Raw genomic sequence first — 71,604 nt, 5'->3', positions numbered from 1 at the left:
TCTTTCCATTCACTATTTGATTTGTATTGTCAAGAATATTACAATAAATAAATTCCATTGTTTTGTTGTATGTAATGAAATTGCAAAGAAATTAAAGATTGTGAGATGGTGTAATTTATTTGATTGAGAAATTATTTATATACACATATTTGTATGTTAACTGTCTGTTTGATTTCCTTCTCAATTTTTTTTTAAGAAATTAAAATACAAAAAATTTGTTTAATAAACTATTTTTAAAATGGTAGTTTTGAAAATTGATTTTATTTTTTCGTTTTAAAACTTATAAAAAAAAAAAAACTAGTGAAAGACGTTTTACTTTTTAGTTTATAACTTTTCGATCTGCAAAACCTAAAAATTGAAAAAGCATAGAAAGGATCGGTTTTTATTAATAGTACTTTCGCAAATGTATTTACAAGCTTGCGTTATGCTCAGTAGAAAATATAATATATTTTTTTCCATTATTCCTTGATAATTTGAAAATATTTATGCAACAATCAATTAAAGTAAAAGTTGGTTAAAAGTTAGTTGTGAGTACTACATGCAAATATATGACTTGTTTTCATTAACTATTGAGTAAATACTTTCAAATTATTAATAGATAATATAGGTCTCACCGAATAAAATGCGGCATATGAGATTTGAAGTATAGCAAACTTGGTCTAAGAAAAAAGGTTTGGTCAAATTTCAGAACAAAAAAAAAAAATAAAGTCAAATTTTCCATATAAAATGCACACTCAGTTTTTTTTTTTTTTTGAGCAAATGAAAATTAAATTAATAAAAAGTAAAAGAGTACAAAAGTTGGAGAGACATATAAAATCTCACCTAATAAATCCACACACTAACAAACGAACAGTGATAAAGAGCACAAAAGTTGGAGACACACTTATATATGAGAGCGAAATTAGGTTGTAAAAGAGACATGCATGAGAGAGAAAAGAAAAAGGAGAAAATGTGAATTAAAAGATGGTGATTAAATAAATTGAGGAACATGAGAAAAAATAAATTGAGAGAATCCATTCATGCATGAACATTTGAAGCACAAACCAACAATAAAAAAATTGATGGATCAACCATCAACACTCACAAAACACGTCCAAGAACCAACAACCTACAACAAACGACAAGTCGACAATAAGCAACGAGAAAAACGGTCAAACATCAAACTTGGAGAAGGTCAAAAATATCAAATTAGTTCGAAATCAATAAGAAAACTAATACATATATATTAAGGCATATTGAATTGAATTGACTTTTTTTTTTGACACCATTGAATTGACGTGCTTTTTCTTTTTTCTTTTCTAATTTTATTTTTAGAATTGACTAAAATCTATAATTTTAGCTCAACTAACAAAAACGACTAAGTAATCTTGACGTTCTAATTTTTTTTTTTAAAAAAAAGTGAAATAAAACTGACAAGTCAAAAAGTAGTTGATTGGTAATAAATTAAAATTTACAAAAACAATTGTTTTAAATTTTCAGTCAAAATATTATAAAAACAATAAAAATCAGTCAAAATATATTAATTAGGGTGAGTTCCTACACTATATAAACCCCATTACTTCTAAATCATCTTCACACCAACTCTTCTTCTCTTAATTAAGCTCTAATAGTATTCAGCCACTATAAAAGTACTAATTTAATTGAGATGGCTTCTAAAACTTGTTCCACTCTTGCTATTTTCTTCATAATCAACCTCCTCTTTTTTTCACTTGTTTCAGCTTGTGGTTCTCACAAATGCAAGCCTACACCAAAGCCAACTCCAACTCCTTCAAGTGGCTCATGCCCACGTGATACACTCAAATTTGGTGTATGTGCCAATGTTCTAGGTGCATTGTTGAATATAACAATTGGTCAACCACCAGTGACCCCTTGTTGTTCCCTCCTAAATGGCCTTGTTGATCTTGAGGCTGCAGCATGTCTTTGCACTGCCCTTAAAGCTAACATTTTGGGCATTATACATGTTGACCTTCCAATTTCACTTAGTTTGCTTCTCAATGTTTGTTCAAGGAAAGTCCCACATGATTTCCAATGTGCCTATTAAGTGAGATATGGTCTACACAAATCATATTATCAATGTATATCATTACTACAATAAATAAATTTGATATATGTTTTATTATATGTAATTTTTTTTAAGTATCTGGGATGCAAAAGAATACGTCACACTCTAAATAGCAAGGTTGTCAGAATTGGACCGGTCATCGAACCGGCAAACTCACCGGTTCAAGGTTGAATTGGTCGGACCATGTTTAATCGGGGTCGAACCGTTTTTAATTAAATGTATATTTTAATTAATATATAAATAAAAATATATAAATAATTGCTAAATATTTCATAATTTCACACATTAAAAAAATAAAATATCACAAGTCAAAATAAAATAAAATTTATAATTCAAACCAAATTAAAAAAAGATGAAAAACAAAAACTTTTCATATTCCTACGACGTCGTTGTTTTGTTTCAGATTTTTTTTTAAAAAAAAAGTTAAAACGACGTCGTCTTGCCCTGTTTTTTTTATAAAAAAAATTGCAAAACCGCTTGAACCGCCCCGGCCGGTTCGCTGGTTCGTCCTTGTTCGACCCCGGTTCACGGTCAAACCGGTCCAACCATCCGGTCCGGTTTTGATAACCTTGTTAAATAGATTAAAAAAGACATACATAAGATTGTGTGACTTAAAATTTAACCCGGTGAAAACAAAAAACATAAAACCTAATTGGGTAAATTAAATTCAACGGATCCGGATTTGTTGCTGTAGAAAAAGCACGCAGTTACACGTTGTAACTGATCTCAGCCATTGATTTTACATCAAACAGTTTATATCATATATGCACTGAAATGATCCTGGCCACTGATTATAATCAGGCGGTTACTGATGTAACTGCAATGTAGTTACACCAATGAAATTTGAACTCCTAACCTGAAGAGTAACGAAGCCATAAATCCCAATCAAAGCAAACAACCACACACCACTTGTATAATCTAGCGAATCCGCGAATGAACTTGGATCCAAATTGCAAAAAAGTATGGTGTGAACTATCGAGCACCGAACTTAAATTTTGAGAAAAGCAAATGAACCCAACTTTGTAAGCATGGGAAATGGTCCAATCACAGCAACTTATTGCGAAACTGCAAGCATCAATAGCCACGAATTGATCTGGGACGTAAATCTTCCAGATCGCGGCGCTAAGGCTCTTTTGAGACACACATTCCTAACAGAACTAACCTAGAATAAGGGAAACATGGCGAGTTTGAAGGATAACAAAGAACTAATAGATCACGAACTGTTGGGTTTCAAGTGTGTGAGTGGTTAAATCCCACATCGATTATGTATAGGTAGAATGTTGGATTTATTAGAGAGGTGATATATTAACCTACTAATGTCTTAAGGTTTTGGTGGAGATGTGGTGTCTCTCTCTCTTGTGGTCCTAGAGCATTGAACTCATTGTGAGTGGTTAAGTCTCACATCGACTATGTATGGAAAGAATCTTTAATTTATAAGAAAGATGACCCATTAACCTAATGTCTTAAGGTTTTGGGTCGAAATGTGGTGTCTCCCTCTCTTGTGGTTGTGATCATGGAGCATTGACTCCATTGTATCTCCCAAACTCCTCCGGACTCCCCAACACGAACTACAAATTGCACCGAACAAAACTAAGATCCAAAAATTCCCCACTTTTTTATTTTTGAAACACTATTTGTCCCGTGATATGCAAATGCAATGGGCCAAAACAACAATTTAAAAAATGCTTTTAATAAATTAAAAAAGGTGGGACAAGTGGAATTCTTGTTGGCTGTTCATTTTCATTCCACACTTCATACAAAATGTAATGATTCCCACGACATGAAGATCCATTTATCAATATTCTATCAACTACACTTTCAAAGAATTTACAAGATAATCCTACAACAGATGCAGATTTGCTGTAGTCATTTTTCACAATTCACACTGTTTTTATATATTTTTGAATCTTGGTCTTTGATTGTAGATCAGGTGGTACAAATCAACGCAGTTATAAAATCATGTATAACAGTGTAAAAACTGTGGAAAAAAAAACAAGACAATTGAAAGCTATTGATAGATGTTTAAAGGATAAGAACTATAAAATTGACTTAACTTTTACAAAATATGTACTTCCTCCGGCTACAAGTATAAGTAAAAGTGCACTTTTTAGATTCATTGGATAACAGATATATCTAGTCTATATTATAGTCAAGAAACATTAATTATTCAATGAATTTAATAACTGCAATTTTGCTTACAATTATGGTGAGAGGGAGTATCATTTACTGTTAGCATAAAACCTATTCATTATTTTGTACAAAAAAAAATAAAACCTATTCATTATCATGGGAAAAAGTAATAGTTGTTTGTGCCTAAAAAATGTTATATGTTATATAATAACATAGTATAAGAGAAAAAGAAATGTCCACCAATAATATAAAATAATTTTATACTATCGATCAATGTAAAATCTAATAGCACTGTGATATTGATTAATGGTCGATGTCATAGTTCCCTAGTTTGATTTGCTTTGATAAAACCAAATTTTCTTTTGTCATTGTTTACTTCTGTGACTGACGAAGAAACCAAATTTTCACAAGATACTATGAGACGTCAAGAACATGTATTACAGAGTTCCACATCATTGATTTGAGAACCTATATAGACAAGCATTTTCATGACAACAAAAGAATCTTTCCATGTTTAGCCAAGAAACAAACAAACAATTCTACATGCAAAATACCAAGGAGGTATAGACTATATAGTCTACAGAGTCCACTAAAATCACATTCATATATCCATCCTAATTGTTGTGAATTCGGATCGAAAACCACACCAATAATACTTTTGATATGTGAGACAAATGAATTGAAGCAACCAAATCAAAATGGATGAGCAATAATCAATAAATCAACAAAAGCTAGAACTACCAAAAGACGATAAAAGACACGATGAAAATTGTTTACCCAGTTCAGTCAAAACCGACCTACTCTGGGGGAGAGAGACCCTCCAATCCACTATCAAACTTCCTTCTTGATTACAAAGATTCATTACAAAAGAGTTACAAGAATTAGACTTCAACCTTAATTCTACCCTTTTCCCAAATCTCTTCTCGTGACCAAGAGATTTCAATGATAAGTGATTACAAGGTGTTAGAAACACTTCCCCAACCCTAGAATATACCCAAAAGGAACCCCTTTTGATCCTAGATTGATGTTGGATGAAGAAACCCTAATTTCTCCTCACGTAATATCAGAAAAAACGTGACATATATATAAGCCTGCGAAATTTTCGCCTGGGGCACAAGTTTTTCCGCCTGAGGCGCAGAAACAGAAACCTTGCCCCTTTTCCTGCTTCAAATTTCGCCTAAGGCCCGGGTTTTTCGCCCGAGGCGCAAAAAACAACAAATTTGAGTTTTTCCACGTTTTCAAGGCAATTCCCAACACTAATAATTAGTCTGGTTAATATTATTAAAAATGAAATGAATGACCAATGTCTTCACTCGAAACTCTTCGGTGAAAAATCTACCGGAGAGAATCCCCATCCTACTAGCAATAGTATATATTATATTTCATTTCGAACTGAATCGGGTCACCCATGTTTAATTGAACGGATCATACGGTTGGCACGTCTTAAAAATACACGCGGTTATCTAGGTTCTCCAACCTCTCTCCTTCTATGCCTAGTGACTTGATGATCATGATCATCAAAGTGTATGCAAGTATCACCCCCTTAATTCACAATGGAATTCAACCACCAACTGTCGATATCCATCGATCCATAACAATCTTACCATCCAGATCTAAGGTACGATCAAAAAGTAAAATCAATCTCGGTAGTTTAAAATAAAATGGAGAAACTAATGTATATTTAAAGGCGTAGATATGTCGACTGCTGACTGCTCCCTCTCCGATGAGATCGATCTATACATGAGGGATTCTCCCTCTTTGTTAACTTGAAATCATATTCTACATAAACTTGCTTGTGAATTATGACTACTTGGCAATTTTAATAGAAGGACATATATAGATAGAAGAAGATATATAAAAGAAAACAGAACCCTCAAACTCATAATACACACGTAAACATATATCGATATTACATATATCATGATCAGAGTTACATTGAGAACAGATTCTCTCCCGTGAAAATCATGCCATTCAGAATTGAATGGTGAAAATTTTCACTAGACATACCCTTATGTAAAAACCGAATTGTGATTCCTTGCAGTCAGCAGGTCCACATTCATGTGGTCAGCCATGTCAGTGACTATTGAATCGAGACCAAACAATATTTAAAATTTAGATTTTTTTTGAAAAATCCAAAAATCTCTACCATCCAATCTCGATCAAATGACCACCAATGTGGCCAACAACGTGAATACAAGAACATGTCAACCGCGGGTAATCCGATATAGTGAGTAAAAACCCCACGGAAGAGAATCTCATCCCATTACATAAACCCTAAAACCCTAATTAGAAGAGAAAAACACATGATTTAGTAGATCAATTAACTTGAAATTAACCAAACCACTAGTAAGTCTAGACCATGCATGCATGTAGAGCTTTTGCTTAATTATAGAGAGGTGGACAAACAAAACCACGAGGAGGAGTCTTCCCACAAGTGACCAAAACTTGAAGAGCAAGAGGAAGATAAATATTAAGATTAAGAACCTTAGCCCTAATAACAGTACAAAGACAAATTGCAGCTTCAAGATCAACCAACCCTTGAATAACAGGACAACACACATTCTCAACAGGGTTACCAATTCCAACATGAATAAGTCCTCCAAGTACATCCAAACAAAGCCCTAGCTTGAGTGCATCAATTGGACAAGTTGGTTGAGTAGTTGGTGGAGGAAAAACAGGAGTTGTTGGTGGTGGATATATAATCGTCGGCGGTGGTTGAAGTGGTGGTGTGACAATAATCGGCGGCACGACAACCACAGGAGGAGGGGATACTACTGGCTGTTTTCCTCCACCTCCGCCGCCGTGGTGGTGATGCGGTGGATGTTTTGGATGACTTGGTTTGTTGTGATAAGGTGGTGGATTTGGTTGAATGCATGGACCACATGCATGTGTTATGACATTCAACATCAATATCTTAAAAATGAAAAACAAAGCTTTTGCTTTTGATGATAACATAATGAATGATGTTGAATGTGACACTTTCTTAGGTTTTCTTTAATTTTGGTACCACCTAGTATGTTGTTTATATAGCTGTTGTTTTGAATCGGTGACCGTTCTGAGTTTTCAATCTTTTGATTTTATTAGCATTTTATTATATATGCTTATTGGAAAAGCTAAAATCAAAATTTTCTACTATATAATGTAGAACATATCCCTAGGCTTCTAAGTGGCAGAGATATAATTGAAATTTTTGGAGTTTTGTTGATGAATTTGTGATTTCAAGAGTGAATCCGTGACTCTACTTCAGTACAATCCGTGAACTTGCATGGTGTTCTGAAACTAGGTAAACAAGGTGGTGCAGTTGTTTATCACAGATTATCTTTCTTTGCATTATGTGCTTTTCGTTTTTTTCACATAAATTGTAATGTTCTGATTCTCTTGGGGTGAGGTGTTTGTGTTTGAGAATTGACACTTCTCTTGAGTTTTCATTCCTTGAGGTGTTCTGATTCTCTTGAGAATTGACACGTTAATGAGTGGTAACAAGATCATATAAGCCAAAAAGGAAAATTTGTAATTAAGGTTGACATTTTTTGACAAATAGAAACTGAATTTATATATATATATATATATATATATATATATATATATATATATATATATATATATATATATATATATATAAAAGATAATTACACACGAACAAAAGGTATACAGGTAACAAGTTTTGCCGTTAAAACTTTTTGTATAGTAAAAATCAATTTTAAAAAAACTAAATGTATAGACCTAGACGACACAACAGTAGTATGCATCATCTACTGAACTATTTTGATAAGTTCTACGGTCTTTGGTGATAGAAAGCTAAAAATATCAAATGTAAATGATATAAAAATGTGTTGAAATATGACTTTGGACAAATGTACATCATGTATAGTTTAAGCTTATATATAGTTTATCACTCTGGTTTGATAAAAAAAAAAGAAGTTTATCAACCCCATAATTGATTTGAAGCTGCTTATAAAGAAATCAACTCTTTGTACAGAAGGTGCTATTTAGCCACGGTCAAAACCGTAGCTAAAAGTGTCCATGGCTAAAAAAAATTATGATCTTTGAATGTTTGCAACATAGAGTATGTTTGGATAGAGAATTTTAGAGGGGAAAATTTATTTTTCTCTCTAAAATTAAGACACAATAAAATATTTTTTAAAAATAATTAAAATATTATATTATCATTTTATTCGTTTACTTATTTATTTATTAAAAATATCAAATATATTTAACATATAGATTTAATTAACCCTCCCCTAAAAACACCCTCCAAAAAAGAACAAAAAAACATATCCCAAACGTAGCTGGAGCCTACCTCACGTCATGAGTCTGTTAAGAAGGCCTGCATATTAGGTGCCCATTGCAAAATAATCACTAAATTAGAGAGACCAGATATTATCAAAACGGTCATAACATCTAACATGTTTGATGAATAAGATAAAACCAACAATTATTTGTGGCTCTCACAAAAATTAGTATAATTGTTCGGTGAGATCTACACTACTTTTGATAATTTGGATGTATTTATCCAATAATTAGAATAAAATACATAAGTAAACTTACATGTGGTATTCACAACTAATTTTTAATCAACTTTTATTACATATATGTATGTATAGCTTGTTTTCATTAGTTCTTGGATATATATATATTCTCAAATTATTAAGGGATGGTGAAAAACCTACATTTTTTGACCACGTATATATAATCACCAATTTAGTGCACTACGAGTGTGATAAATGTTTTACTCTGTAACTAAAAAAATAATTTCTTTTCTCTTAATTAACTACTATTATTTTTAAAGTGTCCATTAACTATTTGTTCTTAAGATTGATATAGATTTGTGTGTAATAAAAGTATTTCTTCCGTTCTAAAATATTTGGTTTTTCCCCTTTGAATTTCTCTAACCAAAACAACTCTATAGTGTCTTTGATATGCCAGACAAGTTGATCGATTGAGATTTGTGCTATTATGAAGTTTACCGAGATGCAAAGTCACGACAAAGTAAAGAAATGATAAGCTCTAAGCAAATATGGAAAAATATGTCCCAAACGTCGTGTGAAGTGTGAACCAACGGAGACGCAGGGCATTTCAATCAATGAAATGTTGTAACAAATGGCCAATTTATTTCATTATCACATGCCAAGAGACTTATATAGTTTGAGTACATCGAGCCTAGAACAAACTACACAACTTAGGCTTGAGCATAAGGCTCAATCCAACACTATATACAACATGAAACCCTTGTAAAATATGTGAGGCATTTGCATCTAGACGAGAGGTGTTTAAACGGAGCCAAGCAACTCCAAAGCTCCCATAAAAATGAAAATTGTTTCATATTAAACGCGAGGCAGTGTGAAATAGTCAATTGTCAAAGAATCTAGGTGAGACTTTTTATGTTGAAACACAAGGCGCGTGAGCTCGAATTTTTTCAATCTATTTAAGCCAAACATCAGTAGGTTGCAACAATTACGAAGATAATAGAGAGATCGATGATGGTGTGATTTGTAAAGTGGCAATTATATATATATCACCCTTAGAAATAATATTGGATTTTTTTTTTAGAAAATATTGACTATTTCTCTACTCATAATATTTGAAAGTATATTTTCTAAAACTCTTGTAATAGTTATTATTGTCATGGGTAGTCATAATTTTTCTCTAGATTAAGATCATAGATGAATCTACTTGAACTATGAATTCAAGAAATAATTCACTATTAACCCTAAGTTTTATAAATAAATCCAAAATAATTGTTCATTTGAAAATTGCTTTAGCGATATCGAATTTCCTCCATTATTCTCTAAAGCAATTTGCAAAATATAATAGATGGAATTACTAATATTTGCATAAACGTAGAATTTTTATTAATACAAGAAATTTCACTTATACAAAATACTAGTCACTAGTGAAGCTGAAAACGAAGACAAACATGCTTCAATCCAACCATCACAATAATAATGATAATAATCATCAAATATGAACGAAATGTTCATTAGCAAAAATACAAATGAAAGAGAGAATTTACCAAATAGTACAAAATCCACACACAATGTGAAGAATAAATAACGAATATAGTAACACAACCATATTATTAGGTAGTAGTGTCTATTTAATTAAGCACAAACGAACCCCTTTGGAACTCCCTTTCCACAATAGTTAAGTACCAAGCTCAAATTAATTGGAAGGTTAAGGTTAATGCCTAAGACATTAGCCTTAAGAGCAGTGCAAAGACACACAGCAGCTTCAAGATTAGCAAGACCATCAATGAGAGAACAACATGGTGTCTTTGGTGGCTTACCAAGTTCAACGTTAATCAAACCTAATACATCAGCACACACACCAAACTTAATTGTGTCTCTAGGACATGTTGGATAATTTGTGGAAGGTGGATGCGAGTGGTGGTGGTGGTGGTGACCTTTTGGGGGTGGTGGAGGACATGGAACATAATTGGCTGTTACAACGGTGAAAAAAATGAGGTTGAGGGCTAGGAGAATAGCAAGATTGGAAGCCATTTGGAATAATTAGGAGGTTGATGACTTTGAGAGTTGCTAATACTCTTAGTTTGGTTTGGTGTGTGAGTGATGATATTGGAGAGAAATGAGGGCGGTTTTATAGGGAAAGTTTTGGTGAATTTCTTGACATTTTAATAGTTACATAACGGTACGTTTTAATATGGATCACTTTATAAGTGGTTTATCGTAGCTAGATCAATATTTAAAATTTTAATGATGATTTATTTCGTTGTTTGAAAGTATAAGTTAGTGGCCATTTTTATTTTTCCAATTGAGATAATGATTTAATTGATATCAGTTTGATTAAAACAATTGAAAATGAATATGTAATTCGTATTGAACATATGTCATTCATGTCACTGCTTTAGTCGAAAAGATGATGATGGGATACATGAATATTTATTTATTTTTTGCGTTAACTGGGTATCATCTGCACGCTATTGCAGAAACTATTCTCTCGAGCCTTGTGGGACCCAAATGAGTGGCAAATTCTCTCAAAGAGTTTTAAGTTTTAACACTGCTGCATGCCCAAGCCAAATATCGAACTCATGACCTTGGTTAAGTTAGAAGAGAACCGCGCCATTAGATCAGATGAATTTTTACTTCTAATTAAGAGTATTATCGATCGTCATTAAAACTTATGATAGTTGACCACTTATGAAGATGATACATTATAGCACTCGACTTAAATAATTGGCCAACGTACCTAGATTGGTTTGTTTCTTGAGAATTTAACTCAAAACTTACAATGACAAAATTTGAATTTTGCTATTGGTGTGAAAATTTCGTTGGAGGATAATATATAAGTACTTTTGTTACTGTTCTTTAAATCTTATAAATTTCTCTAATATTGTAAATTCCGTGACTCAACTCGTCTAAACTTTTTATTTATAAAAAAAATAATTAAATAATTGGTTTATTTGAAGGCCCATGTGAGTGACTGAATGAGCCCATTGGGGGGAACTTGGTAGTCATGATCAGCACAAGCTGGCAGATCAACATGGATATGAATATGAAAGAAATATGTTCTAAATTTGTGGGAATACAATATACACTACGATATGGTCAAGTTTGGAACTATCTGCTATATAAGTTGCAATTTGTGGTTTGTCACTTTGTCATATCAACTTAATGAAATCATTTCATATGTTTAAGTTGCTGTGAAGTTTTCATTAGTATGATTAATTGAATATAATTTATATAAATCAATGGTGAGTATCAATACATTATCTTTAAATACAAGACTTGTACAAATTATATTAGTGTCTGTGTTTGTCATTTTTCATTTATTATTATTGATAATGAACTCACGGGGTCTCAAAATTGTTCTTATTACTCTGTTTTTGTCTCTTACAACTCAAACCCCGTTGTCAAATATATGTAAGAAATTAAATAAATCATACATATATATTATGGTAACACATAATACATTCACTAATTCTGATTAAAAACAGTGAATGTGAATTTTAATTTGTTGCTAATTATTATATTTGAAAGCTTTTATATATTGAACCAACATGTGATTAATTAATAATGTACCTGTATGATGTCTGAAAATCATGTGATGATAATGTGAAAACTGCAAAACTTACACATAGCCTGAAAAATACAAACATTTGAAACTTCATAAGAATGGTAATAGACAGTAAACTAGTTATATTGGGTGTGGTACCATCTATATTTTTCTTGACACTCTCTTTTTTTCATTTTTTCTCCCTTTCTATTTTCATGTCATATTTTCTTGACATGTAATAATGTACAAAAAGGTTGAAAATCATGTCTCATATTTTCTTGTTGAATTATTCCATGGCAATCAATCAGAATTTAATTAACGGTTAAACTAATGAAATATAATGCATATACAAAGTGTTATAAAACAATTAGCGGTCGTTAGTTGGTTCAGTGGTGATTGACTCTGCACTTGGTAGGAGGACCGCATATTGATTTCCCGCAACTACGATTGGGAGGGAGCCGGAATGATCATTTACTTTTTGATCAGCTAAAAAGGAGTGAAGCTAACAAGGAGTGGTGAATAACTATGAAATGATCATTTACTTTTTGATCAGCTAACAAGGAGTGAAGCTACCTGCCGGCCCTAGTTTTCTCTGATGAGATAACAAATTCTTCCTTTTTCTTAAGTACTCTTTCTTTCTCTTTTGTTCATCGGGGAGGGGTGGTTTTAGGTCATTTTTGGCTTAAAATCATTCCCTATTTCTGTTTTTTCCTTCTTTTTCATTATTAATAAGTGTGATCTTCACATTAATCAAGGTTTTTTTTTTGTGTTTTTTTTTTGTGTGATTTCGTCATCTAAGTGCGGCGTTTTGTTATTGGTCGTCTTGTGCGGCGCTTTTTGATTTCCCGTATTGTTGCGGTATTCATTTGATTTCTATTGAAAGATCGGCTTCAGTCAATTACAGGTTCAATCAATGATTTGAGCATCAACGTCACAGTTCCGAAGGAATGGATATTCCAGTGACTTTAATTTTATCATATTATTTGTTGTAGACATTTTGTCGTTGTATGCTATTAACTTGGATGTTGTGAGTTTGTTCGCAAATTCATCCTTAACGTTTTTAGCGATATTGAATATGTGATTGTATTTGATGTATTTTATCAATTTTAATGAATGAATATCATTTTGTTTTTGTCAACAAAAAAAAAATATCAAGGTTCGAACCCTGATCCTGCATATTGCATACAATGTTTTTCCCTATATTGCAAATTTGACTTATAAAATCCTGATATGTGCATTTTGTTTTCAAACTCCCTCAGGTCACATTTATAAGCAAATTTGAATTTTTTAGTACATTAAAAAATGAATGTATGTAACCTATATAAACTAGATACATCCATTTTTTAATGTACAAAAAAAGTTAAATTTACTTATAAATATGACCGGGGGAGTAAATATTATTATCTTTTTGTAACAACAAACAAAGAACTTCTTAATTCTAAAAAATGAACGTAGAACCCAGTTTAAGATTGTATATATATATAGGCAATCTAGAGAATCAAGACACCATATTTAGAAGGAATCACGAATCTTTCTTTAAACGAATTTATTTGTATAAATACAAGAAAATATCACTTAGATGTATGTAGGAATACAAAATACTAATCACTATAGATGCTTCAATTACCAAGCATCACAACAATAATGATAATAACAACAATAATTAAGTATGAACGAAATGTTCATTAGCAAAAACAAATGAAACTTGAGTGCAACAAAAAGTACAAAATCCACACACCAATTGAAGATATATGTAGTGACACTTAACCATATTAATTAATTAGTGTCTATTTAATTAAGCACAAACGAACCCCTTTGGAACTCCCTTTCCACAATAGTTAAGTACCAAGCTCAAATTAATTGGAAGGTTAAGGTTAATGCCTAAGACATTAGCCTTAAGAGCAGTGCAAAGGCACACAGCAGCTTCAAGATTAGCAAGACCATCGATGAGAGAACAACATGGTGTCTTTGGTGGCTTACCAAGTTCAACATTAATCAAACCTAATACATCAGCACACACACCAAACTTAATTGTGTCTCTAGGACATGTTGGGTAATTTGAGGAAGGTACTGGATATGAGTGGCCGTGGCTGTGACCTTTTGGAGGTGGTGGAGGACATGGAACATAATTTGAGGTCACCATTGTGAAAAAGAGGAGATTGAGGGCAAGGATAGTAGCAGCCTTGGAAGCCATTTGGAAGTTGAAAAATGACTTAGTTGCTACTACTCTTACTTTGGTTTGGTGTGTGAGTGATTGATTATGTTTGAGAGGAATAAGAGGGGGTTTTATAGGGGAAGGATTGGTGAATTTCTTAATATTTTTTATGGTTTAATTTAAGAGTGTCTGCGGTACGGTTTTTTTATTTTGATTTTGATGCAAAAAGTCATCTGATTCAAAGGATTGGTCCTATTTTGTTAAGGACATATTTGATACAAACATGAAACTTAAATAATCTATCTGATACAAACATAAAATTTAAAGGACCTATCTTATCCTTAAAAAACTTAAAGGACATATCTGATATAAACATAAAACTTAAAGAAACTATAGATGCATTTTGCCTAGAATTTAAGTGTTAAGTCTTGTATCTACGTTGTATTTTGTGAACACCTCTAATAGTATATCACAAGTGTTTAATTCCAAGCTTTCTTAAATTTGTTTTTAGTTAGTTTAAGAAGTCTCCTGCAAGTATGCTTGAGCAAGGAAGTCCTACGCTAGATCGTTTGGGCAAGGAAGTCCTAAGTCGGTCAGTGAATTTGGGCAAAGAAGTCTTGAGCTAGGTGCTTCAGCAGTTGCAATCAGAATTGATTATAGTGAACTCCCTTGAAAGTGCAAGGAGACTAGACTACTTTCGTTTGTGGGAAAAATCAGTATAAAAACTTTTTGTTGTCTTTTCTCTGCTCTCTCTGTTTATAATTTCCGCTACTACACACTCTGATTTTTATAAGCACGAAGAAATTTTTAGAAAAGCCAAAACACAATTCACCCTTATTTTTCTCACATTCAAAGCATCCTAGTTAAATAATTGGATTCAAAGCATCCTAGTTAAATAATTGGATTCATATGTTCAATCCTCATGTGAGTATTTGGGTGGAAACTTGATAGTCATCACCACAAGCTGGCAGATCAACATATGGACGAAGAAATAATGAAATACGCTCTAAATATGTGGGAATATTAGTATATTACAATAATTTATTTGTATGATATTTGGAACTATCTGCTCTATAAGTTGCAATTTGGCTAGTTATATCAATTATGAATTATATGAAATCATTTCATACGTATGTATTGTTGAAATATTTTCATTAATATGTACCAAAATATATATATATATATATATATATATATATATATATATATATTTTCATTAATTAATTTGCTTAATTGAACTTAAATTATAACATACCCGTGTGTTGTCATTTTTCATTTATTTAATATTGAAAATGAACTGACGGGGCTCAAGATATTGTTCTTATTACTCTGATTTTGTCTATGTGGTGTGTTTAGTTGTTAAGAGTGTTTCAAAACGTCAAATACTTTCTTGAAATTGTGTTCAGTCTAACAAATTATGACGTTGATGTTAACCATATATGTGACCCATGTCACAAGAAAAATTGATTAAAACTTCTAAAATTAGAGGTGTAATTGATTGCAGAGAGAGGGGGATGAAGGAGGAGAAAGAGGGAGAGAAAGTGAAAGAGAATGAGAAGGATATAGTTAAAGAGATATATGGAAAACAGAGATGTTAGAATAGAAAATATCTCGATTTAGTTTGTTTATTCTTAGCCCTATAATAAAGGAATTTAGTTTAGATTTAAATTTATTTACTTGGTTATAAATACCAAGGTAGTATCATACTATTTGATTAATGTAAATAGGGTAAATATTGTAATTAGGGTTATTGACATCATTATCAATAATATTTTATTGTTCCTTATTATTTTCTCCTATTCTTTAACCTAAATTCCCTAAATTTCAACAAGAGAAGTGATGGATTATTTCGCAAGTGAACGAATTACCACGTCGTAATAAAAATATCGATCCACAGGGATTGTGTGATTAAACTAGTCTAATAGTGTTCATAAACATTATGCAAGAAATACACATAAATTGGGGGTATGTTGAGTGATGAATTGTTAGAAAATGTGCTTTGATATGATGGAAAAGCGAGGTAGAATCATCGGAATCACCTAGTCTATAGCTAAACCACATGCAATCTACTATATCATAGGAATTTACTCAAGTGTTCACAACTGGATCGACAAATTAGTGAATCGCAATCTCTTGTCAAAATCCACTCTATTCGTTGTCGATACTCCCCCGATCTCTCGGGCGGAAGCTACCTACAATGAATGATATGACAGCGCGTCGATCGTTCGCTACACTCTATGTCTCAATCTCTCGACCGGAAACACTCGAGTGCTCAATGCAATTCAGTTCAGAAATTAAATCAATACTCTCGCACGTGACTTAACTCGAAATCATTACAACACTAATAAAGGATCATAAAGCATTAAGAGAAGAATTGCATTAAGTAAACACTGTTACAGAGTAAAACCTTACAATTAAGCAGATTACATGAGATTCATCTACATCCTAAGCTATCCTAGATCCTACCTCCAAGAGAAGCTCAGCTCCTCATGTTGCTTGCTTCGCGTCCTCGCTTCAACTTCATGGCTCGATGATCCATGCTATTGAGGTGCTCGGAGCTATCCTTTGAAGTCCTTGATCTGGATCTTGATGCTTCCAAAATCAGAGAATGGATGAATAATGCAGAATTTTCCAACCCGAAAACAGAATTATGCAGAAACTATATATACAGAATGCAACCACGCCGCGCGCCAGATCTATCACGCCGCGCGTGGTTGCAGATCCATCAACTACGCCGCGCGTGATAACGGTATCACGCGGCGCGTGATCAAGTCAGAGAGCAATCTTCTTTTGATCAGAGCATCACGCCGCGCGTGGTCAGGTATCACGCCGCGCGTGATCAGAGTAAAAATCTTGGCTCCCTGTGAGCTCCATCACGCGGCGCGTGATGGGCTACGCCCCCAGCGTAGTGAAAATCCTCCATTTCCTGCACTTTTTCCTGTTTTCTTGCAAAACAAGTAATCAAGCTTATGGTTAGATTTCTCTTATATTTATTGCTAAAAACCTACTAAAATCTATCTAATGTTGCTAAAATAGGCATGGATTAGAGAGTGTGACGATTTGTCATCACAACCCCAAACTTAAACCTTTCCTTGTCCTCAAGGAAACAACTTTTACCTCAAGCTTTTGTGTCAAGACCTTGGCATTTTCCTTAAATTCACTCGAATCATACATACGTGAGAATCACCTGATGATCAATGCTCCACCTGCAAACAATGCTCAATTGCACAATCGTTCCCGCAAGACATTTTCAAGTAGTTCACACTTTTCGACCAAGGCTCTATGATTTCTGTAACAACCCACTTAATTAATAGTAGTAATATTAATTAGAGACAGTTGAGAATTTAATTACAAGAAAAAAATTGGACAAGTGAAGGATATGGAAATTACATAAGTGTAAATTGGAATAACTTGTGAAGGACAAAATAGTAATTTTGTAGTAATAGCCATATAAGTTCCAAGATGAGAAGAACAACTCTCTTTCTCAAAACACTCTCACGCCCAACCTCCCTTTCTCACCATAACCACAAACTTCATACTCCATTAATCCATCAAATTTCTTAATGCATGTATGAATTCTTCTTAACCCATCATCAATTAAACTCAATAGAAGCAAAAACCAACCCTATCTTCCTCTCCTTCCCACTCTTAGCCACAAACCCCTTTCTTCCTCACAAACTCATACCTTCCACCATTTGCACGAATTTCTTATGGGTAGCTTGTAGATGTTGGAAACCAATGTAATGTAAGCATTCCTAAACTTTCCCCTCTTCTGTGTTGATTTGACCGATTTTGATGGTTAGAGAATGAGATAGTTATTATCCGATTTCCCTTGAAAGTGAAGGTTGAAAGAAGTCATGTTTCACTGTTAGTTTGGAATTTCAGCAAAGATGTGGACTTGTAACAGTGGAGACTAAAGATTGAAGCTTGGAAGAAATTGAAGAGAATGGAAAAGAAAGAAATTGGAAGGATTTGGGTTAAACCCGTATTCTGGACAGACCTCCACTAAAAAGGTAATTTCTCACTCCTCGTAACTCCGTTTGAAATGCCGCTTGATTCTGTGGTAAGCTAACGAAATTCCGGTCGATTCGACGCCAGTTTCATGGATTTCTAAGCAGTAATGAATTCGGAAGAAGCATTTGAAGTTCGAGGTCTGATGCAGAACTTTGGGCTACGGGTTTAGAGTGTTGTGGCTGCAAATTCTGTTTTTCAACTAGCTCCGAATATGTTGTTAGCACGATTCAAACGTCATGTTCAGGTGGGTTCCTTTAGGAAAACTCTCACTTAATAGAGTAGCCTTATTAGTTTTCCCCCAAAATCCAACTATGCATGTTAACTTAAGTTTTAGGGACTAATTAGGGAGAACTCATGAAATGACTTAATTAATGAATTGAATATGCCCTACATGTTTGGAATGTTGTTAATTCGTGGAATTTAGCATAAAATGATTGATATGTATACTGTTTTGGAATGGTAAGTGCTGCTGGATGTTACAGGTTGCGTGTTTGAGTCGGTTCATACAGCTATGAATCGATGCATATGTTTTCCAGAGCTTAGAAATGTGTGTTCTGAGTCTATGAATCGGTGCAAGCTATGCTTGAACCGGTGCATAGGCTTCAGTATGTGTTTTATAAAAACATGGAAAACGTGTGAATCGGTGCATACCCGGTATGAGTGACTCAAACATGGCCTGGACAGAGTTTGAATCGGTGCATAGACAGTATGCACGGGAGCATGGAACCCAGAATAACTATTTTTGTAACAATAACTATTTTTGTAACAAACTGAGTACATGAACCGGTGCACAACTCTTATGAACCGATGCAACCTGAGACTATTATGCTTTTGAGTTAAGGATGGAGGATATGTCAACTAATTTAATTTAACTAAAAACCCTCCGTCACGAATAGTATTTTATAAAAACAACAAGTGTCTAAATTCCACGATTACAGACTTTCTACATGTTTAAAATCAGTACACTTAGGAATTTAATCAGGATGATCATAATAGTTAGAAATATTCCCGGGAAGGGTTGATGGGCAGGTTAATGCAATTTAGATTCTTAAGACAGTTGATCAGATTATGGTGGTTGATCCCGAACCACAGTTTTATCTAGCCTTTGGCTAAGAGTCTAGCTTTTGCTACGAGGGATTCTTCACTTTTAGTGGGAATCAAGTTATTTAAGTTGTGAGCTGAGGTGGTTCTCTGATCTACATTTAATATCAGAAACTACAGTCAGGCCTTCGAGACCCGCTCACCTCGAAGTGTCCGTGAGTTATAAAATTAATAAAGATAATAAATTATGTGATACACCTTTATTTATGTTTAAGCTATTCAATTATGAATATGAGTTATTTTAGTGATCAACTGATTTATGTACGAGCCCCCGGTGTAGTCACCACTGTAGTTGGGGTAGCAGGAGCTCACTGAGGCTTAGTAGTCTCAACCCACGATTTATTGATTATAGGTAACAGGTTGAGCATGATAAATGGATTTTCAAGAGGATTGAAGTAAAGACGCTGTTTATGGAAACTTCGTAGCATTCACCTGTTAAATTATTATAGAAGATGATTCAAGGCTTGATCCTGATTGTTATGCATTCTATTTCGCTCTGATGTATAATATATTATAGGTTGTACATTATGACAGTTTATTCAGGATTTTGTCAAGATTATGTATTGTCTGGCAAATTATCTTGTAATTGTACTATGTCGGACAAAAGTTATTCTGTAATTTTAATGTTTCCCGATTCAGTTATGTATGCTCCTATTGATATTCTAGATAAATCAATATGGGGTGTTATAATTGGTATCAGAGCAGGTCGATTCAGTATCGGACCTTGCCGCGGATCATTAAAATTCAATCTTAAGGAGTACGGTTTGGAGTCTGGACTGTTTACTCTGAAATCATCGTGTATTGAGCCTGATCAACTCAGTGTCACGTATGGTAGGCAGGGTACTACGGTTGAGAACCGAAGTGGACCAAGGAGTTCAGTGGTAAGAACGTGGTAGAAGCGTGAACTCGGAAGGAAGTATGAGCGAAGATCTTTGGAATCTAACGATGGAGCTACAACATTCAAAGACACAGAAGTAACTAATGTGACACCAACAAGTAGTGTGAAGAATTCAAGGATAATACGTGGCTTAGTACTAGTAGGAAGTTGGATGTCGGGAGCTGCACGAGTCGGACGCGCGCAGCTGACCGTAACATGCCAAAGGAGGTAAAGGATTTTGGGAATGGAAAACCCAGTATCAAAGTTAGCTTTAATCGGATTGGAACCGAGACTAAGCATAGAGGTAAAAATACCCGGATGATCGTAGTAAGTCTGAATTGTGCAATGAGACAGATGATGTAATTGTGAGAACTGAGCACAGTTTAAATGAATAGTGTAGTATGCAAATGGTATCCAACCGACATTTAGGTGTAATATGAACCTTTCCAAAATCTAGGAGTGACGAGACACTCTCGTGAACCTAGTTATAAGAAGCATGTAGAACCAAGTTTTGCTAATTCAAGAGGACTGCCGGTAGAAAGAAATTATGAAGTTTGAGTTGGGATTAGTAGAAACCGGATTCTCAATTACTAATCCATTCATGTGGACCCTTACTCATCCAAATTCATTGAATTGAGGGATGCTTAATCCGTAATCAGTAAGCCTTAGAAAGTTATGAACAATGTATTCTCCCGAGCCTAACTAATTTTGATAGAGACAGATAAGCTCTTCCAATGCCTTAAGACCCATCAGTACATTAATGTAAGAACTCTATCGAGTTGCAAACTTTTCTAATTCCTCGATATCAGTAAGTTAAACTGATATTATAGAGCATTATTCTTAAGTATCTATACCAAATGTATTCAGCCTTCCAGTCACATTATTGATGATCAATTCAGACCCGTAGAAGTTCAATTGCTCATTAGGGGTCATGAGAGAATTCAGTTTAAGTTATCAATCATCTTGCTAACCTGCTAGTCAGTTTCGTTAAGTGTCATACTTAAGTATCTCGGCCAAAACATCCCAGTCTTTCAGTTTCATTACTAGTGATCAGTTCTGATTAGTAGGAGTTCACTTAGTCACGATAAGCCACAAATAGATTTCGGTTTAGGTTCATACCCGTTCTATTGACGTGTCGTTCGCCATTGTTAGATTGTCTCGAAACAACAATTTAGTTTAGTACCAGCCTCAATTAATCACCCGAACTTTCCAGTGCTCAAGCTCGCGACTATTAATCTTATCACTTTAGCTAACTCTTGTAAAAATTTCATCAACTAATTCCGGATAAATTCCAAACCTATCCAGAGAAATAGGAAGTAGTAACCATGTCAGTTGTTGCTGTAAGATCATTTAAGTTCCATTTTCGGTACCTGGGTAGATTAATGTAAGTTGTAATTGCTAGTTGAAAGCAATGAATATTCCTTTGAAAACTATTAACTATCCTTATGTCCAATTAAGTAACACCAATAAGCAACCCAAAGTTAAACAACTCATTCAACGTTAGCATAACCACCGGGACTCAAAGATTCTTGTGTTGTGACATTTCCTTAGTGACTAGATTGTTTTAGCTAACTCTCCATTGCAAGGCTGCATTAGACAATTCTGTTAACAATCCAAATCTTACCTTAATGAAGTTAGGAGCTAGTAACAGAAGGAGTTGTTTCAAGAATTACCGATAAAAGGAGCAGAATCGTAAGCTTTATGATGAGGAGATTTTGGATTAGTCGGTATTTATACCCAAGCTTATACCCTTAAGATAATTTCATAACATCAGTCAGTGTCCCGTGTTTCGGAGTGTAACCGACCAGGCCAGATACCGACCTACAAAGTTAGTTGAGTAACAAAGTTATTGCCGGAAGCAATAAAAGGATATTAACCGTAGCAGAGATCGGTGGAGTGAGAAGTTAAGCAAAATCCACTTACTGGTAACACCAATGGATGAGGTAAGCGTCGTTGTTGGAATGACACGGTAATCACAATCAGATATAACGATAAGAAAAGACGCTATGGGACCGTTTCCGGGAACTTGTAGATCAAGGCAGTACTGACGCAATCAAAGAGGATGACGGTAAGTAGTCAAAAATCAGAGTGCGCAACAAGTTTTGGTTGAGAATGTAGTCAGCAGATTGGCCTTTAGGCCAACAACTCTTTGAGAGGAAAGTTTCATTCCAAGAGACTGAATGTGATTGACCACAAGATGATTGACGAACGTGTGACAATTAGTGCATACACTCCCACTTAAATCTTGGATTAATAGTAACGAAGTACTCTTGAGAGCAGAGACTGCGTTTGAGAAACACGGTTCAACTTAGAAGTTTAACACGGTGAACTAGTAAGAATAAGTATGCTTTGATGTAATTCGAAGACTACAGAAAAAGGGACTGTTATACCATGTGCGTTTGAACTGAGGGAGGATGACATAAGAGACTAACAGATGATGAACTCACATATAAGAGTTGTAATATGGACTGAGGTGTGAGTTCGATGTCATGAAATGGACGATTGGGATTTCCGATGGTAACATAAGAAACTGCTAACGCAGTAAAAAGTGATGATTAGTAACCAATGAACGGCAAGCCATGATCGGTAAAGAAGATATGTCAAGGGATTTTGGAAAGAACATAAACGATTTACCATGGTTATCCTGGTGATGAATGAAGAAGTTTCGAATTTCGAGGACGAAATTCATTTAAGGGGGGTAGATTGTAACAACCCACTTAATTAATAGTAGTAATATTAATTAGAGACAGTTGAGAATTTAATTACAAGAAAAAAATTGGACAAGTGAAGGATATGGAAATTACATAAGTGTAAATTGGAATAACTTGTGAAGGACAAAATAGTAATTTTGTAGTAATAGCCATATAAGTTCCAAGATGAGAAGAACAACTCTCTTTCTCAAAACACTCTCACGCCCAACCTCCCTTTCTCACCATAACCACAAACTTCATACTCCATTAATCCATCAAATTTCTTAATGCATGTATGAATTCTTCTTAACCCATCATCAATTAAACTCAATAGAAGCAAAAACCAACCCTATCTTCCTCTCCTTCCCACTCTTAGCCACAAACCCCTTTCTTCCTCACAAACTCATACCTTCCACCATTTGCACGAATTTCTTATGGGTAGCTTGTAGATGTTGGAAACCAATGTAATGTAAGCATTCCTAAACTTTCCCCTCTTCTGTGTTGATTTGACCGATTTTGATGGTTAGAGAATGAGATAGTTATTATCCGATTTCCCTTGAAAGTGAAGGTTGAAAGAAGTCATGTTTCACTGTTAGTTTGGAATTTCAGCAAAGATGTGGACTTGTAACAGTGGAGACTAAAGATTGAAGCTTGGAAGAAATTGAAGAGAATGGAAAAGAAAGAAATTGGAAGGATTTGGGTTAAACCCGTATTCTGGACAGACCTCCACTAAAAAGGTAATTTCTCACTCCTCGTAACTCCGTTTGAAATGCCGCTTGATTCTGTGGTAAGCTAACGAAATTCCGGTCGATTCGACGCCAGTTTCATGGATTTCTAAGCAGTAATGAATTCGGAAGAAGCATTTGAAGTTCGAGGTCTGATGCAGAACTTTGGGCTACGGGTTTAGAGTGTTGTGGCTGCAAATTCTGTTTTTCAACTAGCTCCGAATATGTTGTTAGCACGATTCAAACGTCATGTTCAGGTGGGTTCCTTTAGGAAAACTCTCACTTAATAGAGTAGCCTTATTAGTTTTCCCCCAAAATCCAACTATGCATGTTAACTTAAGTTTTAGGGACTAATTAGGGAGAACTCATGAAATGACTTAATTAATGAATTGAATATGCCCTACATGTTTGGAATGTTGTTAATTCGTGGAATTTAGCATAAAATGATTGATATGTATACTGTTTTGGAATGGTAAGTGCTGCTGGATGTTACAGGTTGCGTGTTTGAGTCGGTTCATACAGCTATGAATCGATGCATATGTTTTCCAGAGCTTAGAAATGTGTGTTCTGAGTCTATGAATCGGTGCAAGCTATGCTTGAACCGGTGCATAGGCTTCAGTATGTGTTTTATAAAAACATGGAAAACGTGTGAATCGGTGCATACCCGGTATGAGTGACTCAAACATGGCCTGGACAGAGTTTGAATCGGTGCATAGACAGTATGCACGGGAGCATGGAACCCAGAATAACTATTTTTGTAACAATAACTATTTTTGTAACAAACTGAGTACATGAACCGGTGCACAACTCTTATGAACCGATGCAACCTGAGACTATTATGCTTTTGAGTTAAGGATGGAGGATATGTCAACTAATTTAATTTAACTAAAAACCCTCCGTCACGAATAGTATTTTATAAAAACAACAAGTGTCTAAATTCCACGATTACAGACTTTCTACATGTTTAAAATCAGTACACTTAGGAATTTAATCAGGATGATCATAATAGTTAGAAATATTCCCGGGAAGGGTTGATGGGCAGGTTAATGCAATTTAGATTCTTAAGACAGTTGATCAGATTATGGTGGTTGATCCCGAACCACAGTTTTATCTAGCCTTTGGCTAAGAGTCTAGCTTTTGCTACGAGGGATTCTTCACTTTTAGTGGGAATCAAGTTATTTAAGTTGTGAGCTGAGGTGGTTCTCTGATCTACATTTAATATCAGAAACTACAGTCAGGCCTTCGAGACCCGCTCACCTCGAAGTGTCCGTGAGTTATAAAATTAATAAAGATAATAAATTATGTGATACACCTTTATTTATGTTTAAGCTATTCAATTATGAATATGAGTTATTTTAGTGATCAACTGATTTATGTACGAGCCCCCGGTGTAGTCACCACTGTAGTTGGGGTAGCAGGAGCTCACTGAGGCTTAGTAGTCTCAACCCACGATTTATTGATTATAGGTAACAGGTTGAGCATGATAAATGGATTTTCAAGAGGATTGAAGTAAAGACGCTGTTTATGGAAACTTCGTAGCATTCACCTGTTAAATTATTATAGAAGATGATTCAAGGCTTGATCCTGATTGTTATGCATTCTATTTCGCTCTGATGTATAATATATTATAGGTTGTACATTATGACAGTTTATTCAGGATTTTGTCAAGATTATGTATTGTCTGGCAAATTATCTTGTAATTGTACTATGTCGGACAAAAGTTATTCTGTAATTTTAATGTTTCCCGATTCAGTTATGTATGCTCCTATTGATATTCTAGATAAATCAATATGGGGTGTTATAATTTCATCACACTACTCACATGCACTCTTCAGTTTTTTTTTTTGGTAATTCACTCGAATCAACACATCAATGCAAGTCAATAGTAATTTTGCAAGTAGTCTAAGAATTCATTCGGTTCACTTTGTGCACACACATTAGAGGTCTTTTAGGGTTATAACGTGGCTTGGCTAGGGTGGATGGTGACATTTTGGGATAAGTAGTAGAAAAACTTGGAGTTAGATCCCCCTATTAGTCAAAGAACATTTTCATAAAACCAAACCCCTTTTGAAATATAGTGGACTAGAGAACTTTTTCAAAACATCAAACAAAGTTTTGCACTTCTTTTGAATTCAAGGCTATCACTTCTTTTCTATATTTTTTTTTTTTTAATTTTCACATTCATTCATCTTCTTTTTTTTTTCATTCTTTTCTCTTCTTCTTTGCCTTGCAATTTTTGAAATTTTTTGAAAAATTATTCAATCAACACTTTTATAAGTTCTCTAGTACCCTCACCCCAAACTTTATTTGTTGCTAATTCCAAAGAGCAACCCCAAACTTAGTGGTGAGCAATGCGCATCAACCACTAATTAGGTGCCTAACCTCCAAGAAAGTCATTCCTTTTTTTTTTTCAACAAAAGTTTCTTAAGGTTTTGCAAAAATAACATATTCTTTTTCAGCTCAAATTGGTTAAGCAAAGGATAATTATATGTAAAGGTGGATAGAAAAGCTCAAAGGTATCAAGAAACATGCCTCGTGTGTGCTACAAAAGTACCAATCAAATACAAAGACGACAAGCAAAATCGAGAGACAATACATGAGTGAATATCACACATAGAAGAAAAAGGAGTGTTTGGCTCAATACCTCTCGGTTGGGTCGAATCTAAGAACCGGTCAAAAAGTGTGCGTTCCCTTCCTTTGCCTCTTGATCACATGAGTGCAACAAGCTCTTGCACTGCAGGTTTCACATATCACACACGGAGAAAATCAAGTAATTGATACTCAAGTAACTAGAAGGAACATGCCAAAGTATTGAAACAAACTCCAGAAGTAACACTACAAGAAAATAAGCACTTTGCGACGGTTATAATTGCAGTTTGCAACGGTTGAAACCGTCGCAATTCTACATCTGCGACGGTTGGCAAACCGTGGCTGATTTGTGTGTCGCAAGAGAATTTTGCAACGGTTTTGAAAACCGTCGCTGCAAACTGTCGCAGTTGATGTTGCAACGGTTTCAAACTGTTGCTATGTTGTTCCCCACGTAAGACTGAATTTAATAGCAGAAGTTGCAACGGTTACAAAACCGTCGCAAACTTGTTCTTTTTAAAAAAAAAAATTAATTTAAAATATTTTTTATTCATTTTAATAGCTTATTAAATAGGAGTTACAATATCCATACAAGAGTAAAGAAATTAAAATGCACAAATATATAAATATAAATAAATTAATCTCATTTATATAATTCATTCAATAATAACAACATCCATACATCAAAAATTTAATTCAAGTACTTAAAGTTCCAAACAAAAAAAACTAAATATCCCCTAGTATGTGATGTTGCTTCATAATCCTTAATTAGTGCTAGCTAGACTCGGAACGCCTGCCATCTCTTGACTCTTCTTATTCGGTTACCTGAAAAAACATAAGATTACGATACTCAAAAAAACGAACGGAGTTATAGAAATTGACTTAGTTCATGGTATAATTCCACAAGATAATGGTTTCTTCAAACATAACATAATGAATCTCTTTTCGAAGCACATGAAATAAATGAACTCAAAACAGAATATGAGAGAGAGATAGAGAGAGAGAGAGAGAATGTATAATAAAGAGTTACCATACAAACACAAATGATTACAATCTCAAAATGACTCAATAATTAACAGCTTCGGGTCTATAGCAGACTCACAAATGACAACTCATAAGGGCAACAACATTAAGCTCCATCATGATGTTAAAGGAAAAAAAATTAAGCTCCATCAAAACAACTCCTAGGCCTAAGACATGATTACAAAGCTACCAAAACGGTAGAGACAAACTGCAATTAACTCTGATACCTCTTTTCAAAAAACAATTTTTTTTTTTGTAAGCACAAGTAGTGTCTCGTAAAATAAAAACAAGACAAGATAAAAAAATGGACATCATTACAATAACATATTAGCAGTGCACTCATAACAGAAAAACAAGACAACAATACTAAGCCTAAAAATTGGTCAGCAATACATGCAATAGCAGTGCACTCATACATTATCTCCATTTAGCATATAAATCAACCAAAGCAACCCCTATGATGCATTCAGTACCTACACCATGCTAGTAAGTCCCTTAACGCATTTAATACTTAATTAAAATTTATCTACTATTGTAAGAGAAATAAAAGCAACACGTCTTACACACACTACAAAGATGATTATAGTATTAGTAATATACATATACAAACAAACAAAAAATTACATCACACTAGAACCAACACCATCAAAACAAAACCTTAGAAAAACAAGAAGCCCAAGTGAATGGGTGAATAATCATGTAAAAAAAGTTATGAACAAGTTATTTCTACAATTGAAGATAGAGTGAAGGTTCTAAAAAAATTCTCAATGAATATCATTATTTAGATGAAGTAAATAAATATTTCAGCATAGTCAACTAATATTCATTTATACCTCAAGAATGATAATTCTACTATTAACTATCTCAGTAGACTATATTGTATAGAACAAATTATAAATGATTTTCATCTTGATACCTTGACATGATCCAATTTCTACAACGACATTAAACATTGGAAAGCCATAGAATGCATTTGCAACTTACATGTTGCATTTTTTTGGTCTAGCTAAGAAATGTGTACATACTGATATTTAAAATCAAACTTTTGCCCATAAGAAGACTTGCAAGTTGATCAATAATTTTGTATTTAGGCACTTCCCAACAGTGAGAGTACTAGTCTTGCCAAAAAATGCAATTTACCTACAACAAGGCTGTCAAAAAGATATTCAAATGCAAATCTAAATACACATAAAAGTAAAGCCATCAATGCATTTATAGATAATTTTGATATGCTGCAACAAGCAGAGACATGCTACAGCCATCAACATACAATAAGTAGAAATGCTCTTTTGATTACTCTATAGCCTATATGTAATTCTCTCCAAACAAAACAAGTACGAGGTAATTCTCTAATAGTTCAAAAATAAAGGTGCATATCATAATTATGATGGTACATGGTTTTTTAAATGCTACAGCCATTTAAGGAATGATAAAATCAATCATCAATTTAGATTCATACTAAAGAAAATTTATGTCCCGTCACACAACAAAGGCCTTGCACATGCTTAAAACATCTCAGACAATAACAAGAAAACCAGAACAGTGGGCTGGTAAGACAAGACAGTGCAAACCAAATCACTGATTAATTGAATATTGAGCACACCTTTTCAGGATCTCCACCGTCTTCAAACATGTATACTCCCCTCTCATGACTGGCCTTGGGTCTTTTCCAACCTAAATTCATCAAGAAAGTGAACAATTAATTGAATATTATGTTCTCTATTTATGATAACATCCTAACTAGTAGTACTAGAATCAATGACATGCCTTAAGTTAACGTTTCCTTGTTTTGCTTCATCGACTCCAAATAGTCGAGCTTTACACAAATTGCACCATATGAACTCTTCTATATCATTTGGATTTCGAGAAACATCTAACCGAAACTGCTCAGCTCCTTCTATATCATATGAATTCTTCTATAAAGGCCTTATTTAAAATATTTTGCATAACCAAATTAGGAAAAGAATATACCCTATATTGATCTTAACTCTTTAGGATATTTGTTTCCCAAAAATATCATGGCACACGTCTTTCAAAGAGTAGCAACAGACATAATTCAATCAATATTCCTTTAAAGTCATTATCAAGGCTAAAAAACCTATGTTAAAGAAAACAAAAAAAAAATCCATCACACATTTCATATGATATCCATTGACAATATACAACACTTATGCTTGAAAATCCAGTTTCAGATGTATTATAATTCAACTTTAAGCTTCAAAAATCATATGTTTTGTGTTTGTGCACACACAGAGTGCTGTAAGTTCGAATCATACCTCATAGGAATAGTAATCGCTTTAATCTTTTCAGATGTCCTAAGTTCCTTGTTCACACTAGGATGGTACTGCATAAAAATCAAATAAACACGAAAATCATGAACGAGTAAGCTCACACAGACTAGACAACGAAAGAGAAAGTCATCACTTACCGAAGACAAAACAAGATAAGCTTCGTCGATTTGGAGAGAGATTTGGGATTGGATTTGGAACGATGAAAGAGTTAGGGATTTGGATTTTGAGTGACTATAAGGGATTTAGAACATGTTAGGGATTTGAAGCGACTAAAAGGATGAAGATTTGGAACGAGCTAGGAATTTGGAGGCGTTTGTGGTTGAAGGACTTGGAACTCCATAGCTTCGCTGATTCTGAATCTTTGGTCCTGCGTGCGTTTCTGCGTTTGTGGTTAGACCTGGAACTGGAAGAGATGAGGGTAGGGTAGGGTTTCTGCGTTTTTGCGTTTTGAAGGAATTGGATTGCGTTTTGAGTGCTTAGTCATGAAGGGGTATTTTTTAGGAATAATTCTGCAACGGTTGTCAAAACCGTCGTAAGCAATGTCACAAATATTTCAAAAATTACACTTTGCGACGGTTTTGCCCAAGTGGTTGCAAGAGAAGTGTCGCAAAGTGACAATTTTCTTGTAGTGTAAAAACTATTCCACAATCAAACAACAGAAGATTCAAATTCAGAGTACACAAATAAAATATCCAGCCAATATCCAAGCAACATCAGAATATTATTACAAACCAACGAAATAAAAGACAATTAAGAAAAGATAGAGATAGAGTAGTAGAATAGAAGCAGCAGCAGCAGCAGAGATCATAATGCAGAGGAGTCCTTACTTCACAGTTTTTGACACTTCTTACCAATAACAGTGCATAATCTACTATTGAAGACAAGGAAGGTTAATAATAGTCACGTGCATTGATTTTAGGACTCACATCCTTTTTGAGATACTGAGATAGATGGACGGATCTGAGGCCTAAAACCAAACACTAGACTGTATACCTTAATACCTGCGAAAACCCTCATGAGATTGAATTAATGAAATGAAGGTTACTGAATTCACTTGCACTGATTTTAGGCTTCACATCGCACTTAAGAACTTTATTGAAATTGATAGATCTGAAGCCTAAAACCAAGCAGATGAATCTGAACCTTGATGAATGGTGAGTCTTTAACTAGAACGTGAGAGTTTAAATAATCAGAACAGAGTCACCTTATGACGCCGCGCATGACTTACTCCACGCCGCGCGTGATCCATTTCAAATTTCTCTTTGGCCCCAAATCCAACGGTCATGTTGACCAAATTCAAACGGTCAAGTTGACTTGATGCCGCCGCGCGTAGCCCTCCTCACGCGGTGCGTGATCACTTTAGCAAACCACTTTCCTCTCTGCCTTGTTCACGCGGCGCGTGAAAGATACCATGCCGCGCGTGATCACTAGTCAGAGAGCTCACTTATCCATTTCCATACCACGCCGCGCGTAGGAAGCCTTCACGCCGCGCGTGATCAATGCTCCAGTGACACCTCTTTCCTCCACTTACACGACGCCGCGCGTGGCTGCGCTACGCCCCCGGCGTAGTAGAACTCTGTTCTGCCCTGTTTTTCTTCCTGTCCTTGCTTCTGCTGCACAACTACCTACATACTTCAAAAGAAAACAAACTACAACATTAGAAACCGTTGGGTTGCCTCCCAACCAACGCTTGTTTAACGTCCCGATGTTTGACGTTCCATGCCCCTAAGGGTCTTGGAAGAAAAGAGCCACATTGTGCCGAACGAGCTCTCCACCACGATAAACTTTCAACCTTTGACCATTCACCTTAAAACTCTGAGTCTCCTCCCCTGATTTGAAGATTTCCACAGCCCCATGTGGAAACACTTCCTTAACTACAAAAGGACCAGACCACTTGGACTTGAGTTTACCGGGGAATAACTTGAATCGAGAGTTAAATAGAAGCACCAACTGTCCTTCGTGAAACTTTTTTGGAACTAAATGCGCATCATGATAGCGTTTAGTCCTTGCCTTGTACAGTACTGCATTTTCATATGCCCTTTCGCGCCATTCCTCTAACTCATTGAGCTTCAACAACCGAGCTCTACCGGCGAGTGTGGCATCCATGTTCAGTTGCTTAACAGCCCAGTATGCTTTATGCTCAAGCTCCACGGGTAAATGACATGCTTTTCCATAAACCAACTGATACGGGGAAAAACCGAGGTGGGTTTTAAACGCAGTACGGTATGCCCATAACGCGTCGTCGAGTTTGAGTGACCAATCCTTCCTTGATGAAGAAACCGTTTTCTCAAGAATCTGTTTCAACTGGCGATTGGACACTTCAACTTGTCTGGAGGTTTGAGGATGATAAGGAGTAGCAACCTTATGCTTAACGTTATACTTCCTCAACAAGTTTTCCAGATGCTGATTAATGAAGTGCTTTCCTCCATCGCTGATTAAGATCCTCGGAACCCCGAATCTTGTAAATATGTTCTTTTTGAGAAACCGCACCACAGTGGCTGAATCATTGGCTTGGCAGGCTGTAGCTTCGACCCACTTGGTAACATAATCCACACAAACCAAGATGTGCACATTAGATTGGGACGAAGGAAATGGTCCCATGAAATCGATCCCCCACACATCAAATGGTTCGACTTCAGTTAGGCCATGCTGAGGCATCTCATCTCTTTTAGAAACACTCCCCGATCTTTGACATGCATCACAAGCCTTTACAAACTCCATACAATCTTGAAAGATCGTTGGCCAAAAGAATCCACATTGTAAAACCTTCGCGGCTGTTCGTGGGCCACTATGATGCCCTCCACAAAGTGAGTTATGACAATGCCACATAATACCTCGGATCTCACTATCGGCCACACATCGACGAATCATGCCATCATTGCTCATTTTGAACAAAAATGGATCATCCCAGAAATAATGTCGCGAATCCGCGAAGAGCTTCTTCTTTTGCTGTGCCGTCATTTCTTCCGGAATGAATCCACTAGCTTTGAGGTTGGCAATGTCACCGAACCATGGAAACTCCGATACGGCAAGCAATTTTTCATCCGGGAATTCACACTTAATAGCTTCTTCCTTATTAGTAACATCCGGATTGCTTAGCCTTGAGAGGTGGTCAGCCACCACATTCTCTACCCCCTTCTTGTCTCGAATTTCCAAATCAAACTCCTGTAAGAGAAACATCCATCGCAACAACCGCGGCTTGGAATCGCCCTTTGTCAACAAATACGTCAAAGCTGAATGATCTGTAAAAACAATCACTTTTGACCCAATTAGATAGGAACGAAACTTTTCCAAAGCGAATACCACTGCTAGCAATTCCTTCTCCGTTGTGGTGTAGTTAATTTGATTCTCATTAAGGACCTTGCTAGAGTAGTATATCACATGGAAAAGTTTGTTATGGTGTTGGCCTAGGACTGCTCCAACCGCGTAATCACTTGCATCGCACATCAATTCAAACGGGAGATCCCATTGTGGCGCAACGATCACGGGAGCAGTAACCAACTTAGCCTTAAGACAATTAAAAGCAGTCACACACGCCTCATCAAAAAGGAACACCGTATCCTTGACTAGTAAGGACGATAAGGGTTTTGCAATTTTTGAAAAATCTTTAATGAACCGCCGGTAGAACCCGGCATGTCCGAGAAAACTCCTTACCCCCTTTACATTTAGCGGTGGAGGTAGCTCTTTGATTACCTCAATTTTGGCTTGGTCTACTTCAATCCCCTTTGAGGAGATTTTGTGGCCGAGAACAATCCCTTCTCTTACCATGAAGTGACATTTTTCCCAATTTAAGACCAAATTGGTACTTATACATCTTTCCAGCACATCATTCAAATTAGAAAGACAAAAATCGAAGGACTTACCGAAAACCGAAAAGTCATCCATAAATACCTCCATTGTGTCCTCCATCATATCGGCGAAGATGGCCAGCATACATCTTTGAAACGTCGCTGGGGCATTACATAATCCGAATGGCATTCTTCGATATGCGAACACCCCAAAGGGACAAGTAAATGCCGTTTTCTCTTGATCTTCCGGATCGACGGTGATCTGGTTGTAACCTGAGTACCCATCAAGGAAACAGTAAAACTCTTGTCCCGCTAACCGTTCCAACATCTGATCCATGAATGGCAAGGGAAAATGATCCTTCCTAGTAGCGGTGTTGAGTCGGCGATAGTCAATGCACATACGCCACCCCGTAACAGTCCGAGATGGAATAAACTCATTCTTATCGTTTTTTACCACCGTCATCCCCCCTTTTTTTGGCACCACATGGACCGGAGATACCCAAGCACTGTCGGAAATAGGGTATATCATGCCGGCCTCCAATAGTTTCAGCACCTCTTTCTTCACAACTTCCTTCATGGTAGGATTGAGTCTTCGTTGAGGTTGCACAACTGGTTTAAACTCAGCTTCCAACTTGATTTTATGCATGCAAAAAGTGGGACTTATTCCTTTTAGATCGGAGATAGTCCACCCCATTGCGGCTTTGTTGGACTTCAAGACTCTCAACAGTTTTTCCTCTTCCAAATGAGTGAGTTTGCTGCTAATGATGGCCGGAAACGAAGCATCATCACTTAAGAACACATACTTTAGATGTGAAGGGAGTTGCTTCAGTTCTGGAACTTTCCTTTCTTCTTCCATTTGATCCTTATCATTCACTTCAAGGAGGTTTTCAAACTTAGGACTTTCATCTATCCGATTAGCATTCAAATTGTGAAGACATAACTCAATCTCTCGCTCCCATTCGTCTTCCACATTATCCATGGAGTTAACTAACACTTTTTCAAGAATGGAAGAGGAGTGTTGAACCTTAAAGATATCTTCAATGACCTCGTCAACCAATTCAATTCTGAAACATTGAGTGTCATCGTCGTGTTGTTTCATAGCTTCAAACACATTAAAAAGGATTTGTTCACCGTCAGTCCGGAACATTAGTTCTCCCAACTCCACATCGATAAGGGCGCGTCCGGTAGCTAAGAATGGTCTTCCTAACAGCAGGGGTTCCCAATTCTTGTCTTCTTCCATGTCTAAGACAACAAAGTCAGCTGGGAACACAAATCCGCCGACTCGAACCAGAACATCATGTAAGATACCTTCCGGATACACGATGGATCTATCCGCCAAAGAGAGACTCATCTTTGTCGGCTTTGCTACAGCTCCCGGTATCTTCTTCATCATTGATAATGGCATCAAATTTACACTAGCACCCAAGTCACACAAAGCCTTTCCAATAGTAAGATCCCCAATGGAACAAGGGATTGTAAAGCTCCCCGGATCTTTCTTTTTCTGAGGTAGCTTCCGTTGAATGAGGGCGCTGCACTCTTCAGTCATACTTACCATTTCATCATCTAATGGTTTTCTTTTCTTTGTGAGCAGCTCCTTCAAAAACTTTGCATAACTTGGCATTTGCTCCAATGCCTCCACTAATGGTATAGCCATCTCAAGCTTGTTCAATACCTTCATGAACTTCTTGAACTCCTTCTCCCGCTCAAGATTCTTAACTTTCTTTCTCCTAGGAAAAGGCATCCTAGCATATGGCGATTCATCAACTCCTTTACCTTTCTCAACCTTCTTACTCTCTTTTTCTTTTATCTCCCTCTGTTTTTCAACTTCTTCTTTCTCATCCTCACTAATCTCAACTTCCTTAGACATATTTTCCTTTTCTACTTCTCCCTCATATCTCTCATTTTCAACTACAACCTTTTGCTTATTTTCAACTTCTCCCTCAATGACCTTCTTTTTCAAGGGCTTCTCCACAGCTGGCCTTTCCGGTATCTCTCTACTCCTCAAAGTGATTCCATTGCAAATTTCATTTTTCGGATTGTCATGAGTGTTTCCACCGAAACCTCCTTGGTTTTGCAACATAGAAAACTGTCTTGACAGCTGACCCATTTGCACCTCAAGATTCTTTATAGAAGCTTCATGATTCTTGTTAGAGGTAGCTTGACTCGATTTCATCGCTTCAAAGTTGCTTTGGGTCATGAGCATGAACTGATTTAGAGTTTCTTTCATCCTTGATGGAGGCCTTTGCTGCTGTTGCTGTGTACCTTGACTTTGCACACCGTTACCCCACCCGGAACCGTTGTTATTATTGTTGTACGGCTTCCGGAAATTGGCTAAGTAGCGAGCCTCCTCTGAACCCTCCGGGAAGCATCCGCCATTTGGGTGGTCCTGCAAACAAAAATCACAGCGCACATTGTCAATTTTACCTATTGGAGAAGATTGAACTTGTGGATTGGACAGCAGCTTCATCATTGCTTCCATTTGGCTAGTCATGAGCTTTTGCTGTGCCAATAGTGCTGTTTGAGTATCCAATTCCAACACTCCGCCTTTCTTTTTGGCTCCTCTATCATTAGTAGCTCTATACTCGTTTTGAGCCATGCTTTCCACCAATTCTCTTGCTTCCGTTTCGTCACGGTTCTTCAACGAACCACCGGCTGATGCGTCAAGTATCATTCGCGTTTGAGCCCTCAAACCTTGGGTAAACATTTACATCTGATTGTGGCCATCGAAACCGTGATTCGGACACCTTTTAAGACAAACTTTGAACCTCTCCCAAGCATCATACAACGTCTCACCATCCGCTTGTTCGAAGTTGCTAATTTCAGCCCTCCTTTCTAGGAACTTATGAATAGGGAAGTAACGATCTAAGAACTTCCGCTCCAGCTGTCTCCAAGTCTCAATCGTTCCGGCGGGTATCGTGTCTAACCAATCCTTAGCACGGCCGGTGAGAGAATGCTTGAATAACCTCAGTCTTTTGTCCGATTCGCTCACCCCCGGTGGATCGGTATAGTCGCAGGCTTCATAGAAGTGAGACAAGTGTAAGTTCGGGCATTGAGCTTCCGATCCTGAATACGGATTTTCCTTTAGGGCAGAGAGGACCGTGTTCTTGATGTCGAATGAGACAGGATTCGCCGGCTGAAACCCTTGATTTGCCAACGCGTCGTTGTCTCTTCTCCCATAATCACCGAGAGTACGCCTTGGCGGTTGAGGAACCGGTGGAACCTGTTCTTCTTCCATTGTTGCTGCAGTCCGTCCTTGACAGTCCGGTGTATCCCTTAGCAAAGCTGTTCCCCTTGAAGCTTGAGCTTCCCTTGTTGCCTTTCGAATTGCGCGAGCTGTCTTTTCAATCTCTGGATCAAATTGCAGCTCTTGAGGACCTGTTCTCCGCATGCACAATGAAACACACAAGTAGAACGCTCCGGAAGAAAAATATAAAACAGAAAAAATAAGGAAAACACAGAAAATATGAACACTATTGCCTTGTCGAATCAATCACAATCCCCGGCAACGGCGCCAAAAACTTGATGGATTATTTCGCAAGTGAACGAATTACCACGTCGTAATAAAAATATCGATCCACAGGGATTGTGTGATTAAACTAGTCTAATAGTGTTCATAAACATTATGCAAGAAATACACATAAATTGGGGGTATGTTGAGTGATGAATTGTTAGAAAATGTGCTTTGATATGATGGAAAAGCGAGGTAGAATCATCGGAATCACCTAGTCTATAGCTAAACCACATGCAATCTACTATATCATAGGAATTTACTCAAGTGTTCACAACTGGATCGACAAATTAGTGAATCGCAATCTCTTGTCAAAATCCACTCTATTCGTTGTCGATACTCCCCCGATCTCTCGGGCGGAAGCTACCTACAACGAATGATATGACAGCGCGTCGATCGTTCGCTACACTCTATGTCTCAATCTCTCGACCGGAAACACTCGAGTGCTCAATGCAATTCAGTTCAGAAATTAAATCAATACTCTCGCACGTGACTTAACTCGAAATCATTACAACACTAATAAAGGATCATAAAGCATTAAGAGAAGAATTGCATTAAGTAAACACTGTTACAGAGTAAAACCTTACAATTAAGCAGATTACATGAGATTCATCTACATCCTAAGCTATCCTAGATCCTACCTCCAAGAGAAGCTCAGCTCCTCATGTTGCTTGCTTCGCGTCCTCGCTTCAACTTCATGGCTCGATGATCCATGCTATTGAGGTGCTCGGAGCTATCCTTTGAAGTCCTTGATCTGGATCTTGATGCTTCCAAAATCAGAGAATGGATGAATAATGCAGAATTTTCCAACCCGAAAACAGAATTATGCAGAAACTATATATACAGAATGCAACCACGCCGCGCGCCAGATCTATCACGCCGCGCGTGGTTGCAGATCCATCAACTACGCCGCGCGTGATAACGGTATCACGCGGCGCGTGATCAAGTCAGAGAGCAATCTTCTTTTGATCAGAGCATCACGCCGCGCGTGGTCAGGTATCACGCCGCGCGTGATCAGAGTAAAAATCTTGGCTCCCTGTGAGCTCCATCACGCGGCGCGTGATGGGCTACGCCCCCAGCGTAGTGAAAATCCTCCATTTCCTGCACTTTTTCCTGTTTTCTTGCAAAACAAGTAATCAAGCTTATGGTTAGATTTCTCTTATATTTATTGCTAAAAACCTACTAAAATCTATCTAATGTTGCTAAAATAGGCATGGATTAGAGAGTGTGACGATTTGTCATCAAGAAGTTTGAACCCTCTCTAAACCCAGCACCGCCTTTCACTCTTCCCTTCAAATCCAAAATAGCCTTGCTCCAATGTAGGCTCGGTGGGGTGGTGTTGCGACGAGGTCTGACGAAACCCCTGACAGATTGTGTTTTGTTTCTTTGAAAACCTTGATATTACAATGATATTACACCAAGTGTGTAGATATAACAAATTGAAGCACAAGTACTACAAAGTAAACTATGTAGTATAAAAGAGCTCTCAAGTAAATATATTAGCAAGTGTAGAAATAGTGAGAGTGATGAGTATTATTTTCTATATGATTTTGATGTAAAAATTCAGTCCTTCAAATGGATGGCACAAGACTCTATTTATATAGAAAATGGAATGAGAATGAAGTGCAAAACAAATACTAGCCGTTATCTGAGCAAAACACGTCTGAAAAATAATTTTCTTCATTGCACTTTAATTCCATGATGATCATAAAATAAAATCCAATTTATACCATTTTAAGCAAATAGCCGTTGTAACAATAATGGTCCACGTTGAAAACAAATATGCCATAATCACACCACATTGAAATCAATTTGGCTATGATCTCCGACATGCCATTTTGAGAAACACGTAGACATGCTAAGATTAATTTCAAAAGCATGGTCAAAAATATTTTTAAAGACATAAAGAAATCATGCAATTTTAAAATAATTTATGTATATTTAAATAAAAATCATTGTGAGTGTGTGATATATTTTCAAGAGAGCTATTTTTACTACTCACATAAGGATCCTAAAAATATGTGCATTATAACTCAATAAGTCTATAACTCAAGTCTTGAAAAGTTTGACCCTCTTTTCCGTTTTTTGCATGTCATTCTCGGACTCTTTTGTCAATCATCAAAACAAAAATATTTCTGTCAAGACATATATTCACAGTGATCTTCTCTCTAATATGTCAATATGTTGTAGTCTTGTATCTATTACTACTAGAAAACTCGGCTTTAGCGACCGATTTAGAGACCGATTTTGATGAAAATCGGTCTCTAATCAGTTAGCGACCGATTTTACGACCATAAAAAATCAGTATCAACGACCCTGATCGCTAAAGCTATTATGTTAAATTCCAACATTCTAATGTTGAAAAAAAAAATCAGGGCTCCAAAATTCAAAATATCTTATCTTAATAATATACAAACCCAAACCCATGTTTGGGCAAGTTTGCTTATTTGTCCACCTCTAACCACATTCTTGCCAAATCATCATTAAATAATATTATTTTCATTCCATATTTAGTTCCTTGCCATGTTGGATGCATGAGTTGGATGCAATTTCAAACTTTTGAAGAAAATAAAAGAGTGACTTTTTTCTTTGCCAATTCAAATACTAAATTTTTACCATTTTAAACTTAGGGGTCAAACTTGGTTGCTTGATTTGGAAGTAAAATTCAAATGTTTAAACTTCCCTCTTCTTTTGTTATTCTTGGATCTTATTTTTGTTAACAAACAAGCCTAATCCGGATCTGGATCTGGCCCAATATCACAAAAGCCCATTTTGCTTACAAACAAAAAAACCACTTATGAGTAAAAAAATTAACACGCGTACGGTAGAAAGGAAGAAACCAAAACACGGGATTTCTCATCAGCAAATTTGGCAAACATATCTCTCCCTCACGCGATTAAGCAAAAACATAGCCCCCAGTTTATGCAACTCTCTGAAACCATATGGAAAGCCAAATTTTCTCCTCTGTACCCATGAACCAAAAGAAACCTTTAATCTATCAACCTGTCACTATCTCAATTCTTCATCTCCCAATTTTATCCAAAACGGTGAAATCAACACAGAGGAGGTAGCTTTAATCAAACAATTTTGTGGTATTGGATCAGAGTTGAAATCAAATTGCTGCAGAAGATAAACAACTGTCAAGGTTTGAATCTTTCCCCCCAAAATCGTTTCAAACCCTAATTTTGTTATGATTATTATAATAATGTCTAAAACCTAATTTTTCAACTATAAAAAGGAGAGGTTTAGGTTCAGAGAAACTCACCCCAGCAAAGCGCTCATTGCTTGCTTTCTTTCTTTCTTTCCTTCTCTTTAGTTTTTCACATTTTAGTTCTGAATCTTTTTTAGTCTTAAGTTTTATAAATTCTGAGTTTAATTATCTAAGGTTATGGACAAACAACCTTTCTGATCACAAACTATGATTTTTCTGCTAACATTTAATTTGTGTTTTTTGTGTTCTGAAATCCCTAATTTTCTAAAACCTAATCAAAGATCAAAACTGTATTTTGACATGGTTTAACAATGTTTTTTTTTTTTTTGTGTATGGATTAAACTAGAGTTTGAAGTTAGAGGTAGAAAGGATTTGCTTTTGCTACTCTCTATTTCCATATTTTTTACAGATTTTGATTTCATCAAGCTTACTTACCAAAATATTGATTTCCATTGTTGTAGCAAGCAAGCTGAAGGGATTTGACAGGAGATTTGTCAAAAGAAGGTGATGAAAGCGCCAATTTTTTCAAGAAGTGTTTCAAATCACAACATCTTAGTTCAACTTGGTCACGATAAAAAGGGGTAAGTTTTTTTTGAATTTCTGTTGAAAATATTAGATAGTTAGTGAGATTTAGATAGTTAAATTTCAGAATTTTTTTAAAGATTTGTATCAATTTTAATTTATTATTTTGCTAAAGAAAAAAGATATTTATTTGGAAATAATCCAAACAGTTTTCCTGCAATACAATTTTTTGGTTCCTCACTTTACTTTGTTAATATGTTAAAGGATGTTTCAAGTAACATAAACCATATGCAATTTTAGGTAACACATGAAGCATGAGATTAAATATGTATTTACTATTATAAACATAAAGCATATGCAATTTCAGGAAACACATGATTTGAATGTTTTAGAAACATTTGATTAATCGCGTTTGTGAACTTCTCAGTACTTTAGTAATACTTATTTATTTTAGCTATATTCATTTTTTCCTGCATCTTCTACTATCTCTATATCTTTTGGAATATATGGTTTTATTATTTCTATTATTCATTTTGTTGGAATATGATGATTATTATTTGTATATTAGGATTGTGAACAAGTTGGATCACAAATAACAAAGATTAAAAATGTCATGGTGCCTGTCTAAAATTATAGGCTTGAAGTTTTAATTAATACCATTCAATGAAGTGGGATATTATAAGATTCAATTAGAGTGATTGTTTTATGGTTTTATTCAGGTATGATGGTTGCTACTAATAATTAATAATACAATATCATTGACTGCTATTGTGTATATTCTTTTCTTTGCCTTGAAATGTTGATCCTTTTCCTGGAATACAAGAATTTGTGGTTTTATTTGTGGTCTTGCTTGGAGACATAAGTGTAAATGAGGCCCTTCATTTAGAAATAATAAGAAAGTTGCTTGAAGTTATAAGTGTAAATAAGACCCTGAAAATAGTAATAATATTACACTTAATGACATAAACTTTGTTTTGTTTTCTTAATCAAGCTTTGAAGAGTTAAGTTTTGCTTAGTCATTGTTTTAATGGTCTCTAAAACTTTACTAGATAGATAATGATAATTTAGTCCATTCGAACATCAATGAACCCACTAAATATGTTCATTGCTCTTCTACAATTAGATTTTTCATGGCAAAGTTCAATTTTGTCAGTTGGTTTCAAATATTTGGGAAAAATATATTGCTTTCCCATGTAATAGTAATTTCTCAAGGGAAAAAGTTTAAAACTATAAATGTTACTATTTTGTTTATGAAAATAGATCAAAAACTATAAATGTTAAGAGTACAATTTTCATAGTACAATTTTGATTTTCGGATCTCTCATTTGAGAGTAGAAACATAAGGTAAAGGTCATTGCTAGATAAATATATTGTTTTCCTATGTAATAGTAATTTCTCAAGGGAAAAAGTCTAAAACTATAAATGTTACTATTTTGTTTATGAAAATAGATCAAAAACTATAAATGTTAAGGAGTATTATATTGCTACAACGGGGATATGTCTTCTCACTCATATTATGAGCATATTGGTGTTTCCTTTTCATATATGAAATCATATTTGCAAATTTCATGATATGTATTAAGTAGGATTAGTCTTGCTTCAAGAACTATTGAATTTGTTATCCATATTTGTGCTTTTAACTTGGATATTGAAGTTCTTTCGTAGATGATTCTTAGATCTTGATCGACTGATTTTAGCCATGAACTGAATGAATGGTTTCATCACCCTGATGCATGTTTACGAATGCTGGATGAAAATTATTAGTTGGAATTACGAGTTATATTTTTGCAGATACGGACATCAGTTTTCTGTGTTATTTTTTATCTATCGATGCAGCTTATTTAAGGACATCAATTTGCTTTTGTTGAATCTTATGATGTTTTGGTCCGGTTGCCTCAGGACTGGAGTTATTGCTTCTGAAGCCTGAGCATAATGCATAATGGTTTGCTCCGGTTGGCGTGAGATCCCAAGGCGCAATATTTGCGACACATTAATTGCAATTATAATTATAATGTATATGATGCACTATTGTTTAATGACAACAATGTTAGTGGTTATTTGACTACTGGAAAACCAATATACAATTGAGATATTATCATTGTTCGTATAAAGGTATTTGAAAAAAAAAAATAACAAAATTGCTATTGGTCCCATTGTATCGACATGTTTTTGGTTATTGTTTTAAGAATCAGACAAATTAGATCATTCTTTTTATGGCTTTACCTTAATCACACGATTCACACCTTGCATTAGGCAAGCAGTGAAATATTTCTTTGTGGATGGTGTTAGAAGTAAAATCCTTATAGATAGTGTTCTTTTGTTGTTTGGAAGAGAACAATGTTATGAGTATAATAGGAAACTTTACTTCCATCTGATTTTTATTTTTATATTTTTATATGAAACTTTTCTTATGAGTACAAGGAATTGATCTTTTCAATATTTTTTTTTTCTATTTATATTCACATGCGGTTTTTTATTGAATTTATCCCCTTTTGTAAATATGAAATTTCATCATTGACTTTATAGAAATGTTCTTAATGTGCAAGAAAGAAGGACCATCAATTATAAAACCGGGACTTGGAGAATTAAATGAATGGTTTATCTTTGAAGGCATGAATTCAGGGATATGTAGTCATGAAGATGAATAATTGGCAAGTCATATTTTAGGTTTTTTTTATATATTTATGTGAAATATATAAATTGTATTTGATTTAATGTGATATCATAATAGTAAATTAGTCAATAATTATGATGTCATAGCTCTATAAAAAATTAAGTTCAATGTCATACTTCATTTGTAGAAATTATAAAAATTTAAATGTGAAATAGGTTTTTAAGGCCTGTTTAGCCTATTTAAAAAGACTATATAGAGACATTTGTATAACACAGACTTTTAAATAGGCTACAAGGTCAGGTCAAACTTTAAAAAGGCTCGGGTCAGGCCAAAATAAATAACATTTGATAGGTCGTATGCCAGGCTCAGGCCTGAAGAAAAATCGTAAGTCAGGCTCAGGCCTGAAGAAAAATCATAAGTCAGGCTCCCTGGTCTGTTCCCAACCCTAATCGAACATGTGGGTTTACCATAACCCTGTTCTTAGTACTTACTCCAATTATTCGTTAATTAAGCCCCAAAAACTCGGTGGCTTAACAAACACTATAACTATTCTATTCGCTATCTTTGTTTACATTAATATATTGTAGATAATTAAGTTTTAGCATCATTAAGTTCCAATTTTTATATCTATCTATAATAACACGCGAGAGATAGTATTTTATACTTTATTTTTTGTTGATAGTATTTTCTATTATGTTTGGGATAATTTCTCAATCCGTCGTCCAAAAACATGGGGATTTACCATTACCATAACAAAATCTTCCAAAAACGTTGTAGCTTAATATCAAACATTATAATAATATTCTATTTGTTGTCTTTTTTAGCATCATTGAGTTCAAAAAACACTAAAAAATTTCAAAATTTTATATTTCCAAAAAACACATGGGAGGTTGTACGGTTTTATGCCTTTATGATACACTCTCATGTTTTGTGTATCCATTTTGCCTATCCATTGAATTCAATAGTAATTTTCAATAATTTTTTATATTTGCCAAATATATAAGAAACTAAGTATACTAATTCTTTTGGTGAATAGTTTTACTTTATATTTTTGTTGATTTTTCTACTTTGCTTTATAGTTTTACTTTGTTTGCACAATATGTTTAGGATCATTTCTCAATCAGGATCTCAAAAACACGGGGGGCTTAACAACAAACACTATAACTATTCTATCCTTGAAATAATGCATATCTTTTTGAATTGTGTAATATTAAGGCAAATTTCACAGATGCTGAAATCTTAATTGCCCGACAAGTTCTATATTGAATGATTTATTTATTTACGGTAACATTTTGACAATACGTATATCAATTGTACGAAATTACTAAAAGACGGTGTTTCCCGTGCGTTAGCACGGGCACTAGAACTAGTATGAGTATATTTGTACTTTTTCTACATTCGAGGATTTGGTTGAATCCCTTCAGTTGAATCCCTTCAAACCTTCTCTCTCTGTTGGATAGGTTTTATCATATATTGTCGGTCTATTTTAGGCATCAAACGAGTTGTTAATTAATAGCTTGAGGACACAAAGAGTAAGGAAACGATGCCTCAATCCTAGGCACAGGGTCGTATGGGCTACCGCATGGTTCTAAAAAATAAGTTCAAAATTGGGGCACAAAGTAAATAGAAAATGCTCCTATCAATTGTTTTGTACGAGCATTTGTATGAAGTCTGATGTTTTTATTAGATTATTTTTAAACGTAATAAAAAGTACTCACTTCGATCTCAATTATAAGCAAATTCTACTTTTTAGATTCATTGGATAATCAATGTATCTGATCTTAATTGAGTCTAGATACATTAGTATTCAAATGTATCTAAAAAGTGAAATTTGTTTATAATTGAGGCCGGAGAGAGTATCATCTTCCAAAACAAATTATATTTTCACATTTAGAAAATCCAATTTTTTATACTGCTTATAAGCTAGGATATCCAAATTGTAGGTTCACTATTGACACCAAAATCTCAAAAATAGGCTTGGGTGACCTGCTCAAACCCCGTTGTTTCAATATGTAAATACAATATCAGAGTTTTTGTTTTGAGGTGTACATGTACATGGTTAAATCACTATAAAAATGTGGTTAATTCAAGTGGGAAAAATTGCAAGTTGAAATAACTATTGAGGTGAGAATAGGGATCATTTTAAATGCTGGGGAATTGTGTGGTAAAGTACTTCCCGCTCATTTTCCGCCTCATTGACATCTCTAGATTGATTGCATTGAGATACATCTTAAAATTGAGAATTGATTTAATTTATGTCATTTCGCAACCGATGAATGAGACTTCTTAACAATAGAGTTTTCTACCTATATGCGAGTTCAACACACTACATGTGAACATGGAGGGGTTGTTTTTTTTATTTTTTGAAAGGAATGTGAACATAGAATACAACCGATTAATTACTTTAATTAATCATCATCAGTCGGTAGCGTAAAATTTTTGGCGTGTATAATGATCTTTTTCAAATTTATAGTAGAGTAATTAGTCAATTTAGTCCCTAAACTATCACTCTCTCACCAACTTAGTCCCTAAACTATTAAAACCAACTAAAAAGTCCCTAAACTATATTCACATCCTTCAATTTAGTCCCTAAACTATTAAAACTAATTAAAAGGTCCCTAAACTATATTCACATCCTTCAATTTAGTCCCTCGGTTAACTTTTCCGTTAAGTGACTGTTAGTAGTCCCTAAACTATAAAAAATACTTCAATTTAGTCCATAAACTATCTTTAAAAACAACAAAATAGTAACAACACTGTTAAATCATTACTGCTAAATCAAATTCATTTTTAACATAATTCATTACTGCTAAATCATCCTTTGTCTCGTTCACTACCTAGTGACAACACAAATTCGTTCACTACGTAGTAACAACACAAATTCATTACTGCTAAACCAAATGAAACATTACTGCTAAATCAACAAAAACCAAAAAACAAACTTAACCATAATTTAAACCATAAACCATAATCTTCATTACATAAATCAACTAAACCATAATCCATCAAATTCATTACATAAGTCAACAAATCCATTATCCATCAAAAGAACTAACTAAATCACAATCCATAGTTAACTAAAGAACAATATTAATCATAAACCATAATTTCATTACTAGAAAACTAGCATGCATCATTACAAAAAACCAAATATTATAAGCAACAATCAAACAAAAGCACTAAGTAGAAGGTCCTTCATTGCGTGATCCTCGACTTAATCCTGGAGTTGACATGAAAAACGTACCTTAAAACAACAACGACAACCGGAATTGGAGCGTATAGGTGGCGCTAGGGTTTTCAGATTGAGATGATTTGAGAGAGTTGATCGAGAAGAGAGATATAAGCGTAAAAGTAGCTTTTGGATTTTAGGGTTTTAAAGAACAGTTAAAGGAAAATATAACGGATGACTAAATTGATGGATGAAAAATAGTTTAGGGACTAAATTGAAGGATGTGAATATAGTTTAGGGACCTTTTAGTTGGTTTTAATAGTTTAGGGACTAAGTTGGTGAGAGAGTGATAGTTTAGGGACTAAATTGACTGATTACTCTTTATAGTAATATTATTGAAGCACTACTTCGAAATTCAAATAATGGTTTTGATTTATTATCTCTAAATTTCCACAAAGACTGCAAACTATAGTATATACACGTGAACATAAAAGACAAAAATATATATATATATATATCCATATTGATATTGTCAATTGGTAAAGTCTCACTCTTTGGCGTATTATGAGCAATAAGAATGAAACCATAAGAGCTAATTAAAAGTAAACCATTATTAGAGTAGAGAATTGAATCCTCTGCTGCTTCATCTATTCGGACATTCCTCCTGCTCTAACTTTAACGGCCGATAAATAAATTAATTAAAAGAAATAGTTTTAAAGAAAGATAAAAAAATAAATATAAATGGATGACTGACATGATGGCAGCACAAACAACAGAAGATAATGGACCGGAGAGTATCCATATCCTTAGAGTAGTAGGCGCAGAAATTCTCTAACATATATATGATATATCCATGCATGATATGCATGCAATTTGGATGGAGTATAGTTGTGGCCAAAACCACATGTTTAGGATATCCTACCATTGTTGTCTAATGAAACATCGTTTTCAGTCATATATCTGAACAGAAAGGTCATATAGGACACTAGGTGGCCACCACAAATTAACGCGTTTCAGTGATATCAATTTATGATATCAAAGTTGACTTAAATTAAAATATGGAGAGGTATTATTGAGATGCAACGAGGTTAATATAAAAAAGTTTTACACTGTTTTGAGTCCCTTCAACCGTAGTGGAGACTGTTTGATATAAGAGAAAATGAGACATGCATTAACTCTTGACAAATTTAAGGTGATTTATCAAACCACTAGTAAAAATGAACACATAAGTAGATTTATAAGTGATATTTAAAAACTAATTTTTACTTCACTTACAAATTTATTTATATGGCTAATTTTCATTTGTAGGTAAAGTACTCAACTTTTTAAGGATAATCTATAAAAAAAAAAAAAAAAAAAAAAACCATATACATACATTATGTATCTATTTGCGAGATATTATCCGTGAAGAACCCAGTTGAGTAATAAGACAATACTTTAAGATCACAACAAGAGAAAACATGGTATCACCATATAAAATCTTAAAGTATTAAGTAGGTATAACGATTATAACAGATCGATAATTTACAAAAAAATTACACGGAATAGTCCATAGATCTTTGGGTTTCGATTACCAAGGAATTGAGACTTTACAAATAAAACCTGGGGATTGGCATTCGATTGCTGTTATTTTATATGTATATGGTTACAATTAAATTTCCAAGGGCAAAAATAAAATTTCAGTGGATAAGAATATGATGGGTAGAAAGAGAAAGCTTCTTTTATGAACATAGCAGAAAGCCAAATCAAATTGAAAAGCCCAGCTGCATAGGACCAAATTAAAATCGAGTTTCTTAATTTATAAAAATGAAATTATTTGTACCCAAATAAAAAGGGAGTTACTGTAAAAAATACTCCATAAATGGAAAAATCAAACAATATATAATACATTAACCAGTTTCAAATTAAAATCGTTGTTCAAAAATTCAGTTGCTATATAAAAATTAATATTTGTTTTTTCACAAGTACTTGATGGAAAAGTTATCCAAAATGAGGGTTGTACTTTTGTGAGGTTTCACTAAGGATGGTTTGGGCTTTACATGCAACAAACCATGAAAGAGGTAGGGGTAAGGAACTATGACTTTACTTTTCACACCGCCCTTATTATTAAAAAAAATCTCATGTTTCCAAAAGTACAGCAAAATATGGTGGTTGTTGGGGTAGGAAAAGCAACCTCCAAAGAACAAAGCTTACGAAGGTTCGGTTTTTCTAATCTTGTAAGATTATCCTCAGTTCCATAAAGTGTAGATAAATTTTGCAGAATAATGGCCAACTCAATATAGCCAACAGAAGCATGAGAGTGGTCAAAAGAACTAAACCGGATTCGGCTCTTCAATCCCTATACTTGGTTCAGTAAGCCTTTCACAATCCATTATTTTGAACCAAACAAGAGTACAAATGAACAGAAAAGAACAATATATAAAACAAGTTCACATCCCATTATTGCCTTTGATCTACCTATGGTTCACCACCAAGCTCCACTCGCAGATTGTCATATGGATATACTTTGGGTGCCTGACAAAAAATAATATAAAAATCTATCAGCATAAAGTACTAAATATCTAGAGAAAGTAGCATTGCATGCCAAGAAATTATCAAACAAAATATGCATAGCCTTGACTCTAAGCATGATTATAATTGGGATACATGGAGGTTATACAGACCATGAAACTCAATGGTCTAGCAGGCTAACTTTCATTTAAATTCAACCAAAAACATGTGGAAAAGTAATTAACATAGCCTCGGGTTAAAAATTAAGAATAGTTAAAGTGACTTCAAAGATGCAGCTAGTGCAGGAATGCTGACGAACTTTCGGAGGGCGCTTGTTCTTCCCAAATGCCTTTCAGCATTTTGAAATATTGGTTCAAAATAAGCGAACCATGGTATAGGCTCCGTCAATTTATCCTTCAATTGAAAAAATGGGCAATTCTTTTGCTGAAATATTTCACGCAGGTCACTCCAAATCTTTGCTGCAGAATTGGAGCAAACGAGCACTGGAAGTAATATTTTTAGAATCAAGGAGTCAGGAAACAACAAAATTGGTGTTCCTTGCCAAATTGAGAAAAGCTGAACAGCAGGTACATCAGGAAATTGAATATAGCCCGCCATCAGCAAAGCCAAATCTTTTTGGCTATCAGAGTCACCTTCAATGGAAGGCTCCATAAAACAGTTCAGACCAGACAATGGTTGAGAAACCAGAATTAAACTAGGATATCTGAAGGTAAATATTTGAGAACAGCAAGGTCAAGAAAATGAAGAACAGCAAGGTCAAGAAAATGAAGAACAGCAAATGCATTGAAAATGAAGAACCTCAATCAACAGATGTGACAAAGCAAGGTCAAGAACTTGCTGAGAGATAAATTGCTGATACCATACTATCAGGAGAACGAAGAAGGAATCGGCCTTGTTACTATAAATTAGTAATACTTGATTACAGTGGAGGAAACAGTAGAAGAAACGAAACTGAACTAACTGTTTTAACCAAACAACTGTAGATGAAATACACCTCTATCACTCCTCTTTCCATCAATCTCCAATTCAAACTCAAATCACAAGTTCAGCTCTATATCTGGTAATCATAGACCTTAAATTTTATAGCAACAGCTCATCTTTAAAAGGATAGAGATTGGGATGCATTATTCAATAGCAATTCTATGCCAACGCACCATAAACAAAAACAAACATTATGCAATAGAGCCAACCCATGTCCATGTTAAATTTATTGATAAACTACATAAGGATCCAAGAATCAGACCTTTTAGATGATAATCATAAATGGGAAAAATAAGGGAGTTAATGAGACATCTAAACTTATACTGTATGTTAGTTGTAATTCTACTGAGCAAAACTTGGATTCTATCAGCAGTTATATTGCAGGCTTCCAACTTGCCACTAAATTGAACATAGTTGCCATGCACACTACCATATGGCAATTGTTGATACTATTTAAATGCAAGGATGAATAATGAAGAAAATTCCTATCACCCAAAATAGCCATGGATGTAGTGTAGCTGGGTCCGATCAGTTCAGGTTTGATAAATTATTTTGTGCAACCTGATAAAGTTGGTTTTAATCAGGTTGAGTCATCGAATGACCTCTACGAATATACTTATGTTTTTTAAACCAGGTGTAGTTCAAAATTAAAAGAAACATAGAAATTAAGAAATTGTGTCAGGTTTTGTGGATTTCAACTGCCCCAACTCAAAAATCAACGAAACTTACACCAGCTTAATTTTCTTCTCATCCATACCAAACCAGTTTTCGACAGCAGACCGAACCCAACCCGACCAGAGCACAATACACAAACATATCACAATTCATAATTTTGTGGCCATGTGGCTTACTCCCCAGAAAGCATATAAAATATTTATAAAAGCTTTCTTAATTTTAAACCATTCAGTCACAACTTCAATGTGACGTACGGCTCTACTTATTATGTTGTTACAGACAGTGGAAATACGTGACTCTGCATGTTTTGCAAAATCTTGAATGATCTCTATCCTGATTCAATACGTGTTTTGCTAGTATCTGAATATGGCAATAACCCAGCTCTGAAATGCAGAAGCCCACTAAAGTTAACCCTTCTTCTATACTACAGAGCGACTAAACCCACAACAAAACATCTGACATTGGCTGTTACATATTGCAATGAGCTCAACTAAAAGTTTGACATTTAGTGTGGGTTTGGTTATGCAGTGGCAATAATTGAGTTTGATAGAATTGATTTTGGTTAAAAGTGAGTTGAGTTAAATTGATTTATGTTTGGATACTTTTGTGTAAAAGTGATTTTCATGAACTCATTGTTTGGATAGTTTGATTAATAATTGCTTTTGGATGTGCAATTACCAAAATGGGTTTTGCTAGTATTTAAAAATATATATTTTATTTTTATTATAGATAATTATTAAAATTTAATACAAAAATAATAGATTGGTAGAAAAATATTCAATAAAATGTGATATTAATTATATCAAAAAATGGGCCTATTTATTGTAATAAAAATATGATATTTAAATTTAATAAACTCTTTTTTTTTACAGTAAATTTAATAGACTCTTTTTTTTTTTGTATTTGCATTTGTTTTAACTAAAAAAGGGCTCAATTTCTATTTGAATGGTAAAAAAATACAAATGGACACTTTAATAGTAATAAAAAAAAAAAAGAGGGCCCAATCTCTCTTCTATCTCTGACCTAGGGACACTTTATAATTTGTTTTTCTTTTTCAAAATAAAAAATTGATTTGTTATTGTTAGTGGGCTGGGTTGTGAAAGGCAAACCCAATTTCTCCTTCATCTCTAACCTAAAGGGAGTTTTACAAAGTTGGAAACTTAACACAGGAGGCCATAAACAACCGTAAAGAAGGCATATGGTCATGTTGAAAGGGCAAAACAGATAATTCGAATTGATTTGTGGGAGAATCGATTTCAGTTAGACGCAGAAGCCAGGAATAGTAGCTTCCAGTAGAATCACGTTTGCTTGGTTGAATTGATTTTTAAAATGAAACCCAAACATATTTGCAAACTTCTGAATCGCGTTTTCACCTTCCAAACTCGCGTTTAGCAGTGTCAAACGCAGAACCAAACAGGTACTTAGTTTTACAATTGCCAGATGATGTCCAGACTCTAGAGCTTCAACTTAGGTGCTGGGAGGAATGGATACTGCAATTCCCTGGCTTACAGGCCCTCGTGCTTCTGAGTACAATATTTCTTACCTCGGTTATAAGGGCCACGTTATTTGGAATATTGTAGTGACAAAAGATTAACATTCACTATCACAGCAAGTTACTTAATATTATAAAGTACAAAGTCAAGTGTCATTGTGACTTGTGAGGAATGAATATGACATAAGAGTGCACCCACATGGTCATGATAATACAGAGAATAAATAAATATGTGCATGCAATAAGTGATATAAATCTCTCGTTTTCATTTATTACAATCCCCAGCTTGAAACTTCTTATTCTTACTCCTGCTTATGATAGGTGAGATCTCACCTTCTATCTTAAGAATTAAGATATCATATTTTCTATGTTAAGAATTAAGATATCATGTTTTGCTATGTCTACTATTTTTCCTGCCAAATCATAGGTAGAACCTAAGAATATGACAACCTTGGGATGCATTTGATTTGTTAAATAATGAAGACAAAACAATAATACGTGTTCCATTTTTTATTTTAGAAATAGTCAGAAGACAGAACAAACAAAGGATGACACTCATGACAAAAAAAATTGAAATTTGTTACTCAATTTTTCAGGGGACAAGTTTTGGTTTCACACAACATATTATCTTAAAAAAATCCTTATCTTAATAGCTCACTTTCTTAAGTCTCCTTCACTACCCCAACTCCACTTCTTTCTATTCCTTCATCCTATTTACCTTTTCCTTCGCTCGAAACAACCAGCCATATGCATCAACCACCAAATCGTCAACAAATTAAAAAGTTGTGATGTAACTCAACTATTTTTATTTCCATTAGTGCACATCAAACAAGGTGCCCCATTCCACGAGATAACAGACTAGTCAGTAGCACACAAGGAAGCCATTATAGTGCTGGAGTGGAATGCCCCAACCCGCCCAAGGCCACACTATAAGGTGTTCAGGTTGCACCTTTAATGATGAATGTTGTAACATAAATTTGAACACAAGTAAAAAATACATATATTTCCCACAGAAACATATTATCCTTTGTGCTAAATGCAGCTGACCATTGTTTTGAACCAACCAATAACCAACTAATCACCAGCATTGTTTCCAGCCAAGCAGTTTTTTGCACCATGGTCCATGGGTCTCTGTTCATTCCCCCTGTTTCAGCACACCTATTACTTGCTGGATACTACCCAGTACTTGCCCATAAGTCTCAATTCACGCAGATCTCTGTTAAATTTTTTGTTTCGTTTCTATGCTCATCTTCGTTTAATCCTAGTTTCTGACCTGTATTTCCACACTCGTGAACACCCTCTTTTTCAAAACCATCATTTTCATTTATGATCATTTATATATGTCTAGAACAAATTCTATGTCTTGGATGTATCATATTCAGTAAAAAATTGACCTCGGTCACTTCACGCCATTATCAGATGATTACCAATTAACCATAGACAATGCACCAAAGAATCATAACAAAATATGCCAACAAATAACTCCAAATACATCTATCCCACAAGCAAGAAATGAGAACAATAATATCCAATTCAATCAAGCTTAAAACACATCAAAGTTCCAACATTCATCAATGACGATAACAATCAACATAACATATAGCATTTTATGAACAAATTTTACAGAAATGGAATAAGCAAACATCCTATAACCTCAATAGATAGAAAAATGGAACCAAAAAATTGAAAACGACTTACAAATGGTGTCTTGGAAGCTTTATCATTCCATACAGCCAATAATCCCAAACCAGCAAAACAGCTTAATCCTCCACATAGCCAAGCCAATGCTTCATACTAATAATTTCAAAGCAAAAATCATCAACTTCATACATTCAAACTACAATTACTATATCCTAAATTCCCTTAGGTTTTACCTTTCCAACAGTATCAGCAATGCGATCTATACAAGGTTCTGGATATGCGGTACCATTGTCCCAAGTTAGTTCTTCATTCATAGGAAGCTGAAATCAACAAAACCGAAATTCGAAAATTGAGATTAGTATTCATGATTCTACGAAAATTGAAATGAAAATCGAATTGAATAGGTTAGGTTAAAGGAAACGAACGGGTTTGTCTGGGACATAGTGTTTGCCGACGGGGAGACCCATGCCGGAGCGGAGGCGGAGAGAGGAAGCTACAGATCGGTGAACGACGCCGTTTCCGCCTAAGATTTGTGATGCGACGTTTGTTAATCTACCTGCCATGATTTCGTTATTTTGATTATTGCTTAGATTCTTCTTCTTCTTCTTCTTCCTTGTTCAATTTCTGTGATTATTATTTTGCTTAATTTTATGTTACTGCAACACACAGTCCAAACGACATCGTTTTGGGATTGTTTTTTCTATCGTTTTTAATCAAGCGGGTTGGATTGGAAATGGATCTTCATTTCTCTCCTAAATAATTTTAGGGCTTCTTACTATGCATACCCCTTAATTTCTTTCTACGTACCCTCTCATTTTTCAAAGTACATTCTCGATTTGGTCTCAAAGGAATGTGAATATTTCAATTTAGTTTTTGACTATATAAATTGTTTCTCAAAAAATTTCTTCTGTGAATGGCTATTATTAAACATTGTGCATGTTGATGATGTGTTTGTTAAATGTGGTATTGACAATTAAAATGGTATATGATTTTGTAAGACGCTTTTAGTTTGGTCTTTGAGATTATAAATATTTCAATTTAGTGTCCACCTTTGTAAAAAATTATCAAATCCATCAATTTGCAAATGTTTGTTACTAAATACAGTCGATGGTGATAATGTGTTTGGTAAATGTATTGTTGACAGACACAGACTTGATTATTCTTGTGTGAGAAAATAGATTTGGTGATGATTTAAATTGGTTTGATTTGTGTGATGGTCGCTATTTCATAGAACCATCACAATTTCACTTCACAACTTGGTTTGTTGTGTTCGACTCACTAATACTTTGTACCCAAATATTATAGTTCGTGATCTGAATACAATCTTGAAGGGCCGTGAAGTAACACATGTTTTTTTACTAGGTCAAACGATTCTAGACCTCGGATATGTCATTAACAATCTAGTGGAGTAGTACCTGAACTAGACGATATCCTACATGATATGAGGAGCAGTTAAGGTTACAAGTTACAACCCTTGAAATAAACCAATCCTAAAAGTTAGAATCTAAGCCATTCATCATCCTTGAACACCACGAGTCTTGGTCACCATACATTGTTCGCAAAGTCTAACCTCATTCTACTTCAAGAAGACACGACATTGTAGAGAATGAGATAACATGTCAACAAAGAGAAGGAAAGTCGATCAAGAATTAAGGCATGTAAGTGTATATCTTGTAATCATAGGATTAGATATAATACTATGGTTAAGTATCCAATTAGGATAAGATAAGTACACCCAAGTCACTCTATATATATGAGGACTTTAACTCTTGTAAACTGTTGGAAAATAAAAGAAACAAAATAGAAAATTTGTTATGATTCAGTTACGCTTTTCTCTTCCTTTCATCTTCTTCAACATGGTATCAGATTAACACCCTGGTTCATCCATGGCTTCTCCAACCGCTTCAATGGCGTCGCAAGAACCTCACATCGACGCCGGTATTCTCAATCCACCTCCGCTGCAAACCCTTCGTGAAAACGAAACGGATCATCGCAAGAATGATCTCAATTTCACGCTCCGAATCACAGAAAAACTCGGCGAGAAAAACTTCATCTATGGCGGCAACAAGTCGAACCATACATCAACGCACACGATCTTGATGATTTCCTCGTTGATCCTCATATTCCGCCTCGATTTCTCACCGAAACGGATCGTATTACAGCAACACTCAACCCTAACTATCGTTCTTGGCGCAAGAAAGACCAGATGTTACTATCTTGGCTTCAATCAACACTCAGCAGTGAAATTCTCACTCGATTTCTCGGTTGTCATCACACATACGAGCTATGGGGTAAGATTCTTTCCTATTTTCATCAACAACTACGTGCAAAAGCTCGTCAATTACGTGTTGAATTGCGTTCTACAACCCTAGAAAACAAAACTGTTAAGGAGTATCTCTTGCGTATTCGTCTCTTAATTGACAATCTTGTTTCAATTGGGGATCCTCTCCCACTGAATCAACATTTGGATGTGATCTTAGAGGGTTTACCTACTGATTTCAATTCTGTCATCTCTGTCATTGAAAGCAAGTTTGATATCATTGACATGAATGAAGTTGAAGCTCTGCTTCTTGCTCATGAAGCACGCTTAGAAAAGGGCAAAAAGAGGACCCTTGAAGATGCTGCTTCGATCAATATTGCTCAAACTCAAACCACAGATGCACCTGTGCAAGACCAAAATACTGTTCAACCCTCAATCAATAACACTTTTAGTCAAGATCCTCACCACAACCCTAATTTTGGTAACTCTCGTGGCAGAGGAAACAGAAATTCTAAGGGTCGTGGTGGCCGAAATGGAGGAGGTAGAACCAGTAACAATAACAACAATAACAACACCTCCAATACTCAATGCCAAATATGTTTCAAACCAAATCACACTGCTCTTGATTGCTGGCACAGAAATGATCCTAATTATCAACCTCAAAATCCTGCAAATTCTCAAAACTTTCCTCAAGCACCACCACCAGGATACTTTCAAGAGGCTTATAGTCCTTATTCAGGGCAAAAATTTCCTCCCGGCTTTGGTAGAAACTATGGTTATGGCTTCCCTAACTTCCCCATGTGGCCAGGTGCTAGCTCTCATCCCAGACCTGCAGCACCTTTTGCTCCACCCACAGCCATGCTTGCTAATGTAATGCCCTACAATCCCTCAAATGCATGGTATCCAGACTCAGGAGCCTCATATCATGTAACTGCAGATCCAAAGAACATTCAACAGCACTCCCCATTCTCTGCTACAGACCAGCTTTTTATGGGTAATGGACACTGTCTAACTGTTTTATCTACTGGTTCTAGTGTATTTCCCTCCCCAAATCACACACAAACTCACCTAGCCTTACATAACCTATTACATGTACCTACCATCACCAAAAATCTAATTAGTGTTAGTCAATTTGCTAAAGACAATAATGTTTTCTTTGAGTTTCACGCTAATCATTGCCTTGTGAAATCACAGGACACTAAAGAGATCCTCCTTCAAGGCAATGTTGGTGCTGATGGTCTATACTCCTTCTCCAACATCTCTATAATTCCTGCTAAGTCTTCTACCGCTTCTACTTTACATAGGCCTATTGTTTGTAGTGTCACTTCAAATTCTAATGTTTCTAGTTCTAGTGTGTCTTTAAATTCTCAGCATATGTGGCATTTGAGGCTTGGTCACCCAAACAACCAAACTCTCAAATCAGCCTTAAAATTGTGTAATATTTCCTTTCAAAATAATGATAATGATGTTTCTTTGCTTTGTACTGCTTGTTGTATGGGCAAAGCCCACAGGTTACACTCTCCTCCATCTCAAACTGTGTACTCACATCCTTTAGAACTAGTCTTTAGTGATCTATGGGGTCCTGCACCCTCCACTTCCTCTTTAGGTTATCACTATTATATCACTTTCATAGATGCCTTTTCAAAATACACTTGGATTTATTTGCTCAAATCCAAATCTGAAGCCTTAACTGTTTTCAAACAATTCAAAACAATGGCTGAATTACAATTAGGCTGCTCTCTCAAGTCCTTACAAACTGATTGGGGGGGTGAATTTAGACCCTTTACAAAAATTTTATCTGAACTTGGTGTCTCTCATAGGCTAATTTGCCCTCATACACACCATCAAAATGGGGTGGTAGAGAGAAAACACCGGCATGTTGTCGATCTTGGCCTAACTCTCCTTAGTCAAGCTAATCTTCCTATCACTTACTGGGATCATGCCTTCTTAACTGCTGTTCATCTCATTAACAGATTACCAACTGCTGCTTTAAGCTTTAAAATTCCCTACACTGTTTTGTTTAACAAAATTCCAGATTATCATTCATTAAAAGTCTTTGGTTGTGCCTGTTTTCCTCTATTAAGACCCTACAATTCTCACAAACTTGACTTTCGTTCTCATGAGTGTATTTTTATGGGCTATTCCAACACTCACAAAGGTTATAAGTGTCTGTCTCCAAGTGGAAAAATTTTTATATCAAAAGATGTATTGTTCAATGAGTATAGATTTCCTTATCAATTCTTGTTCCCTTCACCAATGAAAAACACTACATTACCTAGTCCTGTACCTGATATACCCATTTCTACTCTTCCTATAGGAAATCACAATCACAGTCAGTTAGCTACTTTAAATAACACTGTTCAGTGTCAAGAATCATCAGCTACTGCCCTCAGCCAACCTCCATATGTATCTACTATACCTGAAAACTCACCTAATTCTAATAATTCCAACACAACACAGATCACCACTAATGCCTCTGACATACAGAAAAGTACCCCACCCAACAAATCTACTAACACACACACAATGCAAACAAGATCAAAATCTGGTATTGTTTTGCCCAAACAAAATCCCACCCTTCTTCTCACCCACACTGAACCAAAAACAGTTAAACAAGCATTATCCATTCCACAGTGGTATAATGCAATGAAGGATGAATTTGATGCCCTTCAAAGAAATCAAACTTGGACACTGGTTTCTCTTCCTCCTAACAGAAGTGCTATTGGCTGCAAATGGGTATTTAGAACAAAAGAAAACCCAGATGGCTCTATAAACAAATACAAAGCCAGACTTGTGGCAAAAGGTTTCCATCAAAAACCAGGATTTGACTTCAATGAAACCTTTTCCCCAGTTATTAAACCTGCCACCATTAGGCTTATATTATCTTTAGCCATCTCCTACAAATGGCCTCTGAAGCAGCTAGACATAAACAATGCCTTCCTGAATGGTTCATTAGATGAAGAGGTTTATATGGTTCAGCCTCAGGGTTTTGAAGAAAAAGATTCCAGCCTTGTATGCAAACTAAACAAGGCACTTTATGGCTTAAAACAAGCCCCCAGGCAGTGGTTTGACAAGCTCACCTCCACTCTCATTCAGTTTGGTTTTAAGGCAAGTAAATGTGATCCGTCTTTGTTCATTTACTCAAAGAACTGTCAAATTGTTTATCTACTTGTATATGTTGATGATATAATCATCACAGGCAGTTCTCCAGATCTGGTTCAACATCTAGTAAACAAACTAGACTCTGTTTTTAGTCTAAAACAACTGGGAGAACTTGAATATTTTCTAGGCATTGAAGTCAAAAATCTTTCAGATGGATCTCTACTGCTCACTCAAACAAAATATATCAAGGATCTGCTAATCAAAACTAATATGCTTGATTCTAACCCTATTGCCACTCCCATGATGTCTAGCTGCAAACTGTCAAAAATAGGATCTGACAACATGAATGATGCTACTCTATACAGATCTGTTGTAGGCTCTCTACAGTATGCTACTATATCTAGGCCTGAAATATCATTTGCTGTCAACAAAGTGTGCCAGTTCATGTCGGCTCCTTTGGAATCTCATTGGGTAGCAGTAAAACGAATTCTCAGATATCTCAAAGGTACTTCTCACCTTGGCCTCAGGCTCTTCCCTGCAAACATCAATCATCCCCTCTCTTTAAGAGCCTTCTGTGATGCTGATTGGGCCTCTGATCCTGATGATAGAAGATCAACATCTGGTGCTGCAATTTTCTTTGGCCCAAACTTAATATCATGGTGGTCAAGAAAGCAGCAAGTTGTAGCCAGATCCAGCACAGAAGCTGAGTACAGAAGTCTTGCTCAAATAACTGCAGATGTCTTATGGTTACAAACTCTCTTAAAAGAGCTCACAGTTCCCTTCACTACACCTACAGTCTACTGTGACAACCAATCAGCAGTCTTGTTGGCTCACAACCCTGTCCTCCACTCAAGGACAAAACATATGGAAATTGATCTCTTCTTTGTCAGGGAGAAAGTCATAGCTAAACAACTTACTGTGCTCCATATCCCAGGCACCACTCAGCTGGCTGACATCCTCACCAAGCCAATCTCAACAGACAAATTTCTTAGCATAAGGTCCAAGCTCAATGTGAGGGACTCTCAATGAGCTTGAGGGGGGTGTGTAAGTGTATATCTTGTAATCATAGGATTAGATATAATACTATGGTTAAGTATCCAATTAGGATAAGATAAGTACACCCAAGTCACTCTATATATATGAGGACTTTAACTCTTGTAAACTGTTGGAAAATAAAAGAAACAAAATAGAAAATTTGTTATGATTCAGTTACGCTTTTCTCTTCCTTTCATCTTCTTCAACAAGGCATGATTGCCCTCTTTATTTTTCAAATGTTGTGTCATTCCCTTTACGACCAAAAGAGCCAACAATACATTTAACAGACATGTCATCACTATATACAACATTTATTAATGAAAAATCAAATAATTAACGAACTCCTTACCACCTGTGTCACATCATATCACTAAATTGAGAGAGTCGGAAATCGAACTCGTAATGAAATAATTAATTGACCCAATTGTCAACTGATTTTAGTTAAGGGTTAAAAATAGTTGAGGTCTCGAGTTCAACCCCGGAAGAAGAAGAAAAAAATATTAATCTAACAAAACTAACGAACGTTTTAATTAAAAGATAAAAATAAAAAACAAACTATAATTCCTTTATTTACCTTAATGATTTTATAGAAGTCAAGTCCAACGAACAAAAACTGTTTCATTGTTGCATTAAACTACCATACATGGTGAACTAAGAAGAGGCACAAAGACTACAATTATACAGAAATTTTGAAATTTGTCTGGTTAAATTAAACACTACAAAGCACACACATATCACAAGATCTGAATGCAGCCACCATTTTGGATGCAAGCAAGTAATAAACAAAAAACACTTGCAGTGGAAGAAAGCCATGGAAAACGTAAATGACAAACAAAACCGTAGTTAGTGAGTCTATTAGAGGGACACATTTAAATCCCCAATTGAGTCTGAACCTCCATGATGGTTTTAGCAGAATCCCTTAACCTTTGTTCCTCCTCTTCATTCATGTGCACATTGGTTACACCAAGAACCCCTCCTCTTCCAAGCTGTGCTGGCAAGCTCAAAAACACTTCAACATCACCTATGCCATAAAAGCCCTTAGCAAGAACAGACACAGGGTGAATCTTCCTTTGGTCCCTAATAATTGACCGAGCCAAGCTAGCCACTGAGTACCCGATGGCCCATGAAGTGTAGCCTTTCAGACTGATGACTTCATAAGCACTGTTTATCACTGTCTTGTGTATATTCTCCAGTGTTTCTTTCTCATATGCAATCTGTTGATTCTCCAAAAAACTGAGTATAGGAACACCCCCAACGCTAATGCTAGACCACAATGCCACTGAACTATCCCCGTGCTCCCCTACTATGCATGCCTGCAGACCAATAACACTTTATTTCACACTTCAAACTTTCTCACTTTCTATTAGATCAGTATTAGTATAGTTAGTATACACAAAAGTCATAAAAAAATCATTACTACTAGTGTTCATTTCAAACAACCATTAAAACTAAGAGTGAAAAAACGTTTACATCATCCTCAAAATTGTAATTATGGGACAATTGGTCCCAAAATATACGAAATGAAAAATAATCCTTGAACTTAAACTCCTAAAGATCATCAATCAATTCAGTCATTCCATCATTTAATAGATTAGAAATATTGAGTTAACACATTATGTTTCAACTTAAACATGTATCTACAAAAAACAGTTCTACTAATTGCCAATTTACAACTCTCCCATATGGAATTTGAACTCCATGTCTTGAAATTATAAAGTGAAGCTCTCGCTACTAGGGTGACACTCAGGGACGACATATCATTATATCTACAAATTTGTTTATAAGTTCTATTGATCTCTATATTCGGCAATCTATGTTCTTTAATGTCATAACTCGTAGGTTTCTTCTATGATGCCAACTTGATAAATGGCCCATAATAATCGACCATTACTTAAATATCGTCCATAGTCTCCTCATTTTTACCAATGAAACGGTAACCTAATTGACGCCTACTCAATAAAAACAAGAAAAAACAGATGAGTTGAATTTTGAGCCAATCGTATTTGTTTTCCCTTTGTTTGTGTCAAACCGACACCAAACAGGTCGAAAATCTTTTACTCTAAAAGGCAACATATTTTGTATTACTGTTTCAAACAATTTTCAAATATCAGTCATTAATGGCTGGTGAATCACTCACTTTAGAGGATCTAGCTCAAACTAGTTAAGCTAACAAAAACTTACTTAAAATCATCTAATATCTAACATATCATCAATTCATCATGAAAGACACCACAAAACTTATTTCACGAAAATTGAAGGAAAAAACCAAATGTTAGTTGGTTTGGTGGTTTGGTGGTGATTGGCGCTGAACTTGGTAGGGAGAACCACGGTTTGATCCCCGCAACTGCATTTGGGAGGGGATTGGAACCACTTGATGCCAGATCTCGCCCCGAACTTACTAGGGCACCTTCCCTAGGAACCAAAGGGTGAAAACCAAAAAAAAAAAATTGAAGGAAAAAAAAACGGGAAAATAAAAAGAAAATGAGAATTGATAATGACCTGAACATCCTGAGCGTTGACCTGAAGGTGATCAGCAATAAGAAAACGAAACCGAGACGAGTCCAAATTAGTACCCGACCCGATAATCCGATTAGACGGAAACCCAGAAAGCTTCCAAGCAATATAGGTAAGAACATCAACAGGATTAGAAACAATAACAAGAACCGTTTCCGGCGAATACCGAGCCAAAGGGGGTATAATCGTCTTAAACAAATCAAGATTCCTCTGAAGAAGGTTAAGCCTAGACTCACCAGGATTCTGTCTAGCACCAGCAGTGACAATACAGAGATCAGATCCATCAGTGACAGAGTATTCAACAGATGAGTTGATCTTAACGCGAGGGAGAAAAGCAGCAGCGTGTTGAAGATCGAGCATCTCGCCGCGGAGTTTGTCGGGTTTGTTATCGACGATGACTAGCTCGTCGGTGAGGTCTTGAGTTAGGATGGTTTGAGCAATGGCCATTCCGACGTTTCCGGCGCCGATGACGGAGATTTTGTTGTGGCGTTTGGTGGGAGATGGTGGTGCTGCGTTTGAGATTGGTTTGAAGAATGCTTGAGTTAAGTCTAGGCCACCTGGGCCTAAGGTTGAAGCAGAATCGGTTTTGTGCATGATGGTGATGATTTGTTAGTGTTATGTTGTGAGTGTAGTTAAAGAGTGATACAGTGAGAGGAAGAAGAATAAGAAGAAATGTGTGAGAGTTGAGAGTAAGACACAGTGGATTGTTGAAGAAGAAAGAAAGAAAGATAGTGGTTTTGGAAAATGATAGGAAAGTGAAAGTGAAACGATGGGCTGTATATGTACTTTTTTGCCTTTTAAGCAGGAGGAGCAGCCTATGGACTTTCTTTCCTACTCTGGTTTTGGTTTTCGAATTTGGATATTTATGATTTAATTATTTTTTTTTTGTTAGACCAGAGTACCGGTACTTAGAAATATGGACCCGGATTCCGTGCAGTCGAATTTTGCGTGCAGTCGGTCATTTTGATCGGACGATTATGATTTAACAACTGTATTTTTTACCGTATTTATTTAAACCGTCTGATGGTGATCGGACGGCAATAAAGTGACTGCATCGAAAATTCGAATGCACCTGATCCAATTCCTACAAATATCCGTAAGAGTAGTTACTAAAGGTAGCTTCTAGGGTGAGGGATCAATTAAGTCTCTCACGGCCTCACCGGTGTACTTATATTTGATCGTTGGATTAAATTAGACCACATGTTCTCACTAGTCATTACCACACAGGGCAGGGTCATGTTATCCCTTCTCTCTTCAACCATGTTCTGTTCTTTCTCTCCCCTACCAAATCTCACTTTGTGTTTGCTTGCACAAGCACCATGATGGAACTCCGATTCGACCACCACTACACATAATTTAATTTTGAGTTCACGTTAAACCCTACAAGTTCCTTTCATTTTGCCTTCAAATCTAAATTTTATCTTTCATTTTGTCCCAATTGAAACACCCATAAATGCTTCAACATAAAAAGTTGACACCGACTTCGGTTTGCCTTCTAGAGCAGTTGAATTCCTCAGCAACGTTAATCCTTAATAATATTATTGAGTTAAGATAAATTGATAAATAGACTTTGTAAGGAATTCTTCAAAATTCATTTTTAATTTTGAAGAGAAAAAAAAATCCATAGAAGTTCAAACAAAAATCATCCATAGTTGACATCAAATTGAAACAGAAATTGAGAAAACCAAACAATACTGATTTATTTTTTTTAAGGTTGGATTGGATTTATATCAAAAGCTTGGATTTAGAGAAGAGATGGAGACATCCTTTGCTTAAATGCAGAAGTTAAAGGGGAGAGAAATAAAGTTAATGCAAAGAGGAGAGATTAGATCCAGTGTGATGGTGGCTAATGGGAATATTTAATCCAATGGTTAAAATGAGTGGTACACCGGTGAGGAATTTAATTGAGCCTTCACCTTAGAATAGTTACTAAATTTTTGAACAATCTACAATATCATTTCTAGGTATGGAAGTCTGGCACAAATTATCAAAGAGGTGAATCCGGAGTTTTCTGGGAAGAACCTCCAAAATTGTAACATCATATGAACTCTGATTAAGACTATAATCATTTAACCAATCTTCTTCGCATTTGTTTCCTTCACGTCAAGTATGTTTGAAAGTCACGTGGCATTGTAAATGATCTTAACTGTTGATCAGAACAGGTAGAAGGCCAGCTGGGAGTCCGTTGAGCAGGTGGTAGGCAGCAATCCGAGCAGATGATCCACGGAGGGGGGGTTGTACCTGCAGGTGCTCCGATGCCTAAGTCAGTAAGGGTAGAGAGCAAAAGAGATACTAGAGAGTAGTTAGAGAGAGAGAGTAATTGTGATAATGAATAGTGTTCTACCTTGCTCTCCCATGAGGGAGAGTATTTATAGCCCCCAGCTCTGGGCCAAAGGTCCTCTTAGTGGGCTGGATTAGCCAAGGCCCATTAAGAGGGACTGCCAAGATATTACCCTTAGATAGTGGGTAGAGTAGTAATTTTACCCTATCTTGGTTGAGAGGTTGTGTCATGCTGACATGGAGGTGATTGGGCAAGTCATGTGGACTTTGTGAGGGTCTAGGTGGACTAGCATTAGTCTAGTCCAGAACAGGAGCCCCCCAAGTCGTTGCTCCTAGGCATAGGAGTGATGACTTTAGATGTGTGCCCAAGTGCAAAAGGAAATTTCCTTGCAACCTCTCTTGAACAAATGTGGACGAGGAACTTGCTCGTCAAGGCCTTGCTCGTAGCAAGTATCTGCAATGTTTTGCTCGAATCGATTTTTCGAGGATGTTTAATATCTTGCTCGTAAGTATGGTTACGAGGAAGTATGTGTTGCTCGTATCTCCTCCGAGGAGATGTTGCACAAGATGGAATAGTTGCTCGTTGTTATAACAACGAGATGTATTGTTGCTCGCATCGATGACGAGGAGATGATTTTCAAGAAAGAATCTTTACTTGTTGGTATGTTGCTCGTTGCTATGACGAGGAAGTTAGCAACGAGGGGGTTTTATTGCTCGTTACTGTGACGAGGAGGTTAGTAACGAGGAGGTTTTATTGCTGGGAATGCGAAAGGGCGTATTTACTGCTTTGATTTTTACGAGGGAGTGTAAGGACCATTGGATCAAAGCGTCTCTTCACTTTCCTGGGTTGATCTATATAATAGAGGAGAGTGAATTTCATTTTTACTTTTCACTCTCTCTCTTCAATTGTGAATCTCTCTGAAGTTTCAACTTACTAGTCAAATCGTTCTTCAGATTTTCTTCATATTCAAGGTAATTCTTCTAAATTTCGTTATTTAGATCTATTTTTTGTTGTTCCTGCCCAGCTTTGGGCGTTTTTACATGAAGAATGTATGAATTTATGAACATTAGGATGAATGTGCCGGGCACCTTCTGAACTTGGTACCGGGGAGCTTTCCTCCCCTTTGAAACTCTAGGTTAGATAACTAGTGACGGGGAGCCTATCTCCCCGTTTCAAACTTTAGATAGTTTATTTATGCCGGAGAGCTTGTCTCCCCTTTTTTAACTTAGAACATTTTTTGATGAAAATTTATTGCTTAAATTTCATGCCGGGGAGCTTACCTCCCCGTCCTTAATTTAAGAATTCTCATGAAATTTGTTGTTTAAATTTCATGCCGGGGAGCTTACCTCCCCGTCTTTAACTTAGAAGTTTTGAGGAAATTTCGTTATACAGCCTTAGTGCCGGGGAGCCTACCTCCCCGTTTTTGCCTGGCTTACCCTCCTCGGTTTGATTTGATTGCCATTTGAAAAGGGCTTTGGTCTGGGACAGCGTCCTCGTCCTATCTTGCGCCCTTTCACTTGAATTGCGGTGAAAGGGTGGATTTGGTCATCGAATTCACTTTGTTTTTACTGCATTTCAGGTTTTAAAATGTCAGAATCCGAGAAGGTTGTGGAAGCGCAGGGTGCAGAGAAGTATATGTTGGTCGACTGTATAACCGATCCTGCACTGGATTGGGTTGCTCCAGAACCCCGGGGAATAGCTTCGGCGCTTACTCCCAAGGATCCTAGGTTATATACCACTGTCGAGCAGCGGAGGGCAAACGAGCCCCAACAGTGGTCGATTCGTCTACCCGGGGAGGATGAACGGGTGTGCTCGTCTTTTGACGGGCACGATTTTGCTATGTACGAGTTCGTTTTTAAGGAGATGGGGCTTAGACTGCCGTTCAGCCCTTTTGCGGCCAGTGTACTCAAAGCCTTGCAGGTGGCTCCGTCGCAGCTGCACCCTAACTCCTGGTCATTTATAATGGGGTTCGAGCGTCTCTGCGTGTACAAAGGTGTTCGTCCCAGCCTTCCCCTCTTCTTTAGGATCTTTAAAATTCAGCGCAAGCCGACGAAGGAAGTAGGACGAGCACCTCGTCAAAATTGGGTTTCGTTGAAGCATCACGAGGATGTTAAACTCTTTAAGATGTTTGTGGATTCCGTTAAGGATTTCAAGGAGAGGTACTATGTCGTCCGGCCAGAGTCTCCATCTGCCCGGGAGAGTTTAATGGAGCTGGAGGAAGATAGGGACGAGCAAGGTGTTGCTCGTAAGGATGCCAGCGGGCAAGTTATAGTTCGGGCAGTTCCTAAGTTCCCGTTAAGCTGGTCGTACACCCACTTCCAGAAGGAGCCTAAGGAATATACAACCGGGGACGCAGATTTGTCTCCCGAGGACATGGCTGCCTTCGAGAGTTTGAAGGCCTTTGTGGCCGGTTTTACTCCCGGGGTCTGGACGACTCGTAAGGGAGTTACAATAAGAGATGAACACGGGGAGCCTAAGGCCTCTCCTCGTTTTATTAATACTAGGACCCTCCTCAAGTGCAAAAATGCCGGGGAGGTTAAACTGTGCTTGGGTATGGCTTCCTTTCTCTTTAACTTGCTCGTCATTTATTTGCAGACGAAATGGAAACTATTGCCGAGCGCATGTTGAAGGCCAAGCAGGATGAGAAGGCGAGCGGGTCTGGCCGAGGAAAAAAGAAGATTGTTGTCAGAGCTTCCCAGGAAGTGAGGCCGGGGACCCCTTCCGTGCAGGTTATTGGGATCTCGGTTGGTGGTTCGGGCACCCCTACCTCAGCTCCCCGACCTCCTCCAGCGAAGAGGACAAGAGAAGAAGATCCCCCGGTTGAGGAGGCGGGCATGGGTGCATGCAACAAGTTTCCTGTTCCTCGGTGCTTTACCGTGGACAGATTTTTTGAGAAGTATCCTCCGGAGGTCTTTGAAGCTGAAAGGACTGCTATTCTCAACCAAGAGCCTGAGGTCCGTAAGCAGCAGCATGCTCGTGACATGGCTGCTGTGGTGCGAATGATCTCGAGCTCCCTAGTCCTCGGTGACGACCGGGAGTCTCTGCTCGAGCAGCTGAACGATGCTCATACTAGGCACGAGCGGGCTAAGAGTCGGATTAATCAGCTCAAGATTAATGTGGACGATCTTAAGGAGAAGCAGAAGCATTGGGCCGACCAGGTGGAGGAGCACCGTATAAGGGGAGAAGAGTTGGATGCTGCTCGGGCTGAAATTGAAAGGCTTAATGCTGCCATGGCGCCGGGCGAGAACGAACACAAGGCTGCCGAGGGGTTGACCACCCGAGCAGACTTGGTCAAGGTGATTGCTCAGCTGTCCCATGACTTTGTAGAGGGCACTGAGTACGCCTTTGAGAATGCCGTGCAGCAAATCAAGTGCCTTAATCCTGACGTGGAGTTGGTGACCCGGGGAATGCATGTGAACGGGCAGGTCAAGGATGGCCAGATTGTTATCCCGGCTGGCCTGGCCGACTCTGATGAAGAGGAGGAAGATGCTGAGGTGGTGTTCGAGGAGGGTCATGAAGACGAACAGGGTGAGGGGCACGAGCAGGAAGATAGATGCGAGGAGTAGATGTCCCCATCCTTTCTATTGTAATTTATTTTGTCTCTTTGAATTTCTGGGGCCTTTGAGCCATGATTTGTAACTTTGGAACAAGTGGGCTTTTGTCCCCGTTTGATTTTTATGACAATTCCGGGCAGGTGCCCGTTTTATTTATCTATGCTTGTTTATAACTGCTCATAACTGCTCGTCTATACCTGCTCGCATGTATGTTTACATTTTCTGCTCGCGTGTATGTTTCCTCATCTTTTAACTTAGAAAATTTTACGAAATTTTGTTGTTTAAATTTCATGCCGGGGAGCTTACCTCCCCGTCTAATTACTTGGAAAATTTTTGATGAAATTTTGTTGTTTAAAATTTCAACCGGGGAGGTCTGGTCCCTACTTTTAACTTAGCCAAATTTTATGCTAATTTCTTGCTCAAAATCTGAGCCGGGGAGCTTGTCCCCATTTTAAACTTAACGAAATTTGCTGTTAAAACTTTCGTGCCGGGGAGTTTACCTCCCCGTTATTGAGGTGCTCGTCTGGGCATGCTGGTATGCTTATTCGAGCAAGTTGGTGTGCTAAGTTTTGCCTGTTTATTTTTATGCCTGTTTTGTATGCTTAACATATTTTTGCATGTATGAATGCTGCGCTCGTTGTTATTTTGCCGGGGAGGTTTCCCCTGCTTGATACTGAGCATGTTTTATTGAGGGTAGTCTCCTCTGTTTTGACTTAAACAGTTTAGGGAACTGTATAAGCACTTAGAGTTGTTTCTAAGTTACGCGAATACGAGCACGCTAGTGTACCTTTCTTCGCAACCTGAACCTCCCATCGCGAGCTGGGTGCTAGGTCGTGGCACGGGGACGATGGGCTCGTTTCGAGAGTTATCCTCGTCTAGCAGGAGTTCCATTTCCCTTATGGTGAATTAGTTCCCCTGCTATGGTTTTAGATGAGCACGTGTGCCGTGGTGCCCTCCGTTGTTTAAGGTGCTCGATTCGTTGTGTTCTGAAGTGCGAGCAGCCTTTTTTGGTGTGGCAATAACTTAGCTGTAATATTGTTTCAATTTCTGGGCATTCCAAGGTCGAGGAAGTTTCTTTCCTCGAAGGTCCTCGAGATAGTATGCACCATTTTCTGTTTTGTCAATGACGCGGTATGGTCCTTCCCAATTGGGTGCAAGTTTGCCATCCTGGGAGTCTGCATTGCGTCTTAGGACGAGGCTGCCCACCTCGAATTCTCTTTTGATGACTTTGGTGTCATGACGGGCAGCTATTTTCTGCTTCAGAGTGGCCTCTTTTAAGGAAGCTCCCGTTCGAATTTCTTCGACGAGGTCAAGCTCCTCTCGAAGTGCTTCGTCATTTTGCTCCTCGTCTAGTGGTTGCTCAGTCCGACGAGATGGTTCCCCAATCTCTACGGGGATAACTGCCTCCGTTCCATATACCATTCGGAAGGGGGTCTCTCCAGTTGTGGAGTGTGGGGTTGTTCGATAGGCCTAGAGTACATTGTCAAGCTCTTCGACCCATTTCTTTTTGTTTTGGTCAAGTCTTCTTCGTAACCCTCTTAGGATTACTCTGTTGGCTGCTTCAGCTTGCCCGTTGGTTTGGGGGTGCTCAACCGATGTGAAGTGCTGCTTGGTGCCCAGGGCAACAAGGAATGCTTGAAAATCTTTGTCTGTAAACTGTGTTCCGTTGTCTGTGACTACCACCTGCGGTATTCCGAATCTAGCTAGCACATTTCTTTTGAAGAAGCGCAGGATTCTGAGCGACGTTATGTCGGAGAGGGGTTCGGCTTCCACCCACTTTGTGAAGTAGTCCACTGCTACTATTAAGTAACGATTTTGATAAAGTCCTTTGGTGAAAGGACCAAGTAAGTCCATGCCCCACCAGGCGAAGGGCCAGGGGGAAGACAAAGATTTTAGTTCTCGAGGGAGAGCTAAGTGCATATCCCCATGCCTTTGGCATTTGTCACATTTTTTTACGTGGTCTTTGGCGTCCTGTTGCATAGTAGGCCAATAGTACCCTGCTCGTAGAGCTTTCCTGGCCAGTGACCTTCCTCCCAGATGTTGGGCGTTAATGCCCTCATGGACTTCGCGCAGGATGTAATCTGCTGTGTCCTCGTCCACACATTTTAGGAGAGGAATGGAAAATCCTCTCCTGTATAACTTTCCATCAAGGATGACATAGGAGCAGGCTCTTCGTCTGACTATAGCTGCTTGTTTTTGGTCGTCAGGGAGAGTTCCGTGCTCGAGGAAGTTGTATACTGGAGTCATCCAGCAGTCTTTGTCGCCAATGACATTTATGTCCACAACCTTGCTTGGTTTTTCTATGCTTGGTCGAGGGAGTATCTCTTGGATGACAGATTTGTTTCCGCCCTTCCTTTTTGTACTTGCCAGCTTGGAGAGGATATCTGCCCTTTTGTTATGCTCGCGGGGAACATGTAATATTTCAACAGAGTTGAACTTGGTGATCTTTTCCTTTACTAGCACTAGGTATTCAGAGAGGTTATCATTCTTGGTCTGATACTCTCCTAGCACCTGTGAGGCGACCAGTTGCGAATCTGTGTAGATTTTTATCTCCTTGGCCTGCAGGTCCTCGGCCAAACGTAGTCCAGCGAGGAATGCTTCATATTCTGCTTGGTTGTTTGAAGTTGGGAAGGATAGTGCTAGGGACACCTCGATTAGTAAGCCATTCTCATTTTCAAGAATGATACCTGCACCTGCTCCTGTGGCGCTTGATGCTCCATCCACAAAGATTGTCCATTTATCTGCTCCGTCCACTGTAGGGGAGGAGCTCGTCATCTCTGCGACGAAGTCAGCTAGGACTTGGGCTTTTAGAGCTTTTCTGCTCTCGTAACGAATGTCGAATTCTGAAAGTTCGAGGGACCATTTGAACATCCTGCCCGCCATATCTGGTCGGCCAAGCAAAGACTTGATTGGTTGGTCTGTTCGGACCACAATTGTATGGGCCAAGAAATAATGTCTTAGTCTCCTCGCAGCATAAACTAGTGCAAGGGCTATTTTTTCAATTTGTTGGTACCTTAGTTCAGGACCCTGCAAGGCTTTACTCGTAAAGTATACTGGTTTCTGCCCTTCGTTTGTCTCA

General features: G+C 36.5%; 7 protein-coding genes and 3 long non-coding RNA genes across 14 annotated transcripts in view; 4 read left to right on the top strand and 6 right to left on the bottom strand.

The window, feature by feature from the left end:
• LOC123884599 (lipid transfer protein EARLI 1-like) overlaps positions 1–118 on the top strand; it is a 761-nt gene extending 643 nt beyond the window's left edge. Inside the window, exon 1 of the mRNA XM_045933731.1 lies at positions 1–118. This exon is cut by the window's left edge and continues 643 nt beyond it. The gene's annotated coding sequence lies outside the window, so the exon portion shown is untranslated.
• Positions 119–1,597: 1,479 nt separating this feature from the next.
• LOC123885193 (14 kDa proline-rich protein DC2.15-like) lies at positions 1,598–2,041 on the top strand. The gene has a single exon (XM_045934459.1). It carries the CDS (start codon positions 1,646–1,648, stop codon positions 2,039–2,041), a length of 396 nt encoding a protein of 131 aa, XP_045790415.1. The 5' UTR covers positions 1,598–1,645.
• Positions 2,042–6,171: 4,130 nt separating this feature from the next.
• LOC123885321 (36.4 kDa proline-rich protein) lies at positions 6,172–7,260 on the bottom strand. The gene has a single exon (XM_045934596.1). The coding sequence runs from the start codon at positions 7,145–7,147 to the stop codon at positions 6,575–6,577; it is 573 nt and encodes a 190-aa protein (XP_045790552.1). The 5' UTR covers positions 7,148–7,260; the 3' UTR covers positions 6,172–6,574.
• Positions 7,261–10,021: 2,761 nt separating this feature from the next.
• LOC123884610 (14 kDa proline-rich protein DC2.15-like) lies at positions 10,022–10,778 on the bottom strand. The gene has a single exon (XM_045933746.1). It carries the CDS (start codon positions 10,690–10,692, stop codon positions 10,294–10,296), a length of 399 nt encoding a protein of 132 aa, XP_045789702.1. The 5' UTR covers positions 10,693–10,778; the 3' UTR covers positions 10,022–10,293.
• Positions 10,779–13,716: 2,938 nt separating this feature from the next.
• On the bottom strand, positions 13,717–14,472 carry LOC123884614 (14 kDa proline-rich protein DC2.15-like). The gene has a single exon (XM_045933749.1). The coding sequence runs from the start codon at positions 14,397–14,399 to the stop codon at positions 14,001–14,003; it is 399 nt and encodes a 132-aa protein (XP_045789705.1). The 5' UTR covers positions 14,400–14,472; the 3' UTR covers positions 13,717–14,000.
• A 3,194-nt stretch (positions 14,473–17,666) lies between these two features.
• LOC123885027 lies at positions 17,667–25,539 on the top strand. Of its 4 annotated transcripts, none has more exons than XR_006801055.1 (6): positions 17,667–18,105; positions 18,246–18,373; positions 18,459–18,618; positions 19,828–23,779; positions 23,865–24,024; positions 25,234–25,539. It is a non-coding gene; the product is annotated as an uncharacterized LOC123885027 (long non-coding RNA). The 4 variants fall into 4 exon arrangements; XR_006801058.1 differs by having other exon boundaries at positions 17,668–18,105; positions 18,205–18,373; XR_006801056.1 differs by having other exon boundaries at positions 17,668–18,105; positions 18,200–18,373.
• Positions 25,540–27,906: 2,367 nt separating this feature from the next.
• LOC123884886 lies at positions 27,907–30,292 on the bottom strand. The gene is made up of 5 exons (XR_006801011.1): positions 29,805–30,292; positions 29,653–29,720; positions 28,980–29,050; positions 28,420–28,516; positions 27,907–27,944 (listed from the first exon to the last, which is right to left on the bottom strand). It is a non-coding gene; the product is annotated as an uncharacterized LOC123884886 (long non-coding RNA).
• A 9,495-nt stretch (positions 30,293–39,787) lies between these two features.
• LOC123885813 lies at positions 39,788–42,893 on the top strand. Its single transcript, XR_006801253.1, has 3 exons — positions 39,788–40,108; positions 40,636–40,755; positions 42,596–42,893. It is a non-coding gene; the product is annotated as an uncharacterized LOC123885813 (long non-coding RNA).
• Positions 42,894–48,707: 5,814 nt separating this feature from the next.
• Positions 48,708–54,422, bottom strand: LOC123887066 (NADH dehydrogenase [ubiquinone] 1 beta subcomplex subunit 8, mitochondrial). The gene is made up of 4 exons (XM_045936339.1): positions 54,205–54,422; positions 54,013–54,099; positions 53,837–53,932; positions 48,708–48,993 (listed from the first exon to the last, which is right to left on the bottom strand). The coding sequence occupies exons 1-4, from the start codon at positions 54,340–54,342 to the stop codon at positions 48,937–48,939; spliced, it is 378 nt and encodes a 125-aa protein (XP_045792295.1). The 5' UTR covers positions 54,343–54,422; the 3' UTR covers positions 48,708–48,936.
• A 5,968-nt stretch (positions 54,423–60,390) lies between these two features.
• Positions 60,391–63,542, bottom strand: LOC123884611 (L-lactate dehydrogenase A-like). Of its 2 annotated transcripts, XR_006800881.1 has the most exons (3): positions 62,676–63,542; positions 60,965–61,489; positions 60,391–60,441 (listed from the first exon to the last, which is right to left on the bottom strand). XR_006800881.1 is itself a non-coding variant. In XM_045933747.1 (2 exons), the coding sequence occupies exons 1-2, from the start codon at positions 63,282–63,284 to the stop codon at positions 61,046–61,048; spliced, it is 1,053 nt and encodes a 350-aa protein (XP_045789703.1). In that variant the 5' UTR covers positions 63,285–63,542; the 3' UTR covers positions 60,775–61,045. The 2 variants fall into 2 exon arrangements, 1 of the variants encoding a protein (XP_045789703.1); XM_045933747.1 differs by lacking the exon at positions 60,391–60,441 and having other exon boundaries at positions 60,775–61,489.
• Between the last annotated feature and the right edge of the window lie 8,062 nt (positions 63,543–71,604).

The sequence above is a fragment of the Trifolium pratense genome, linkage group LG5, assembly GCF_020283565.1.
Source record: "Trifolium pratense cultivar HEN17-A07 linkage group LG5, ARS_RC_1.1, whole genome shotgun sequence".
Lineage (NCBI taxonomy): Eukaryota > Viridiplantae > Streptophyta > Magnoliopsida > Fabales > Fabaceae > Trifolium > Trifolium pratense.
The sequence above is the reverse complement of the archived record's forward strand: the minus strand, read 5'-3'. Positions and strand labels throughout refer to the sequence as shown.

Bases quoted from the DNA above. Each gene is read 5' to 3' on its own strand.
- LOC123885193 (XM_045934459.1), top strand. From the start codon at position 1,646: ATGGCTTCTAAAACTTGTTCCACTCTTGCTATTTTCTTCATAATCAAC.
- LOC123885321 (XM_045934596.1), bottom strand. From the start codon at position 7,147: ATGTTATCATCAAAAGCAAAAGCTTTGTTTTTCATTTTTAAGATATTG.
- LOC123884610 (XM_045933746.1), bottom strand. From the start codon at position 10,692: ATGGCTTCCAATCTTGCTATTCTCCTAGCCCTCAACCTCATTTTTTTC.
- LOC123884614 (XM_045933749.1), bottom strand. From the start codon at position 14,399: ATGGCTTCCAAGGCTGCTACTATCCTTGCCCTCAATCTCCTCTTTTTC.
- LOC123887066 (XM_045936339.1), bottom strand. From the start codon at position 54,342: ATGGCAGGTAGATTAACAAACGTCGCATCACAAATCTTAGGCGGAAAC. The intron at 54,100-54,204 runs GTTCGTTTCCTT...TGTTGATTTCAG, and splicing joins ACTATGTCCCAGACAAACCC to CTTCCTATGAATGAAGAACT. The intron at 53,933-54,012 runs GTAAAACCTAAG...TGAAATTATTAG, and splicing joins TTGCTGATACTGTTGGAAAG to TATGAAGCATTGGCTTGGCT.
- LOC123884611 (XM_045933747.1), bottom strand. From the start codon at position 63,284: ATGCACAAAACCGATTCTGCTTCAACCTTAGGCCCAGGTGGCCTAGAC. The intron at 61,490-62,675 runs GTCATTATCAAT...ATTGGTCTGCAG, and splicing joins TCAACGCTCAGGATGTTCAG to GCATGCATAGTAGGGGAGCA.